The 72,089-nt window shown below is 38.8% G+C and overlaps 3 protein-coding genes across 4 annotated transcripts; 1 reads left to right on the forward strand and 2 right to left on the reverse strand.

The window, feature by feature from the left end:
• Positions 1–22,588: 22,588 nt before the first annotated feature.
• lonrf4 (LON peptidase N-terminal domain and ring finger 4) lies at positions 22,589–44,198 on the reverse strand. Its single transcript, XM_061927521.2, has 12 exons — positions 43,593–44,198; positions 41,064–41,182; positions 40,603–40,725; positions 36,697–36,879; positions 36,481–36,607; positions 35,161–35,236; positions 34,946–35,060; positions 29,430–29,551; positions 29,192–29,350; positions 25,854–26,016; positions 25,612–25,761; positions 22,589–22,992 (listed from the first exon to the last, which is right to left on the reverse strand). Exons 1-12 carry the CDS (start codon positions 43,888–43,890, stop codon positions 22,843–22,845), a joined length of 1,785 nt encoding a protein of 594 aa, XP_061783505.2. The 5' UTR covers positions 43,891–44,198; the 3' UTR covers positions 22,589–22,842.
• Positions 44,199–48,071: 3,873 nt separating this feature from the next.
• On the reverse strand, positions 48,072–52,821 carry med7 (mediator complex subunit 7). Its single transcript, XM_061927706.2, has 2 exons — positions 52,655–52,821; positions 48,072–49,119 (listed from the first exon to the last, which is right to left on the reverse strand). The coding sequence occupies exon 2, from the start codon at positions 49,108–49,110 to the stop codon at positions 48,349–48,351; it is 762 nt and encodes a 253-aa protein (XP_061783690.1). The 5' UTR covers positions 49,111–49,119; positions 52,655–52,821; the 3' UTR covers positions 48,072–48,348.
• A 5,090-nt stretch (positions 52,822–57,911) lies between these two features.
• itk (IL2 inducible T cell kinase) lies at positions 57,912–71,391 on the forward strand. Of its 2 annotated transcripts, XM_061927732.2 has the most exons (17): positions 57,912–58,057; positions 58,191–58,295; positions 58,395–58,476; positions 58,571–58,696; positions 59,511–59,548; positions 59,803–59,954; positions 60,035–60,100; positions 60,260–60,314; positions 63,080–63,159; positions 63,235–63,377; positions 65,449–65,523; positions 66,608–66,776; positions 66,854–67,070; positions 67,301–67,365; positions 67,452–67,570; positions 69,228–69,385; positions 69,476–71,391. In XM_061927732.2, the coding sequence occupies exons 1-17, from the start codon at positions 57,920–57,922 to the stop codon at positions 69,539–69,541; spliced, it is 1,854 nt and encodes a 617-aa protein (XP_061783716.2). In that variant the 5' UTR covers positions 57,912–57,919; the 3' UTR covers positions 69,542–71,391. The 2 variants fall into 2 exon arrangements, with proteins under 2 accessions (XP_061783716.2, XP_061783717.2); XM_061927733.2 differs by lacking the exon at positions 58,571–58,696.
• Positions 71,392–72,089: the final 698 nt, after the last annotated feature.

Consider the following 72,089-nt stretch of genomic DNA (forward strand, 5'->3'; position numbering starts at 1 on the left):
AAGGCAAATAAGTGAGGAGTGTCCTGACCAGATATTTAGATCCCTAGATTAATTGTTGTAATTGTTGTAGAATGTTCTTTATCGCATTGTCTACTGTCTAGGGATGATGTTTGATAAGAAATTATCGAGTTCCAGCCTATTATCGAATCCTCTTATCGAACCGATTCCTTATCGATTCTCTTATCGAGTCCAGATAGGTTGTTGTGTATGGAAAAAAACACACAATATTTGGTTTAACAAAAGCTCACTTTTATTATATAAGAAAAAAATCAAATATAATAAATAAATAAATATTGACTGTTATCCCCCCTAAAAAAATAAAATAAAATAAATAAATATTGACTGTTGTTACCCAAAGTATATTAAGTGGGATTTTTCAGAAAAACAAATATATACAGTAACACAAAAACAACCTGTCTCTGTGATCACTATAGGTGTATAAATAATAATATAGTGTTAAATAAAATCAGTCCCTTGGGCACCAAACTGAAAATAATACAGCTCTCCAAAAAGTACACTTCTGCTGCTATTTGACATAACTGTTTGTTATGATGCTTTGACATTTTTGCACTTTATTTCTTTATTGAAAGAACATTCTATGAAGAGAAAAGTTGTTTGCAAATGTGGTTACAATGCTAAAAAATGAAAGGTTAAAGCTAAAAAAAGAAATACACTTTTATTGACTTAACATTATTTCTTTATAGGGGGAAAGATGTGATGTTATGAGCTAAGAATATAACAACTACACTACCCAGCATGCAACGGGAGTGACGAGCATGCGCGGTAGCCCCAAAAAGTGTTGTTGCATGTCGTCACCCGGCAGCTAAGAATGAGGTTATGAGCACGCTGTGAAAGTAAACGTCAAGAACTCAGCCAACACGCCTCGTCTGCATTATTTATAATCAGACAGACAACACATATACAGTGTGATTTTGTTTTGTTTACAAGGAAATAAAAACAAAAGTAAAAAAAGGGAGATGTCATATATGTTGTATATATATATGTATGTGCTGCGGTTGCTTTAAGAATGTTGCGATAGCTGCCGTAAAGGAGGTGCGTTGCTAGCCTGGTTGCTATGTTTCCGGTTGGCCGTAAAAGTGTTCGTCATGTGTTTGTACCCTGCTCAAATCTGTCAGTAAAGTTATTCATTGGATTATACCTTTTTGTTTTGAACTTTATTACACCTTGGAGCGCTTTTCCCAGTCCATTGTTTTTTCTGCTTTTGCTATCTGCGCCTAATGACTGAGCTACGTGACGTCATTTCTTGTGATGTCACACGGGGCATTTCTGGTCGGGACGGGATTCGTTCTGAGGGATTCAAATAAAGAACCAACTCTTTTTCTTTACTATAGTGGTCTCGATAACGGGTACCGGTTCTCTAAAAGGGATTCGAGTCCGAGGACTCGGTTCTTTTCTTATCGAACAACTGGGATAATCGGTTTCGAGTATCATCCCTACTACTGTCTCATGTGGATTAAAGATTGGATTCATGTATGATGGCTCAGGTGTGATTCCCTACAATAGGGCCCCACGGCACACTGGATTGTAGTTAATTGAAATACCACAACACTGGATATTGTTCAAAGGAGATACAGTTTAATTTAAAAACGTGCACACAAAACACTGACTCTCGCCAGATCCTTGTAGTTCGCTGAGCTCCACACAAGGATCTGGGACTTCTCAATAGGAGATGTATTTCAGAAGGCGGGGCCTTGTGAAAAAAATCATTGTATGTGATTGGATAAACCACTTGTCCGTTATCTTGAATGACGTGCTACTTCAGCCACTCATATCAAAATCAACCCGTGACGCTGGGAAATCCAAACCCGGTCGGAAGGAAGAAGAGCCAAAACATCCTTGCCACCAATAAATGCCTTCAAAACCGTTCTCTGTTCATCTTTTCGATAGATTGGACAAAACAGTTGCAAAAGCAGAATCAATGTCAGCACACGACTCCTCGCTGCGTGCCGTCATTGTTGTTTGAATCAAACAGTCGCTTCGGCGCTACGTCACATCTATGAAATCTCGCCCGGCGATCCTGATTGGTTCATTATTTCTTTGCTATCTGGAAGGAATTTGCATTGCCTTCGAGCCCAGATCCTTGTGTGGAGCTCAGCGAACTACAAGGATCTGGCAAAAGTCAGGTTAACAAAACACAGCAAACGAATGTAAAATGCACAGCAAACTATTTACAATATAGCTCTTTTAAATAACAACTTCACAGTGAAGTAAAGTCATCTACTGGAGAGCTTGGAGCAGATGGACGCTCAGGTGGATTTTTTTTTTTGATTTTTTTTCGTGCATGCGTACTAGGTCGTGTTGCGCCGGCGAACAGAGGGGTGCGGGGGTCTTAAACAGTGGCATCGTTGTGTGTGGCCCCGGATAAGGTTAGGTGGGATTTACCATGGATAACCTTAGTGTAAACGGGGCCTAAGCCAAAATAAGTCTCTATGGCTCATTTGGAGCATGTTTTGAAAAAAACAAGATCGTTTTATAAATATCTCCATGGTTTCATGCCTATATTTTGGGACTTATTGGTATCCCAAATACACACAAACAGGTACCAACAGGTAAGAAAAGTTGTTTTTACCAAATAGAGCCCCTTTAAAGGGGTCATATCATGTTTTTTTTTCTATTTTTAAAACATTTCACTTTGGTCTCCGTAACATGAAAATGGTTCTTTGGTCAACATTTTGCATAGATTTTGCTGCATAGACCTTTCTTTAGGTCACTTTCTGTCAGCTTCTACAAACAGTTTGTTTTGAGAGGCGGTGTTGTTAGATGCAAATGAAACCCTACTTACCACACCCCCTCAAGATGACTACACTTCCGTCCCCGCCATGCAGCTCTGTTTGATAGTTGTTTTTGTTTTGCTCACCAGCCATCTAATTTTTACTTGACTTTCACCACAACACAACATCCCAGATGATATAGCGAGACTGGCAGCTCACCGTGGTTTGTTGTTGGCTCAAGGAGGAAGAAGACGACGCTACAGACAGAACGTAAGGAAGCCCGGTCGTACAAACCCCGTTTCCATATGAGTTGGGAAATTGTGTTAGATGTAATTATTAACGCAATACAATGATTTGCAAATCCTTTTCAACCCATATTCAATTGAATGCACTACAAAGACAAGATATTTGATGTTCAAACTCATAAACTTTATTTTTTTTTTGCAAATAATAATTACTTAGAATTTCATGGCTGCAACACGTGCCAGAGTAGTTGGGAAAGGGCATGTTCACCACTGTGTTACATGGCCTTTCCTTTTAACAACACTCAGTAAACATTTGGGAACTGAGGAGACACATTTTTTAAGCTTCTCAGGTGGAATTTTTTCCCATTCTTGCTTGATGTACAGCTTACGTTGTTCAACAGTCCGGGGGTCTCCATTGTGGTATTTTAGGCTTCATAATGCGCCACACATTTTCAATGGGAGACAGGTCTGGACTACAGGCAGGCCAGTCTAGTACCCGCACTCTTTTACTATGAAGCCACGTTGATGTAACACGTGGCTTGGCATTGTCTTGCTGAAATAAGCAGGGGCGTCCATGGTAACGTTGCTTGGATGGCAACATATGTTGCTCCAAAACCTGTATGTACCTTTCAGCATTAATGGCGCCTTCACGGGTTTGGGTTGGTGCACTAATTGTAAGTGTAGCGGGGGTGTATAATGTAGCCCGGAAGAGTTAGTGCTACATGGGATTCTGGGTATTTGTTCTGTTGTGTTTATGTTGTGTTACGGTGCGTATGTTCTGCAGAAATGTGTTTGTCATTCTTGTTTGGTGTGGGTTCACAGTGTGGCGCATATTAGTAAGAGTGTTAAAGTTGTTTTATACGGACACCCTCAGTTTGACCTGTATGGCTCTTGAGCAAGTATGCCTTGCAGTCACTTACGTGTGAAGGGCAGAGCCCGCATACAACATGTGACTGGGCCGGCACGCAGACAGTGTACAATCGGACGCTAAAGGCACGCCCTCAATATCGTTGCCCCGGGAGATTTTCGGGAGAGGCACTGAAATTCGGAAGTCTCCCGGGAAAATCGGGAGGGTCAGCAAGTATGCAGCTGAGCCACATCAGAGTGATCAAAGAGGAGCCGCGGGTTGCCAACCCCTGATCTAGTTGAACAGGATGAAGGATGGCGCACGTTGCGGATACAACACTTATTTTCCTATTAATTCCTCATTTATTTATTTGTTTTTCATCTTATTTTGTGTTAAAAAAATAATAAATATAAAGCCATTTGAGAATTTTATTTTATTTTTTTTTAAATGGTTTTTCTTGTGGAGTACCCCCAAGTGAGTTGAGTTTGAGACCTCTGGTCTGAAGTGTGGGGTCAGAGGATAGCAACAAGAAGCAGCTCCATTCAAAATGTCCATAAGGATTATTGTAGTCATGTATAGTGTGAGCACGGGCAAAAGAAGCCCCACAGCCAGGTGTTTGTCACCGCAGGCGCTTACTCTATGAAGCAGTGAGCCGTTTGCATGACATCATGTCTCCTGCGGCGCGCCACTGCTTCCCCTTTCCCCTTCACTCCATCTACCAGCAGGCAATACTGATCCGCTACATTTGTTTATCATATTCTTTTCCCCCCCTCTACCAGGGGGTGGGAAAAAAAAGACGCACTTGTTTATTTCCTAATCCCTTTAGCCCACTCTCCCTGTGCCAATGTTGCTGTATAGTGAATTATTTTGTACTGGGGGCAAAGAGATATGCAGCCATCTCACGTCGGCCTGTCAATCGTGGAACATTCTTTATGCTCCTCACAAATCATATTTGTGTGCCTTTGCGTGGGGGGGAAAAAAAGACTTTGAAGACAAAGGAAGGAAAAACTCCATCTAATCCTGCAGCACAATTTTCTCTCAGTTGTCTTTATGGCCGTGTATTGTGGAGTCTAAATGCCAATGATGTGCTATTTAGAATTCTTACAAATATGCGGTAAATAAAACAATATGTAAGTCTGTAGGGGGAAGCAATTGTGAGGTGTTTTTTTTTTTTTTATGATGCAAGTTAAGGCACCAAAAAAGGACTACTGGAAAGTGGTACACACATCTCTGTCCTGGCTGCTCAGTACAATATGTGCAACAATACACTTAAAGGCCTACTGAAATGCGATTTTCTTATTTAAACGGGGATAGCAGGTCCATTCTATGTGTCATACTTGATCATTTCGCGATATTGCCATATTTTTGCTGAAAGGATTTAGTAGAGAACATCAACGATAAAGTTCGCAACTTTTGGTCGCTGATAAAAAAGCCCTTGCCTGTACCGGAAGTAGCAGACGAGTAGCGTGACGTCACAGGTTGTGGAGCTCCTCACATCTGCACATTGTTTACAATCATGGCCACCATCAGCGAGAGCGATTCGGACCGAGAAAGCGACGATTTCCCCATTAATTTGAGCGAGGATGAAAGATTCATGGATGAGGAAAGTGAGAGTGAAGGACTAGAGGGCAGTGGGAGCGATTCAGATAGGGAAGATGCTGTGAGAGGCGAGTGGGACCTGATATTCAGCTGGGAATGACTAAAACAGTAAATAAACACAAGACATATATATACTCTATTAGCCACAACACAACCAGGCTTATATTTAATATGCCACAAATTAATCCCGCATAACAAACACCTCCCCCCTCCCGTCCATATAACCCGCCAATACAACTCAAACACCTGCACAACACACTCAATCCCACAGCCCAAAGTACCGTTCACCTCCCCAAAGTTCATACAGCACATATATTTCCCCAAAGTCCCCAAAGTTACGTACGTGACATGCACATAGCGGCACGCACGTACGGGCAAGCGATCAAATGTTTGGAAGCCGCAGCTGCATGCGTACTCACGGTACCGCGCCTGCGCATCCAACTCAAAGTCCTCCTGGTAAGAGTCTCTGTTGGTAAGAGTCTCTGTTGTCCCAGTTCTCCACAGGCCAATGGTAAAGCTTTCGGGAATGTAAACAATAAAACACCGGCTGTATTTGTGTTGCTTCAGCCGGCCGCAATACACCGCTTCCCACCTACAGCTTTCTTCTTTGCTGTCTCCAATGCTCATTGAACAAATTGCAAAAGATTCACAAACAGATGTCCAGAATACTGTGGAATTTTGCGATGAAAACAGACGACTTAATAGCTGGCCACCATGCTGTCCCAAAATGTCCTCTACAATCCGTGACGTCACGCGCAGGCGTCATCATACCGAGACGTTTTCAGCAGGATATTTCGCGCAAAATTTAAAATTGCACTTTAGTGAGCTAACCCGGCCGTATTGCCATGTGTTGCAATGTTAAGATTTCATCATTGATATATAAACTATCAGACTGCGTGGTCGGTAGTAGTGGGTTTCAGTAGGCCTTTAAGGCACCAAAAAAGGACTATTGGAAAGTGGTACACACATCTCTGTCCTGGCTGCTCAGTACAATATGTGCAACAATACACTTAATTGAATACAAATGACATACATACCAAGTGGATGCAAATGTAAACAATATGTACAGTACAGGCCAAAGGTTTGGACACACCTTCCCATTCAAAGTGTTTTCTTTATTTTCATGACTATTTACATTGTAGATTGTCACTGAAGGCATCAAAACTATGAACGAACACATGTGGAGTTATGTAAAAAAAAAAGGTGAAAAAACTGAAAACATGTTTCATATTCTAGTTCCTTCAAAATAGCCACCCTTTGCTCTGATTACTGCTTTGCACACTCTTGGCATTCTTTCGATGAGCTTCAAGCACACCTGTGAAGTGAAAACAATTTCAGGTGACTACCTCTTGAAGATCAAAAAAAAGGTGAAAAAAATTAAAACATGTTTTATATTCTAGTTTCTTCCAAATAGCTATCCTTTGCTCTGATTATTTTTTCGCACACTCTTGGCATTCTTTCGATGATCTTCAAGAGGGCTTATCTCAATTCGGGCGGAAGGCTGTGTACACCCTGGACAAGTCGCCACCTGGAAAGGTTTATGTTTGACCTTCTACAGGTATTCAGTTACAGGGTGGGATGACTTTTCCTTTCGATGTCTAATTGATTTTTCATAAATCAGACATTTTGGAGTTTTTCAAAATAAAAGGTTGCATGTAGGCTCTTAGTCTGATTGGACCAAACAATCTCACGTACACACCCTGGAAACAATGCAGACAAGAGGTTCAGTACAAAATAAAGTTAATACAACTGTTAGTGATAAAATAATACAAGTTTAACGCTATCAAAAAGTAGAAATGAAAGTTGTAAATGTACTGTAGGTCAGTGTTACTACACTATATTGCCAAAAGTATTTGGCCACCCATCCAAATGATCAGAATCAGGTGCCCCAATAAATAAATGTAAATAAATAATTGGCCCGGCCACAGGTGTATAAAATCAAGCACTTAGGCATGGAGACTGTTTCTACAAACTAGAGATGTCCAATAATGGCATTTTTGCCGATATCCGATATTCCGATATTGTCCAACTCTTAATTACCGATATCGATATCAACCGATACCGATATATACAGTCGTGGAATTAACACATTATTATGCCTGATTTTGTTGTGCTGCCCCGCTGGATGCATTAAACAATGTAACAAGGTTTTCCAAAATAAATCAACTCAAGTTATGGAAAAAAAATGCCAACATGGCACTGCCATATTTATTATTGAAGTCACAAAGTGCATTATTTTTTTTAACATGCCTCAAAACAGCAGCTTGGAATTTGGGACATGCTCTCCCTGAGAGAGCATGAGGAGGTTGAGGTGGGCGGGGTTGAGGTGAGGGGGCGGGGGATAGGAGGTAGGGGGTAGCGGGGAGTGTATACTGTAGCGTCCCGGAAGAGTTAGTGCTGCAAGGGGTTCTGGGTATTTGTCCTGTTGTGTTTATGTTGTGTTACGGTGCGGATGTTCTCCCGAAATGTGTTTGTCATTGTTGTTTGGTGTGGGTTCACAGTGTGGCGCATATTTGTAACAGTGTTAAAGTTGTTTATACGGCCACCCTCAGTGTGACCTGTATGGTTGTTGACCAAGTATGCATTGCATTCACTTGTAAGTGTGAAAAGCCGTAGATGTTATGTGACTGGGCCAGCACGCAAGGGCAGTGCCTTTAAGGTGTATTGGCGCTCTGTACTGCTCCCTACGTCCGTGTACACAGCGTCGTTTTAAAAGAGTCGTGAATTTTACTTTTTGAAACCGATACCGATAATTTCCGATATTACATTTTAAAACATTTATCGGCCGATAATATCGACAGTCTGTTATGGTGTGGGGTTGTTTTTCAGGAGTTGGGCTTGGCTCCTTAGTTCCAGTGAAAGGAGGAATGCTCCATTATACCAAAACATTTTGGACAATTCCATGCTCCCAACCTTGTGGGAACAGTTTGGGAGCGGGCCCCTTCCTCTTCCAACATGACTGCACCAGTGCACAAAGCAAGGTCTATAAAGACATGGATGACAGAGTCAGGTGTGGATTAACTTGACTGGCCTGCACAGAGTCCTGACCTGAACCCAATAGAACACCTGTGGGATGAATTAGAACGGAGACTGAGAGCCAGGCCTTCTCCACCAACATCAGTGTGTGAACTCACCAATGGACTTTTGGAAGAATGGTGGAAAATTCCTATAAACACACTCCGCAACCTTGTGGACAGCCTTCCCAGAAGAGTTGAAGCTGTAATAGCTGCAAAAGGTGGACCGACATCATATTGAACCCTATGGGTTAGGAATGGGATGGTACTTCAAGTTCATATGTGAGTCAAGGCAGGTGGCCAAATACTTTTGGCAACATAGTGTATTTAGACCAGCAGAGAAGGGCCACCGCCGTTATTCCGCAAGAGCCACAAAGTGTGTGCCTTGACTGACTCCTCACACTCATCCAAGTGTACTTTTCCCACTGAGGGAGTCGACAAAGTTTATCAGTGTCAGGCACTCATGCACCGCAGGGGGCTGAAAGTAAACAAATCTTCCTCTTCCTCCACCTCGTCGTCTATCTCCAATAATTAAACCTTTGAATGTCGTCTTTGTCGCACTCCAAAAAAAAATTCCTCACTTCAAAGTTTGAGAATTTTTGCTAAATCATAAAGCCGCACTTGACATTCAGCACTGGCGGGCCGGAATGTGTTCCTATGACAACAGTTGATTTTTTTCTCTCTCTCTCTCCTCTCCCCTTAGATGCTGTGTTGCTGCTCTCTTGCTGTTCGATATTACACAGCCAACAGGCTATTTCAAGAGACCCAACCCAGAGGGGTTTTCCATAATTATGAGGAATAATTATTCCATATTCACGTACATCGCTTTTCAGGACTGATGTCGGGGGGAGAGAAAAAAAACAGTCTCAATCTGGCGCTCACCATCCGCCGCCCACGTTCATCCTGCATGGAAACCTGGTCCTCATCCAGAATATAACCTCTGGGGATGATTTCTTCATGGCTTCTTTCTCTGTAATTGCAACACACACACACACACACACACACACACACACACACACACACACTCTTGTATTTGTTACCTTCTTGTGACCTCCGAAAAATGCCTACCTCTTTAGGACCACCCTTTCTAGATATATAAATATTTTGTATTTACAACATCCATAATATATACATACTTCCATCCATCCATCCATCTTCTTCCACTTATCCGAGGTCGGGTCGCAGGGGCAGCAGCCTAAGCAGGGAAGCCCAGACTTCCCTCTCCCCAGCCACTTCGTCCAGCTCTTCCTGTGGGACCCCGAGGCGTTCCCAGGCCAGCCGGGAGACATAGTCTTCCCAACGTGTCCTGGGTCTTCCCCGCGGCCTCCTACCGGTCGGACGTGCCTAAACACCTCCCTAGGGAGGCGTTCGGGTGGCATCCTGACCAGATGCCCGAACCACCTCATCTGGCTCCTCTCGATGTGGAGGAGCACCGGCTTTACTTTGAGCTCCCCCCGGATGGCAGAGCTTCTCACCCTATCTCTAAGGGAGAGCCCCGCCACCCGGCGGAGGAAACTCATTTCGGCTGCTTGTACCCGTGATCTTGTCCTTTCGGTCATAACCCAAAGCTCATGACCATAGGTGAGGATGGGAACGTAGATCGACCGGTAAATTGAGAGCTTTGCCTTCCGGCTCAGCTCCTTCTTCACCACAACGGATCGATACAGCGTCCGCATTACTGAAGACGCCGCACCGATCCGCCTGTCGATCTCACGATCCACTCTTCCCTCACTCGTGAACAAGACTCCGAGGTACTTGAACTCCTCCACTTGGGGCAAGATCTCCTCCCCAACCCGGAGATGGCACTCCACCCTTTTCCGGGTGAGAACCATGGACTCGGACTTGGAGGTGCTGATTCTCATCCCAGTTGCTTCACACTCGGCAACGAACCGATCCAGTGAGATATACATACACATATATACATACTATGCAAATATAAAAAAGGTTGTTGTTTTTTTTGTAACCTTCATTATTTACTAAAAGTTATTACAGTATGTCTCTATATACATATTTATTTGATTTGTTTTTATTAATTTTGGCCAAAGGGTGCCCATTTCAATTTCTTACACATAGGGATGATACTCGAAACCGATTTTCCCGGTTGTTCGATAAGAAAAGAACCGAGTCCTCGGACTCGAATCCCTTTTAGAGAACCGGTACCCGTTATCGAGACCACTATAGTAAAGAAAAAGAGTTGGTTCTTTATTCGAATCCCTGGGAACGAATCCCGTCCCGACCAGAAATGCCCCTTGGGACATCACAAGGAATGACGTCACGTAGCTCAGTCATTAGGCGCAGATAGGGAAAGCAGGAAAAACAATGGACCGGAAAAAGCGCTCCAAGGTGTAATAAAGTTCAAAACAAAAGGTATAATCCAATGAATAACTTTACTGAGAGATTTGAGCAGGGTACAAACACATGACGAACACTTTAGGACAAACCGGAAACATAGCAACCAGGCTAGCAACGCACCTTCTTTACGTTGACACACATATATATATATACAACATCTCCCTTTTTTAACTTTTGTTTTTCTTTCCTTGTAAACAAAACAAAATCACACTGTATATGTGCTGTCTGTCTAATTATAAATAATGCAGACGAGGCATGTTGGCTGAGTTCTTGACGTTTACTTTCACAGCGTGCTCATAACCTCATTCTTAGCTGCCGGGTGACGACACGCAACAACACTTTTCGGGGCTACTGCGCATGCTCGTCACTCCCGTTGCATGCTGGGTAGTGTCGCTGTTATATTCCCTAGCTCATAACATCACATCTTTCCCCCTATAAAGAAATGATGTTAACTCAATAAAAGTGTATTTCTTTTTTTAGCTTTAACTTTTCATTTTTTAGCATTGTAACCACATTTGCAAACAACTTTTCTCTTCATCGAATATTCTTTCAATAAAGAAATAAAGTGCAAAAATGTCAAAGCATCATAACAAACAGTTCAATCAATCAATCAATGTTTATTTATATAGCCCTAAATCACAAGTGTCTCAAAGGGCTGCACAAGCCACAACGACATCCTCGGTACAAAGCCCACATAAGGGCAAGGAAAAACTCACCCCAGTGGGACGTCGATGTGAATGACTATGAGAAACCTTGGAGAAGACCGCATATGTGGGTAACCCCCCCTCCCCCTCTAGGGGAGACCGAAAGCAATGGATGTCGAGTGGGTCTGACATAATATTGTGAGAGTCCAGTCCATAGTGGATGCAACATAATAGTAAGAGTCCAGTCCATTGTGGGGCCAGCAGGACACCATCCCGAGCGGAGACGGGTCAGCAGCGCAGAGATGTTCCCAGTCGATGCACAGGCGAGCGGTCCAACCCGGGTACCGACTCTGGACAGCCAGCACTTCATCCATGGCCACCGGACCTGTGCCCCCCCCTCCACAAGGAATAGGGGAGCAGAGGAGAAAAGAAAAGAAACGGCAGATCAACTGGTCTAACAGGGGGGCTATTTAAAGGCTAGAGTATACAAATGAGTTTTAAGATGGGACTTAAATGCTTCTACTGAGGTAGCATCTCTAATTGTTACCGGGAGGGCATTCCATAGTACTGGAGCAGTTATGTCAAATAGCAGCAGAAGTGCACTTTTTGGAGAGCTGTATTAATTTCAGTTTTGTGCCCAAGGAACGGAATTTATTTAACACTATATTATTATTTATACACTTATAGTGATCACAGAGACAGGTTGTTTTTGTGTTACTGTATATATTTGTTTTTCTGAAAAATATACTTTGGGAAACAACAATCAATATTTATTTTATTTTATTTCTTTAGTGGCGTAACAGTCAATATTTATTTATTTATTAGATTGAATTTTTTTCTTACATAATAAAAGTGAGCTTTTGTTAAACCAAATATTGTGTGTTTTTTTCCCATATACAACAACCTATCTGGACTCGATAAGAGAATCGATAAGGAATCGCTTCGATAAGAGGATTCGATAATAGGCTCGAACGCGATAATTTCTTATCAAACATCATCCCTACTTACACACACTCGTTATTGCATATGTTGGCCAGAGGGGGAGCACTTCAAATTTTTACACACACTTGTTATTTCATATGTTGGCCAGAGGGGGAGCACTTTAAATTTTTACACACACTTTTTATTACATATGTTGGCCAGAAGGGGGAGCACTTCAATGTTTTACACACACTCGTTATTGCATATGTTGGCCAGAGGGGGAGCACTTCAAATTTTTACACACACTTGTTATTTTATATGTTGGCCAGAGGGGGAGCACTTTAAATTTTTACGCACACTTTTTATTCCATATGTTAGCCTGAAGGGGGAGCACTTCAATGTTCTACACACACCTGTTATTTCATATGTTGACCAGAGGGGGAGCACTTTTAAAACTGACACAGTCAATTTGAAAAATCCCTCCTTTTTAGGAGCACCCTAATTTTGATAGATTTCACCACCAGGGGTGCAAATGAGACATTCTCTGTTAGATCCAATGGTTTTCCGTATTGGGACCATGATTTATGTCCTAACTTGTTCACCGGTCCTCAAATGGACGGTACTTTTCCCTGTTGATGTCTCAAGAAGGGTAGACATCCAAGAATAGAAACACACACACACACACACTTCCTCCTTTGTCATTACTCCCACAAAACACCTGTCATCCTTAGTCATACACATAATGAAGGAGACAGCAGCAGCTATGGATCAATTAAGTATGTTTTTTTTCAACTGTCATGTCTTTGATGTTGATGCTGCATAGAAGCCAGTGAGACCTTTTTTTTTTTTTTTTTTCATGCAAGCACTTGCTGCTTTTTTTCTTGTTCGCTGAAAATATAGATCATAGGCATGCGTTATAAAATGTATTTATTCCATATGTGGCTTTTTCAACCTGGATTAGCCACATTTTTAATGTTAGATTTTTTTTGTTTTTGTTTATATGATTTAGTTTGTGGTACTTTACTTTTGTGCCATAGCTGCAGAGTGCCCCCTGGTGGAAAATATGTATATGTTTGTATGTTGTTTGTTGTGATTATAACTCGAGCTGCCTGGAAGATTTGTGAATGCAGAACATCTCTGGTAGACATTAGAAATAATCTGTGCAAGAAGAGAATTTGGTAGAATGAATAGTTTAAGATTAAAAAATGATTTTTTTTTCCCCCCCTGCAAGAAGCAGGGTTTAATCAATCATTCCATACATGAGCCAATCAGTCTTTCTTCAGCAGCACCCGACGTAATCATGCAAATTTTTATTTCCCAGCCAAAATAAATGATATCACTCCGCTTCTTTTTTACTCTTCTGCAGCTGCAGCACTACACAGTTCCCTCAGTAATTATAACCGTTGCCATGGTGATTGTGTCTGTGAGGCTGCTTTCTCTGCAAGTCAGTCTCCATCTGAACCAACCGATGCCGTAATGTGCATTGCAAAGGATCCATTTGATTGTCCACTTTAACCATCGAAGGAAAAGACCATTTTTAATGTTGTTTATAGCCAAACAGGACATAAAAGTCCTTAGGTTTTGGGAACCACACATTATGTAACAGTGGTGCAATATGTACTACATGTCATCTCATTATGCGTCACTTTTTTCTAGATATTAAATACATTCAAGTTAAAGTATCAATGATTGTCACACATACAGTGGTGAAATTTGTCCTCTGCATTTGACCCATCCCCTTGTTCACCCCCTGGGAGGTGAGGGGAGCAGTGAGCAGCAACGTTGGCCACGCTCGGGAATAATTTTTGGTGCTTCAACACCCAATTCCAACCCTTGATGCTGAGTGCCAATGGGTCCCATTTTTATAGTCTTTGGTATGACTCGGCCGGGGTTTGAACTCCCGACCTACCGATCTCTAACCACAAGGCCACTGAGCAATCATGTTGTCTTTCAATTAAGATTAAATTTAATGTTAAAATGTATTTAAGAGTGTATCAATAAAAATTGCAGACAATATCAATAAAGATGAACTGTGTGGTTATTTATACTATTGACACATTTTCCTAAAATGTAGTTGATGTACTCACATATGCATAAATCAAGGGTCGGCAACCCAAAATGTTGAAAGGGCCATATTGGACCAAAAACACACAAAAAAAAAAATCTGTCTGGAGCCGCAAAAAATTAAAAGCCTTACATAAGTGTTATAATGAAGGCAACACATGGTGTAAGTGTCTATATTAGCCTACTATCAAAATGACTTTAAAAGTCTTATATAAGTGTTACAATGAAGGAAACACATGATATAAGTGTCTATATTAGCTATATTAGCCTACTATCAAAATGACTTTAAATGTCTTATATACGTGTTATAATGAAGGCAGCACATGATATAAGTGTCTATATTAGCTATATTAGCCTACTATCAAAATGACTTTAAAAGTCTTATATAAGTGTTATAATGAAGGCAATGCATGGTGTAAGTGTCTATATTAGCCTACTATCAAAATGACTTTAAAAGTCTTATATAAGTGTTATAATGAAGGCAACACATGGTATACGTGTCTATATTAGCTATATTAGCCTACTATCAAAATTACTTTAAATGTCTTATATACGTGCTATAATGAAGGCAACACATGATATAAGTGTCTATATTAGCTATATTAGCCTACTATCAAAATGACTTTAAAAGTCTTATATAAGTGTTATAATGAAGGCAATGCATGGTGTAAGTGTCTATATTAGCCTTCTATCAAAATGACTTTAAAAGTCTTATATAAGTGTTATAATGAAGGCAACACATGATATAAGTGTCTATATTAGCTATATTAGCCTACTATCAAAATGACTTTAAATGTCATATATACGTGTTATAATGAAGGCAACACATGATATAAGTGTCTATATTAGCTATATTAGCCTACTATCAAAATGACTTTAAAAGTCTTATATAAGTGTTATAATGAAGGCAATGCATGGTGTGTCTATATTAGCCTACTATCAAATGACTTTAAAAGTCTTATATAAGTGTTATAATGAAGGCAACACATGATATAAGTGTCTATATTAGCTATATTAGCCTACTATCAAAATGACTTTAAATGTCTTATATACGTGTTATAATGAAGGCAACACATGATATAAGTGTCTATATTAGCTATATTAGCCTACTATCAAAATGACTTTAAAAGTCTTATATAAGTGTTATAATAAAGGCAATGCATGGTGTAAGTGTCTATATTAGCCTACTATCAAAATGACTTTAAAAGTCTCATATAAGTGTTATAATGAAGGCAACACATGATATAAGTGTCTATATTAGCTATTATAGCCTACTATCAAAATGACTTTAAAAGTCTTATATAAGTGTTATAATGAAGGCAACACATGATGTAAGTGTCTATATTAGCCTACTATCAAAGGCTGACACAAATCTTCGGTGACACAAATGTTGTATTTTAATTTTTATTGTACACATTTTTGCAACATTGGAAATCACTAGTAAAAAGAAGGCTTCTCAGAGGGTGAGATAACTCCTGGAAATGACTGCCTTAGAATGGACAAAGGTATAGATGTGTGTGTCCAAGTTAAAGGAAACGGAAGGTTGTCTTGCGTAACGTTTTCTGTGGTCTGGAACAACACGGCACACAAACAACTATGTGAAATGCAGCCAATATTACATACAGATAATGTGCCGTGAGACATGCAAATATAAATTAAATACACAGAGGACATAATAGAAGGAAATTAAATGAGCTCAAATATACCTACAAACGAGACATAATGATGCAATATGTACATGCAGCTAGCCTAAATAGCATGTTAGCGTCGATTAGCTTGCAGTCATAGGTTGACCAAATATGCCTGATAAGCACTCCAGCAAATCAATAATATCGACAAAGCTCACTTTTGTGCATTCACGCACAGCATAAAATGTTTGGTGGACAAAATAAGACAAAGGAGTGGCATAAAACACGTCTTTCTGTGGCAGCATCGGAGAAAGTTGTACTTGTAAACAAACTGCGATGAGTTCAAGGATCACTGAAATTAGTAGGACAAAATTGTGTTTGCCAAATACTCTCATCAGTGAAGCATGTATAACTTAAACAGTGGGATTTCAAACAATTAATCCTACAGACAATATATTAAAACAAACTTTTTTTTTTTCCTTCATCTTTTTTTCCAGAGCCGCGGGTTGCTAACCCCTGGCATAAATAAGAGGCACTTTTTTACACATCAAATATTTAGAGATTTTTATCAATTTCTTTTTTAAAAACAACATGCAATGGGTCATTGATCGAATACATGATTTGTTCTCTTTCATATTTGTCTTATTGTTTTTATTCTTTAAGTATGATAACATAATATTTCATTGCACTGATCATTTTCACGTGATAACTCATTAGTGAACATACGCTTGCATTCACATTTTTCATTAAAATCAATCAAGTTAAATTCGATTTATGTTTGACTAATGAAACATCCTAAATACTTTGAAAATTAATTCTATTGAAGATAAAGTGTTTTTAATTGCTGAGTTAGTTATTTCCAATTAAGGTGTTAACTTCAATAGTTTATTACATAATGCATCAAATTGTTACATGTTATTAAAAAAAGTGCAGCGCTTTTGCAATACGTAACTTATTACTAAGTTATTACAAAATGTGTCATTATTAAATATTTAAGTAAAAATGGAAAAATATGTACTTATTACATAATGCGTTGTTACAAATGGTAAAAACATGTTTTTCGGGTTTGTTTTTTCTCCAATTCTTCAATAAATAAAAGTCCTAAACAAAAATTTTGTTTTTTTAATTTTGACCTTTTTGGAGGCCTTTTGATGAGATAATGTCACAAGTTTAAAGTAGCATACAAAAACTCATGTTGTATTAATTTTAAAATTCTGTGACATCGTTTGACTAAAAGGGTGATGTCCCTTTTAGTCAAACGATGTCACAGAATTTTAAAATTCTTCAATAAACATAAGTCCTAAACAAAAATTTTGTTTTTTTAATTTTGACCTTTTTGGAGGCCTTTTGATGAGATAATGTCACAAGTTTAAAGTGGCATGCAAAAACTCATGTTGTATTAATTTTAAAATTCTGTGACATCGTTTGACTAAAAGGGACATCACCCTTTTATTCTGTCAAATTAAAAAAACAAAATTTTTTGTTTAGGACTTATGTTTATTGAAGAATTGGAGAAAAAAACAAACCCAAAAAACATGTGTTTTAGTGCTGTCAAATTATACATTTTTAAAATCAGATTAATCACACTTTTGAATTTGGATTAATCTGGTTATTACTCGCTTGCATAATATAAATTAACTCAAAAAGGACCCAAATATTCTGTGACATCGTTTGACTAAAAGGGTGATGTCCCTTTTAGTCAAACGATGTCACAGAATTTTAAAATTAATACAACATGAGAGTTTGTATGCTACTTTAAACTTGTGACATTATCTCATCAAAAGGCCTCCAAAAAGGTCAAAATTAAAAAAACAAAATTTTTGTTTAGGACTTATGTTTATTGAAGAATTGGAGGAAAAAAACAACAACCAAAAAACATGTTTTTTAGTGCTGTCAAATTATACATTTTTAAAACCAGATTAATCACACTTTTGAATTTGGATTAATCTGGTTATAACTCGCTTGCATAATATAAATTAACCCCAATATTTGAACACAAATGCAATTTTATTGCCAGAATGTTTTACTTAAATGCACGTCATTTAGTTGCGCAAAACTTGCCAACAGTTTTATCTAAAGTCCCATCTGGGTGTATTTTGGAGTGAAATCTACCACTGACATATGGATGCATTGCTGACTGTATAACCATTTTCAGTTCAGATAAAGGAGCATGTACGGTCAAAATAAATTGCATGACAGCCTTAAAAACCTTACATGTTTGGTATTTTTGTTGATTGAAAATTTAAAAAATTTAATACTTTTATGTCTTGTTTGGCTTTGAGGTACTGTGGAATAACTGTCAGTGTATCGTCCACCTGTGAGAGCATTAGACATTCAAATTGTAACATTTCACCAATGAAAAATCATGCATAATGTTGTAATAACAAAAAAGTGTGGCCAAAATACAGCCAAAAAAATACTGGAAGGACAAAAAAGGGTCAGCCTTTTCACCCTGAGGGTTAATGACCACATAACAAAAAAGAAAGATTTGTTAAATAAGATGCCTTGAAAAGCTTTATTTATAACAACATTGAAAAAGTTACCCAAGGACAGACAGACAGACAATATTCAAAGCAACTCTTAGTAGGTTGGTCAAAAATAAATGCTTATAAAAGTGTAGGAGGGAGCACTTCAAATAACAACTCATGTCTCCTCTGGATTGGAATCACCCATAGTTCCTTGCAACAAATTCCGACATCTGTATTTGGAGACAATGTGAATTTAGGATGGGGTGGGATGATTTTGTTGGAAGACATTTTCTATTAGTCCAATTATAGAGAAGTTGCATCTGAGTAAAGATCTAGGAGTAAAACTAACTAAACAGGGTAACAGGTGGAAATTCCAACCTTCAGTGTAATGCAGCGCGCCACAAACCTACCAAGTGGTTATAAACTGATAAAAAGCTGAGTCGCACGTCTATCTTCAGCATTTTGTTTCCAAGACATGTAAACCACTCGACAATGTTCTGTGATCGCTGCTCGAGATCATTAAATATTCTGTACAGTGCAATGACACCAGGTGATAAATAGGGGTGTAAGGTAATGGCAAAACAAGTGTGTTGTCGCAGCCAAGGGATGATTGTCACACATTTCCAACTGACAATGGTGTGTAAACACATCTTAAAAATGTAATCCCTTTTTTTGGATGATCGCAAAGCTGTTGTCATGAAGTGATGTCGGAGCTCCTGGGTTTGTACCGATGAGGTTGCTTGGCCTGCATAAAACATGCTGAAAATGGCCCAAAGAGTCAGCTGCTCGTTAGTGCGCCATTGTTTCATCATTTGGTGAGACATGCTGGATTTGTGAGTATCATGCTTGCCACTTGTAAAGTTTCACATTGAGTCTGTTCCTGTGCCAAACAAGAGCTGTCCAACACATCAAAAGGCAGTAAACATAAACATTGACGCCGTGAAAATGTCTAGAAATTGCACAATCTATGGCACATTTCTTTCAGTAGAAAAAGAAATACTAATTTTAGTGTTACCCAGTTCTTACAAAGTATCAATATAACATGCAGCTTTGACATTCTATGGAATGTAGCACTCAATCGATATAAAAGTATGCAAGAGTCACACAGTATCTCCTCATTATTTCCATGTAGAAACTGTAAGACTTGTGACAGGCACTCAAAGCAATGTGACTCATGACAAAGTGTCCCCCTTACTGTAGCTATTTTATTTGACAGTTTCTCCTCCTTATCACCAGATGATGCCTTTAGATCAGGGATCTCAAACTCGATTTACCTGGGGGCAGAGTCTGGGTGAGACTTCAGAACCACGTTTTAAACAAGTGACTAAATTTGTTTACTACTTCTACCAGCAGCGAGAGTGACCCTGAGCTGTCTTTGTAAATGTAACATTTAATGTAAACATTTTGTATTTTTCGATACACTTCTCCTTGCTTAATATTAGTTGCTCTTTGTGTTGCCCAATATGTGTTTGCTTTGTTGTAATTGTTGTGTTGTCACCATTATTGTAATTAACGTCCAGTGGGATTCAAGATTGCTATATTGATTTACGGCCATATTTCTAAAAAACACTGTACTATTTAAGTTTATATTGTAGCCAAGCCTTTTCCTTAAAGATATAGTGTCTAAAGACATTTTTGCACGGTGGAACAGGGGCTAGTGCATGTGCCTCACAATACGAAGGTCCTGAGTTCAATCCCGGGCTCTGGATCTTTCTGTGTGGAGTTTGCATGTTCACCCCGTGACTGTGTGGGTTCCCTCCGGGTACTCCGGCTTCCTCCCACCTCCAAAGACATGCACCTGGGGATAGGTTGATTGGCAACACTAAATGGTCCCTAGTGTGTGAATGTGAGTGTGAATGTTGTCTGTCTATCTGTGTTGGCCCTGCGATGAGGTGGCGACTTGTCCAGGGTGTACCCCGCCTACCGCCCGAATGCAGCTGAGATAGGTTCCAGCACCCCCCCGCGACCCTGAAAGGGTCAAGCGGTAGAAAATGGATGGATGGATGGATATCTTTTTGCCCATTTATTGTGTTTCGTTTACTTTTTCAATTAATGTCGGAGCTGCATAGCAGTTTTGAACTGGCTTCACTGCAGTAGGAGATATTCAACACTTTAATTTCCCCTTAGCTCCATTTGTATATAAACTTTGGACACTACCTGGAATATAAACACATGACTATTGAACATATTAGATTGAACTGAATTGTAGTTGTCAATGTAGTCTTTTTGTTTATTGTTCTAATGTGATTAATACAAATCTTTACATAACTTGTAAAATAATAATAATACATTATTTCTCATTACCTGATTATAGATCAACTTGAACTGCATTTTGTTGGTTGTGTCTCTTATATGCACACTCAGGCTCCCATAGCCGAATCTACTGTACTTCTTTCTGGTCGCCAAGAGTAATACAGTAAATATTTTATCGCTGTTAATTGGATCCGAGTCATGTCATGGTAAATGAATTCCCGTGAAACTGGAATTATTAATTATAAATGGAATATTTTTCATAGCTCTAGCAGTGATTCTCAAACTTTGGTATGCGTACCACTAGTGGTAGGCCAGAGAATCCATTGATTAAATATTCAAACACAGTGTTACTGTTCAAACTGTGTGTAATGTTACATCAAATAAAAAACATCAAATATAATTGTTAAATAAAACCTCTGCCTTATTTTTAATGAATATCCAGGCCTACTATGCTACTGTATTTTAATGTTGGTCATTATGGTGGTACATGGAGACAAGTGTTTTCTGAGGTGGTACTTCCAGTTTGACTTTCTCAATACGGTTTTAACACCAAGAAAGTCCTCTAGACATGAAATTACACCCACATGATCCCCTTTACAAGCCACAAACTTCAAATGTGGCGAGGAACAACTGTATTACAATAATCACCAGGCTGCTCTCAGCCCTAGCCTCCAGCGTGTTACACAAGTAATATTAAAAGACCGAAATGGAGCGACATACAAAATCTTGTTTAGGGCCACAAAAAGCCTAAGGCACCGATTGCAGGGTGCACGGGTCGCAATTACATTAAACAATCAAGGAGAGGGCCACAAATTATGGGCGGCAAGTTTGAGACCCCTGCTCTAGATAGAGCTGGCATTGTCATCTTAAATGAGCCCATGCCATTAGAATACAACCCAAAATAATAGATCGAACAAAATAAGTTTTATCTACATAATCGCCTTGAACGATCCACTGGCATTGTCTGCACAAACACAAAACGGTTGTAAAACTCAGCCACTGAAGCAACGTTATTTTCCCCACCACGTAGTTGCAAAGAGTATCAGTTAAAGCAGACAAGTTGTGGCTTTCATTCAGAAGAAAAGGGTCTTCGGATAGTGACCTTTAAACATCACTCTAGAAATTAGTATTGCAATATTCAAAATAAGGAGTTTCTTATTTTTTAAGTATCAAATGACCCCCCAAAAAGGCTGTTAAAGCCATAAAGGAGCACGGGGCTATGATTCTGCAAAGCAAAACCAGTAACTTGCCACATATAGTCATTTAAAACCTTATGTGCATAATCCTAAAAAACTTTGAATTGCATTGTAGCATTGAGTTCCAACTGGCTGTCATTTGTGTAAAATGTAGAGAAAACAGTGACACCTAGTGCTCTTTTTAAAGAATGTACTGCGTTTTGTCTACGGATAATGCAGTTAAACCCAAATTATTCACCTAAAGTGTATTTTTATGTCATAAATGTCTTATAGTAGGAAACAACACAAGAAAGTGGCAAAGGCTATTGTGCTATTTACAATATGTTTTACTGTTTTAATCCTTGCATATCCAATGCGATATAAAGTTTAAATGTATAATCCAGTAGAATGTTCCAGGTAATGTTACTACATTAGTTACCAGAATCTTTAAAAATAGTGCAAGAGTGTTTTCTCAACATTTGTGTCATTTCAACAAATTTCAACTTACTTGCCACTTGCTTGTAACGTTTCCAACTAAGAGGTTTCCAGATTTCCAAAATAATTATTTATTTACTTATTTGCTAGGGAATAAATAATGTTGTGCTTAAGTATGTGATAGATGAATAATACAAGGTTTAGCATAATCTGCAGGCCTTGCAAGTGGCTGATGTTTATTGTTGTGTTTTGAATGATAAACGTTAGACTAATGGCTCTATATTTTGTAATACAAGAACTATTTTATGTATTTGAGCTGTGATATTAAAACAGTCCCTCACTCATTCATTGATACAAAATAAGTGAGTTCAGTGGCTCTTAGCTTCACTTAACCTACTGTATCTGTGTGTGTGCAATATGTGATCCTTTTATGTCAATAAATGCCACCACAATGCCATCGTATGTTTAGCTCTGAGAGAAGTACTCAAGGATGAGGCGTAGGTGTCCCAGACGATCTTTGAGTGAGGTGAGGGAGAGGACAGTGGTTTGATAGGCAGGGTCCAGCTGGAGGACAGACAACAGCCACCAGCACCATGCTGGACCGTTGGATGAGGCCTGGAAAAATAAATACTTTCACTTATAGGGAAAGCAACAAGTGTATATCCTGAAGCAAAAAGGGGCAAACAATTATTTCATTTAATATCAATAACCTTGGTGTTTTTGGTCCACTACAAAAGGTCCATCTATAAGATCTAAACAAGTACAATCATGGCCTACTTAATTTTCATTTTGGATAAGTGAGGAAGAGCCTATGCTTAACACTTTTGAGGAATTTGTTTTCAGCGTTGAATACAGACATTTATTGCATCATAATGTGAGGGGTTTCTAATATTTTGGTCATTTAATGTAGTAATATTAGGTGAGCAGATACCTCCAGGCATGATGCAGTGAAGTCCTACAGCACTGCAATTTACTGTATAACCACATTAAGAACCATAGGACTTCGCTGCAAATTACTGTATAACCACATTAAGAACCATACTGTTATTAGGGGTGTCCCGACCCGATATTGATATCGCTTGAATTTAAAATCTTCATTATACGCTCCATATACACCGTATACAATATACATCTAAATGTCCTCCAATAAGCAAGGTATTGTCTTCTATTTTAGTGAAGTAATTTACAAGAAGTAAACGTAGTACGTTATGGGCTACCAGGAGCGAGCTGCTACACAACAGCTTAGCAATAGCATACAAGCTAGACATATCTAATAATCATTGCATGATCCTTTCTCACATAAGTTATTGTATAACTGGCTGGTTTCTAAGAGGTGCAACAAATCTGAAATCAATGAAATCACTCTACAAAAAAGCTTTGAAAATTGTAGACAAGAAACCTGTTACTTACCATCATTGTAATATTCTTTCCAAATACAATCTACCAAGTTTTCATCATTTTTTATCATTAAAAAACGCCTGTCCGGTATATAAATGTCTACATGGAGTAGGTCTGCCCCCATTAAATGACTACATTTGATACAGAACAAGTGGAGCATCTACATCTCGTATCACGAGGGCCATAACCAGGGCAAACGAATAGAAAAACCTGTTTTGGTCAAAAGAAAAATTCTCACAAGAGATGCTTACTGTGGGACAGTTTACCCACCGCAGTAAGGGAATCCTCCAGCTTTGCTACATTCAAAAGTCAATTAAAGACCTGGTTCAAAAGTCAACAGATTTGTGGTCACACAAATAAACACAATAATAAAAGGTAATTTAACCAATGTCATAATATGAGCACTTAAGACATTATCTACACATCTATACTTTTACATCTGACTTTTTTTTAAATTAATTACAGTGACCATTAGGTGTCGCCAAAAAACAAATCACCTCTCCACTTCAAAAGCATAAACCTGTCAAATGGTTGATGTTTTTATACCTGCCATTATTATAGGAGTGTTTTCACATGATCAAGCCTTTTCTAACAGTCCACACTACAAAATAATTAAACTATGTACTGGGATTCGTGCCGATATCATATCGAATTAATATCGGTATCGGCAAATACTCAAGGCTCCAATAAAATGAAAAGGTTTCATCAGGACACCTCTAATTGTGACAGTATATGAATGTATGTTAATAGAGGTAGGAATTTTGGGCGCCTAACGAGTCGATTCAATTCGGATTCTTTGGGTGACCATCCAATTCAGAATCGATTCAACATGATTCTTGTAACATATTATTTAGTATACAAATTATAGTTAAACATTTTCAAAACATGTTACAGGTTACAAAAGCTCATCTTGGCTGTTAACGTACAGCACGACTTATATGCCCAGTGTTGGCCTAATAAAACGTATTTTACAAAATGTATTTAAAAATCTTATAAACAAAAATCACAGTTAATCTAATAATAAAAATTGAGCAACCCCAACTCCAACCCAATCACAGCTTTACAATACTTACATTGAAATTTACAAAGCAACTGAGAAATCATACAAATACTTATTATCATTATTATTACTGTATTATTTATTATTCATTAAAACAAAAAAAAGGAAAACCCCAAATGTATAAAAGCAGTTTCACAAAATAATATTAATAATAATAATAGTATCAATAATACCTGTTGAATGTTTATAATCCAAAAAGTAATTCTTAAAAAAGATAAATAAATAAAAGTTTCTTCATTCTATTCCCAAAAATGTGTACCGGTAATCTATTTGGAATCGGAATAAATAATTTGTATTTGGAATGAAAGTTAATCGATTTTTTTGAGTACCCCTATTTATATATATATATATATATATATATATATATATATATATATATATACACAGTATATATATATATATATATACACAGTATATATATATATATATATATATATATATATATATATATATATATATATATATATATATATATATATATATATATATATATATATATATATATATATATATATACACACACATTTACATATACATGCATATAGATGTATCCACATATATATGTAGATATGTGTATATATGTATATGTACACATGTATATGTATATGGATGGATAATTTTGGACAAGGAAATTTTTTGCGAAAATGTAAAAAAAATAAGAAATTGTAACTTTTATTTTTAACACAGTATCTCACAGTTTTATGCAACTGTCTGAGTATTGTATCTCCTGAGATAACCAGCGAATGTACATTTAAAGTTATGTTGCGGCCCCAAACCTGTATGTTCTCATCCATGTCGGGCATGGTGCCGTACTGTCTGTTGATTTGTTCTCTCATGCGGCTTCCAAGGCGTTGGTACCAGTCCTGGGCCTGCTGGTAGACACTATCATGGAGATGCTGCAAAAGCTCCAATTCAGTACCTTCAACCTGTAAAAAAATAAATAAAAAAGGGAAAAAACACATGTAATTAAATCAGTGCACTCATGACTAGCATCAACAGAAACTTGAACGAACCAGACCTTGATATCTTCCAGGTGCTCGATATCAGCAGTATGGTAGCCATCACGTAAGCCTCTCTTGAGGACTCTGAATCTGCTGCAACCCACACTGTCAACATAGGAGCGACCATCAGGCAGCACCTCCAGGCCGTGGATCTCCAACATGCAGCCGTAGTCTGCAAAACTTAAGAAAGCCAAATGAGAAACAAGAATGACATTAGTAATAGCAACATATAGTAATATACAAACACAAATAGGCAGCATTTTAGCAACAAAAACTCAAAACAATACTACTGCACAATAACATACAGTGGGTGTTGATATTTTGTGAAATACGGTAATAGCAATACCAAGTGTTTTTACTCTTTATTTTTCACATGTTCTATCAATACCTATAAAACGCCACTCCGTGACAGTATTGATTTGAAAACACTTTCCTGTTCCCTCTCTTATGTGCAGTAACTGTCAGCCTTATATATTCCTGTTATTTGCCGAACCTCTCTTTATACTTGTATGATGGATGAAAATGTTAAAATGGAACGTTTACCGTCATAAAGTCTTGAAACAAATAAAATACTTGAAACAAAGTAACTTAGATTTGCCATGAGAACATTGTTGGGTCTAATTTTAATCACAATCACAATTCTAGCTGCCATGAACGAACGAGTGTGATCATCAGTGTCATTAACATTTAAAAAGCAGACAGGCTGTGCAATATTTGTGTATTTTGTAATTTAATATACAAACCCCGTTTCCATATGAGTTGGGAAATTGTGTTAGATGTAAATATAAACAGAATACAATGATTTGCAAATCCTTTTCAACCCATATTCAGTTCAATATGCTACAAAGACAAGATATTTGATGTTCAAACTGATAAACTTTTTTTTTTTTTTGCAAATAATCATTAACTTTAGAATTTGATGCCAGCAACACGTGACAAAGAAGTTGGGAAAGGTGGCAATAAATACTGATAAAGTTGAGGAATGCTCATGAAACACTTATTTTGAACATCCCACAGGTGAACAGGCAAATTGGGAACAGGTGGGTGCCATGATTGGGTATAAAAGTAGATTCCATGAAATGCTCAGTCATTCACAAACAAGGATGGGGCGAGGGTCACCACTTTGTCAACAAATGCGTGAGCAAATTGTTGAATAGTTTAAGAAAAACCTTTCTCAACCAGCTATTGCAAAGAATTTAGGGATTTCACCAGCTACGCTCCGTTATATCATCAAAGGGTTCAGAGAATCTGGAGAAATCACTGCACGTAAGCAGCTAAGCCTGTGAACTTCGATCCCTAAGGCTGTACTGCATCAACAAGCGACATCAGTGTGTAAAGGATATCACCACATGGGCTCAGGAACACTTCAGAAACCCACTGTCAGTAACTACAGTTGGTCACTACATCTGTAAGTGCAAGTTAAAACTCTCCTATGCAAGGCAAAAACCGTTTATCAACAACACCCAGAAACGCCGTTGGCTTCGTTGGGCCTGAGCTCATCTAAGATGGACTGATACAAAGTGGAAAAGTGTTCTGTGGTCTGACGAGTCCACATTTCAAATTGTTTTTGGAAACTGTGGACGTCGTGTCCTCCGGACCAAAGAAGAAAAGAACCATCCGGATTGTTATAGGCGCAAAGTGTAAAAGCCAGCATGTGTGATGGTATGGGGGTGTATTAGTGCCCAAGACATGGGTAACTTACACATCTGTGAAGGCGCCATTAATGCTGAAAGGTACATACAGGTTTTGGAGCAACATATGTTGCCATCCAAGCAACGTTACCATGGACGCCCCCTGCTTATTTCAGCCAAGCCACGTGTTACATCAACGTGGCTTCATAGTAAAAGAGTGCGGGTACTAGACTGGCCTGCCTGTAGTCCAGATCTGTCTCCCATTGAAAATGTGTGGCGCATTATGAAGCCTAAAATACCACAACAGAGACCCCCGGACTGTTGAACAACTTAAGCTGTACATCAAGCAAGAATGGGAAAGAATTCCACCTGAGAAGCTTAAAAAATGTGTCTCCTTAGTTCCCAAACGTTTACTGAGTGTTGTTAAAAGGAAAGGCCATGTAACACAGTGGTGAACATGCCCTTTCCCAACTACTTTGGCACGTGTTGCAGCCATGAAATTCTAAGTTAATTATTTGCAAAAAAAAATAAAGTTTATGAGTTTGAACATCAAATATCTTGTCTTTGTAGTGCATTCAACTGAATATGGGTTGAAAAGGATTTGCAAATCATTGTATTCCGTTTATATTTACATCTAACACAATTTCCCAACTCATATGGAAACGGGGTTTGTACATGTTTCAAGTTAAAAACAATCAAATGTATGTTTAGGTCAAACGGAGATGTCCAATTGATGATGCGTCAGCCACTTGGAGAACATAGTTGTTTTTTTAATGAACCGGGGAAAAATATAAAAACATATAAAATTGTTAGAAAAAAAGGCAACATGTAATGAAACAAACCTGACATTTTAATATTAACAATTAACACAAAACAATAATTTTTGACAATTTCATTACAAATTACATGAAGATGTCATGTAATTTACCTCCTGGATCCCATTACTACAAATAGTTTGCCGACCCGTGGGAAACACTATGTTCTAACTATCATAATAAATAATCGTGATTTCAGTATTGATAAAAATTATTAAGATTAATATTTTGGCCAGATTTGTGCAGCCCTAACATTACCGTTGTGGAAGTCAACCAGCATAATAAAATGAATGTATGACTCTGAATGTTTGACTGTATGTCCTCCAGTGCGTTTTCTACTGCACATTTTCTGAAGGAATGCATGCCAATTGTTTAGATAAGGAAAACAAGACTCAACCAAACTGCAGTCAATAGAGTCACAACAGCTGCGGAATTAATACCAATGATTTTTTCGAATCATTTGTTAAACCTTTTTTTAACCAGGAAAGTCCCATTGAGATTAAGAATCTCTTTTTCAAGGGGGTCCTGCACATTCATACACCAGTGTAGTTACCACTTACTGTTTTTGTATTTCAAATTTAAATTATATTTTTGTGAGTGTGAACATTTGTGAGGGATGGTAAAACATGACAGATCTCTCAGCAGATTGGCTACCCCTGCTGCTATTTCCCTCCCCCTCATGGTCACATACGACTGGTTTAAACTTTGCCCAGTGCACTGTCTGCTTGTGCATCACTGCCAGACATCTTTTATGTATGCTCCATCTCCAACTGCTGTGTGCGTTACAGTGAGGGGGGGAAAAGTCCAAACTTGATTGAAAGCTTGTCATCTCAGATTTATCATTTGGATAGAAGAAAATGTCTGGGTTAAGATCGTGAAGCATGTGTTTCTGTGCTTAGCAATGCATACCCTTTGCCATGCTCATAGCTGCACATGCCAAACTTCTTCGTTCCTGTCTCCATACAGCGACGCATCATCAATCGATAGCGTGGCTCAAAAATGTGCAGCGGGCAGGGCACGCCAGGGTAGGCCACAGTGCAAACAAATATAGGGATGTCCTTTGTGAGGCTGCAGAGGAGAGCATAAACAATCGATGCAATGGCATGTTAATGAAACTTGAGAGTGTGTTTCCCTCTGTAGCACCTACTTTGACAATTCAGCCATCTCAGCCTCGTGGATCTGTTTCCTTTCATCTAACTGCGATGAGAAGAGGCGGTCCATGATGTGCTGAATCACCACTGTCAAGTTGTACTTTCTATTTTTTAAATACTGTAAAAAGAACAGAGTGAAGGGCCCAATGAGTACTATTAAACGACCTTAATATGCAAACAATGTGATGGTCACACATCAAATCAATTAAATTACTTAAGGAAAACATTTTTACAATGCAGTCAATATGCGGATACATATGTTAAACAATAAGAATACAATTATTTATAGCAACTATCATCACATGTTGAAAGAAAGTCTAAATACAGACACAGGAAAAAACCATCATCATTATTCTGAACCTGTTTTTTTTAATCAAGACATTTTGGCCTAAAGCAGGGGTCCCCAAACTACGGCCCACTAGCATCCACAATCTGGCCGGTGAGACATCCCACATACATTTTTTTTTAAATTAAAGTTGAAACATTGCAAATGTGCTGCCATCTATTGGAGAATGTCAGTAATGTTGGTCATCGACCATGAGCGTTGCGCCATTTATAGAGTGAATAGAATCAATATTAAGGTAGTAGGGTTCTCCCGATATCAATATTTTGGTACCGGTACCAAAATGTATTTCGATACTTTTCGGTACATTTGAAATGGGACCACAAAAAATTTCATTATTGGCTTTATTTAAACACAAAATGTTATGATACAATAAACATATGTTTCTTATTGCAGTCAAAGAAGAAATATGGCATTAAATAAGATAGTGAACATACTAGACTACTTCTCTTTTAAAAATAAAGGCTCCTAATTTGGCTGCTGACGTATGCAGTAACATATTGTGTCATCTCCCATTCTATTATTTTGTCAAAATTATGAGGGACAAGCGGTAGAAAATTGATTATTAATCTACTTGTTTATATACTGTTAATAGCTGGTTGGTTTCTGTTTTGACATGTTCTATCTACAATTTTGTTCAAATGTAATCAGCACTTATTCTTCTGTTGTTTGGATACTTTACATAAGTTTTGGGTGATACTACAAATTTTGGTATGAATCCAATACCAAGTATTGACACGGTCAAACATTGGTCATAATTAAAGGTCTCCTGTGTCCAGGGATGCATTTCCTGGGTTCATAAACAATAAAAAAAGACAAAAGATATTGTAATGATTAAAAAATATAGATGTAATCATTGTAGTATCGACTATATACGGCTCTTGTACTTGACCTCCTTACAGTCGATGTCTGATTAGACCCACCCATGGCATTTGTTTACATTCAAGAGCGCTTGCTTGCTGTTAGCGATTAGCTATTGTATCCTCCTACGGTGTGTAGTGAAACAATATTTAGCTATACTTCGTCCTGCGGGGATAATACCTGTAAGAAGCTTACATTATTTGTCGCCACAGCGGCTAGGATTATAAATTTTAACTAAAACACAACAGAGCTAGCTAGCGGATAGAATTTATCCGCTAGCTAGCTAACAGCTAACAGCTAACAGCTAACAAGAGCAAGCACTATATAAGCACATCTTGCAGCGCGGCGCGTCAGGTTTATAGCTTCAACCTTATCGTTAGGTTTTAAGCCCAAAATGCATCCATTCTCCCTTTTCTATCTCCACTCTGTTTCTGCTTGTAAGTACCGTACTCTGTGCGTGTGCGCTGCCTAACATGCGCCTCGTTTTACCAGCATTGTCACAGTCATGTCTGGAAAAAAATTCTCTCACCACACTTCAACATGTTTGCTGCATTTTAGCAGCTTGATATTTCTGATTGATTGAAAAACTGTAAAGGGGTCATCAGGGAAGTAAACAAGGTAGTAGTGGTTCACATTCTTAGGCCCAATCCCAATACACCCCTTCACTCACTATCACTAGCCCTCACTCACTACCACGAGCCCTCACCCACTACCACTACACCCTCAAAATGAAGCAAAAAGGGGTAGAGCTTCGTAATCTTCCTTAAGAATTGGGACACCACTTGCTACGTCACTCCATAGTCGGGCACGTAAGCGACTACATAGTTATGTTTGCACATACGTTGTACCGACACCAATATTTTGGACCCAAAATTTATATCGGTATGTATTTCAATACTTTTCAAAATAAAGGACAACAAACAAATGTCATTATTGACTTCATTTTAACAGGACATTTATGATAACAACTTATGATTAAACATGATTCTTATTGCACCCATAGAACAATATTAGAATTAAAATGTAAATGCGCCTTAAACACATGGACTTTTTTTATTAGACTCAAATAACAGTTTAATTTTTTTTTTTTTACATATTACATACAGCCTGCCATAATCTATAATTAGGTTACAATAGAATAGAAAGACGTATTGACATTGTATTAAATGATTCATGTTTTATGGTTGCCAATTTTGACCTGTGCTTTAAGACGAATAAGTAAACACTGAAAACAAGGCTAAAAATACACAGATAAGACGAGTAGCATGTAAAACACTCATTGTTAAAGATAAAACACAAATGAAAAAGTGGGAATTTGTAATGAAATTCAGTCAATTCACTTGCATTATTTTAAATTACATGGGCGGTTTGGACTGCTCTAATAATTTTCAACAAGCCAACCAGCTGTATGCGTGTCTTGTATCCAACGTTCCCTCTAAGGTGCGCACCTGCGCAATTGCGCACTGCTCACGCGTCCTCTGCGCACAGCAAATCTATGCCGCGCAAAAAATCAAATCCCACTCTAAACAAAATAAACCAATCGTTTGTTTTGTATGATTTTGCAATGCAACTGTGAGTAACAGGTCTATCTTGTAAAATACTTTTATTTAGCAAAACTGGTCATTGTCTACTGTACAAACCAAGCCAAAAGCAACTCTTTGTCATCTGTTATATCAACAGCAGCCGCTTGCTCTCCCTCTCACCTGCACCAACACATACACTATGGCAATTAGCCACTGGTGCGTTTATGGCCACACAAAAAGTTGGACAACTCCAACACTACACGTAAAGTGTAAATTTCAGGTCGTTTTACTATGACTCCTCAATCAGTGTGCTTATTCTACTGTCATTTGTTAAGAATGTTATTTTTTGGATATTAATCATGAAATGATGTTACAGGACTACATAATTGCTAATAAAAATATTTATTTTACGGACAGAAAGTTAATAAACACTTCATCTCATGCAACATGTGAATGTTTTAAGGGGAACTAAATGTGATCTCTGAAAGGGGTACACAATCTTTCCAAAGCAGGACCCCCACCCAGGCATAAAATACTATAGTGCATAGCTGATTTAAAAAAAAAAAACAATATCTCAATGGGCCAAATCACATATATTAGAAACTAATCTTTTGAAATTGACTACTGTCACTTGATTATAATAATAAGACATTTAAAGGGGAACATTTCCGAACTCTAAATGGGTGAATTTTGGCGAATTAAATATTCGCTCTCGGAGCGATGACGTCACAACGTGACGTCGCATCGGGAAGCAATCCGCCATTTTCTCAAACACCGGGTCAAAACAGCTCTGTAATTTTCCGTTTTTTCGACTGTTTTCCGTACCTTGGAGACATCATGCCTCGTCGGTGTGTTGTCGCAGGGTGTAACAACACGAACAGGGACGGATTCAAGTTGCACCAGTGGCCCAAAGATGCGAAAGTGGCAAGAAATTGGACGTTTGTTCCGCACACTTTACCGACGAAAGCTATGCTACGACAGAGATGGCAAGAATGTGTGGATATCCTGCGACACTCAAAGCAGATGCATTTCCAACGATAAAGTCAAAGAAATCTGCCGCCAGACCCCCATTGAATCTGCCGGAGTGTGTGAGCAATTCAGGGACAAAGGACCTCGGTAGCACGGCAAGCAATGGCGGCAGTTTGTTCCCGCAGACGAGCGAGCTAAGCCCCCTGGATGTCTTGGTTCACACCGTCCCAAGATGATCAAGAGAAGAATATCGACCCTAGCTTCCCTGGCCTGCTGACATGAGGGTATGTCTGCAGAATATATTAATTGATGAAAATTGGGCTGTCTGCACTTTGTTGCCAAATGTATTTCATATGCTGTAAACCTAGTTCATAGTTGTTAGTTTCCTTTAATGCCAAACAAACACATACCAATCGTTGGTTAGAAGGCGATCGCCGAATTCGTCCTCGCTTTCTCCCGTGTCGCTGGCTGTCGTGTCGTTTTCGTCGGTTTCGCTTGCATACGGTTCAAACCGATATGGCTCAATTTCGTTTTCGCTACCTGCCTCCACACTACAACCATCCGTTTCAATACATGCGTAATCTGTTGAATCGCTCCGAGTCTGAATCCGAGCTAATGTCGCTATAGCTTGCTGTTCTTTCCGCCATGTTTGTTTGTGTTGGCTTCACTATGTGACGTCACAGGAAAATGGACGGGTGGTTAAAATCAGGCACTTTGAAGCTTTTTTTAGGCATATTGCGTGATGGGTAAAATTTTGAAAAAAACTTCGAAAAATATAATAAGCCACTGGGAACTGATTTTTAATGGTTTTAACAATTCTGAAATTGTGATAATGCTCCCCTTTAAATTGTTATGTCAGGTTTGAGACAAATGTGCTGTTGGTATGGCCACAGTGTGCACGCCTGTATTCCACTGAATGCTCAGGGTGTTTGTGCATTTGCTCACACACATGAAAAATTAGAGGGAACATTGCTTCTATCTACTGTGTATGTGCACAGGGGAAGCTGTTAACTCTATTACCTGCCTCTCTTTAACCTCCTTCTGCAGAGCTTAATGTTTGTTTTTTAAATGTTTACCTAAATTTGAAGCAACAGTGGTAATGATGTTTTGACACATTTGGCGTGGCATGTTTTAAAGCAGCGCGGCACTTCCGTGTTTAAAGCGTCACCTTTACTGGCAGTTCTGAAGCCCAAATACTTTCAAATTGCCTTTTCACACACCCTTTTTATCAAACAGTAGTATTGCTGTTATTTTTGTCAGTATTCCTTTGGACAATTATTATGATTATTTTAACCCAATGTGGCCCCCAGGTCAAAAAGTTTGGGGACTTCTGACCTACAGTAACTTGACAAGCTACTATAAAATGGTCAACAATATATGCAAGGTCGTACATGATCACAATAGCACCAAAACATATAGTCAAAGTCAACTCATTACTGAAAAATGCACCGCAGCCACACTGCTTGCCACTTCTTCATGACTCAGCATGTTTACATGTGTCATTATTACATAACAGTCCAATACAAGAACATTCACGACCATCACTTCATACATTTTGAATTATTATGAGTTGTTGTGGTTATTTACACTGTCCAGGATGGCCAGTGCAGTGATATAGTGGTTAGTATGCATGCCTCACAACCAGGAAAACTGGGTTTGAATCTCAATTGGAGCAAAATCGACTGAATTTCTGATGCCTTTCTTAATGAGCATTATTGTCTTTGTAAAGGTAGAATTTTCCATACAATTCATGTATCGAATATCATTACATTTTGCAGGTGGACCTAATGTTGTGTGTAAGATTAGCCATTGTTACCTCTTGTAGTGGCTGTTTGCAGAGTGGACAGCGCAGGTTGTGGTCCAGACTTCTCTCTATGCAGTTTTTACAGAATGTGTGACCGCAGGGAGTGGTGACTGGTTCATAAAACAACCTTTGAAGCATAAACATGCAAAATAAATAAAAACATGCTGTCTGTGGAGAATTTCAGATAATACTTATACCACAGAATGGTTCCACTGCAGGATACTCACCTGATACAGAGCGGGCACTCAAAGTCGGACACAGTGAGTACACTGAGAGTTTTATCTCTGCAGTGGAAACCTGCATCTGAGATAAAAAAACAAGTTTAAGTATTGAGGTACTTAGATGTGTTCATGTTAGGAGTTGTATGCAATTGTGTTGCGTTTAATATGACGATGGTCATACTGTAAATCACGGACTTTAAGCCGCTACTTTGGTTCCTACACTTTCAACCCTGCGGCTTACAGGACGGTGCGGCTAATTTATGGATTTTTCTTTGCTGACGGCAATAATAAAACGTTTTCCCAAAAAAACAAGCAAAAAGAATGAAAAGGTGTTTTATTGTTTGCGTTATGGCACCATCTTTTGGACGAGTTCGCTCAATGCAGGTGCTGCAGTGTCCTTACATTTATCGGTGGTGGCTTTTTAAAAAAAATATTTCACAGTATAACTAAAACTGTTTACACTTACTAAACCGTCCCGTGTGTGATGTCTGAAGGAGTGTTTTCATGCATTTTTTTTACTTGCTTTCGTAATGTAATGACACTAGCGTCATTAGCAATAAAAATGCTAACACGTTTGCGAGCGTCTGTGTGAGTATTATTAACTTACAACGTCATTCTTTTTGTATTGTTTCAGTTTAAGAAATCCCTCAGTAAATTCACCAAGACGTCACCGTGGAGTTATTGAGTCTGTTTAGCTGATTGTAACAACTACCTTCCCCAGCTAGTGGGTTCATGACGAAGACTTCTCTTTAGTTTGATCAGTCATCTTACTGCCGTGTTACAGCCACTGATAGGAAACAATTAAGCTACTTAAATAAACATTTAAAGAATTTATTTTATTTTATTTTATTTTTTCAGTGTACATGAATGAAGGTGTGTGTTGCTGAACCCGACTTGGACATTATCTGGACTGGACCTGGTTTTAAAAAAAACCTTTAAACGAAGCTAATTTCATTTACAACCAGGTCTGGTGAAGATAAGGTCCTTTTTTTTTCTTTTTTCTTTTAGATAAGATAAATAAATATTTTCTTGGATTAAAAGGAAAGTAAAACAATATAAGGAAAATTACATTAAAAAAAAAAAAAAAGTAATTAAATGAAAATGTTAGTGGACCAGCAGCACAAACAATCAAGTGTGCTTCAGGGACTATGTCCCTTGCAGAAGTGTTGTCCATGTTGTGGGAACAACATTTAAAGAATTTTTATGTGTAAATAACTCATTTTGCAACGTACATATCTGCAGTTTATAGTCTGGTGCGGCTAATACATGGAAAATATTTTTCCCCCAAAATGTTGTGTATGCTCCATCGTCCGGAAAATATGGTACCTCTTCCATTGACATCTTCCTTCCTCGTCATCATCTCCTCGTCTTCTTCAGTGGCAGGAAGGAAGGAAACAGCCTGGCAGAGGCTCAGGCAACACTCAGTGCCTCCATCGTGCTTCGCTTTGGAGCCCTATAAAGAAAGCAACACTTTTACAACTTACAAGCAAACACCTCCCACCATGCAAGCATTATTTTCATTGTCCCATCTGCAGCGCGCACCTGGTGTGTTTCTCTTCTCTCGTTGCCCTCAGCATCGCCATGTGGATGTTTGCCCTCAGGGTATGTCGGCCCCTGGGTGCTGCTAAGGCTTGTGATGGGGGAGGGTGCTTTTAGGTAATCAGCCAACACCTGCAGGATGCAGAAAGCATCGTCTGGCACTGTCATGCCCTCTGCTTCCAGGACCTACAGTTTTACAAAGAAAAAAATAAGTTTTTAATCTTAATAGTATATTTCCATCCATTTTCTACCGCTTGTCCCTTACAGGGTCGCGGGGTGTGCTGGAGCCTATCTCAGCTCCGGTTAAATAAAGGTTTAATAAAACAAAACAAGAGTTGTGTATTAACTGACCAAAATAAAGTCATGGTAACGACCTGCTTGTGTTGTCATGTTGATGCTCAGAATTACGCTGTTTGTGAATGCACCTCAAGTTGACAAAGTGTTGTGTCGCTGGTGTGAACTTGGCGGAGAAACATGTGTGCGAGTTTGGAATGGAGCTCTGCTGTTAAGGTCGGCAATAAAGCTTAAAAAGAGCGTCTGACTCTGTGTGCCTCTGTAATGAGACGTTACTTGCACAACATAACCTTCAAGCAAGCTATAGTTGCAGGTCGCTTAGTCTGCTTTAATTTAGCACCAAAATAAGGCCCCGCTGGGTAGTCATCTTTTGGTGTGGTTACTACTGTTATGTCAACACTTGTGTCCTTAGGGTACCAAGTTTGGGTACACAGCCCTAATAGTAACTGTATTTACTAAAACATACAGTATATACACAAAATAATAATAATAATAAATAGCAAAAGAAAGGGCCCCTCAATGCTGACAACATTGGCACTTATTTCATAGTCCTGTACATAAAAATTATGTCTAATAGTGTTAATATTCACAGCAGTTTTACTTCAGTTTTAGTCATAGTCTTTTGACAAAAAATTATTTTAGTTTTAGTCCACTTTGGTCATTTAAATTGACTTAGTTTTAGTCATCCGAATTACACAACATTTTAGTCCGCTAAAATTATTGTAAATTTAGTGGACTAAATTATAAAGTAAGTAAAAAAGATAAGGTCTCTTTAAAGTTTGCATTGGCTGTGAGAGATCCAACTTCTTGTCTCACAAGGAAAAGCATCGGATTGGCTCTCCTATGTTACTAATTCAATCTTTAATCTGTACGCTGTTAAAGAGCAATGATTGGCTATATTTCGATCTTGTCCCACCCATCTACAAAATGAAGTCAAATATGATTGGATTTTGTTTCTGTCAACATTTTCGTCTCGTTTTATTTGTTGACTAAAATATCAGATAATTTTGTCATAGTTTTAGTCAACGAGCATTTGTTTTCATTAGTTATCCTCTTATTTTGTCAGGGAAAAATAGGTTGTTGATGATAACTCAGGCGAAAATTATAAGTCAAAGATTTTACCACTGATGTCTACAGGTAAAATGCCTCCTAAAATAGAGTAGTGATTTTAGGCTTATTTCCTAACAAGTTTCAGCAGATTTTGAAACGCCGACTTTTAGTTCCAAAATGTGCCTGCATCAGCCTGCTGACGTCACCGACAGAAAACTGGAGGCAATTTTATATTGCGTAGTATGGGCCTGATTGAACTTGATAGCACACGCAAAGCTGATCTTTTAAACGTATGCACAGATGATTGCAACTCTTAAGTGAGCAGGATAAGGAGCGCAATTTATTTAGCGTGTCTGTCTTAATGAATTTTCAGAATATATGCTGATCATCAGAACGCCTACTAAACTGGGAGGAGAAGATGCAAATATAATTATTCAGCACACGCAGTCTCATTTATCAAGAACAAAACTCCCCTGTGAACGCTATTTTGCGTCTTTATTTAGCGCATCTGAAACGTATGTGCAAACTGACACAGCTATACACACGGTTGTGTGAAAAGAGGCAATTGCACATCAGCTCTGTCCTATGTATGCCTATCAACATATGTAGACTGTCAAAAATAAAAAAATAAATCAGATATATTGTCTATTCAGCAATACCATTTTATAATTTTACTTGTGCTAGTCGACTTTTTTGATGATAGTGTTAATTATATTGTTAGTTTTTTTTGTATAGACAATATATTATTAACTTCTTGCAATATGCATTTTCTTGCATAAACTTCATCTTTGCAGTCAGTGCCTCAGCCTCTCCCATGTGCGCAAAAAAAAGTGGTAATATAGATGCGCCACAGCACTGCTTTTACAATGCCCATAAAAAGTGGTACTTGTCTGCTGCATTCTGAAAACAGCAAAATGCGAGAGGTTGGAGGAGCATGATGAGATGGATGAGCAGTAAATGATCAAGTGTCCCTGTGGAAGAACCTCATTTAAATAAGGCGGTCTGCACCATTTGTTAATTGTACACACTGTTAGTAGATTACACAAAACACCTACTAATAGTACACGCAATGTCATGAGCTATGAGCTTTGGGTTATGACCAAATGGACCGATGTTTTCATTACGAATACAAGCGGCCGAGATGAGTTTCCTCCGTCGGGTGGTGGGGCTCTACCTTAGTGATAGGGTGAAAAATGCTGTCATTTGGGAGGAGCTCAGAGTAAAACCGCTGCTCCTCCACATCGAGAGGAGCCAGATGAGGTGGTTCAGGCATCTGGTCAGAATGGCCAGGAGGTGTCCGACCGGTAGGAGACAACGGGGAAGACCCAGGACACAGTGGAGAGACAATGTCTCCCAGCTGGCCTGATAACGCCTCTGGATCTCCCAGGAAGAGCTGGACGAGGTAGTTGGGGAAAGGAAAGTCTGGGCTTCTCTGCTTAAGGCTGCTGCCCCCGCGACCCTACTTCGGATAAGCGGTAGAAGATGGATAGATGGAAGGGCTGCCAGATGCATTGTCGCAGGTTGTAGCAATACAACTAAAGAAAGGGTCAGCCTGCATACATTTCCAAATGATGGGAATATGAGGAAAGCATGGACCTCTCCAGTCAAATTGACTCGCGCAAGATGAAACAGACCAAGTGAAAGGACTGTGATTGGCAGCAATCATTTAATGATACTGACATTAAAAAGAAGAAGGGTTTTGGTCAGAGTTTGAATGTAAAAAAGTTTAAAAGACTCGAGCCAAATGCAATCCTGAAAATCAGGAGTGACTTAACGGGGGGCAGACTCAGTCAAAACCTGTTTAAAAACGAAGAAAGAAGAGTCGACCCGGCATTCAAAAACGAAAAAAAAAGAGGTAAGCTGCTATTATTGTATTATGCGTCCTCTTCTACTGATTTTTTCCTCAAGATGCTTGAACAATGCTGAAAGAGCATGAGGAAACACAAAATAGTGAATCTTTTAAATAAATTTTTGCTCAAAATGTTAACCATATCAGTTTTTAAGTAATCATCTACAAAAACATGCAATTAAGTGATTAAAATAATATTTATAATATTCCTTTATCCACACTGTCTTTGTGGGTAAATGGGCTTCAGTTTTGTAGATGACGTCACACCAGCCCTTCTCAAATAGAATCTTTCTTTTTTTGTTTTCTTTAATGTAAAAAGGGATACAGTACAATGTTATGAAGAGGTGTACCCGTACTTATAACAATTTAATTTACACATTATACTATTTATAGTCGCGGTGGACAGTAAGGCGAGAGCGTGAAATGTTTTCTTCTTTCTCGGATGGGTGTAACAGAAATTAATTGAGAAGCACTGCATCACACCAAGAGGGGTCAGCATATCGAGTCTGACCATGGAAAGGGGACATTCCAAGTTAGTTATGTATTGATTACTCAAAAACTAATTGATATTATGGGAAATAATTGCCAGATTCCTTTTCCGGAGCAAAACATAAATTAAGAAAATGTGTTAATGAAATTTCGGTCATCTGGACACTATGGGTCCTTCAAGATTGGTTGTCGAAGGAAACCTGCTTTCAATGGTGGTATGAACAAACCTTCTTGATCTGATTCTTAGCAGGAACAAAGTCAGCTTGAAGTTTGAGGCAACGGTAAAACTGGATGAGGGCGTCTGTCTGCTGAGCCATCTCCAACAGTATGTTCCCTTTGCGAAAGAAGCCCTAGACAAACAGAAGTGTGTGATCAGCACATACTGCCTGCATGAGTGGATTATTTTATTGCACAGTCACTGCAGAGCTTTCCGATATGTCTGTAGCACTACAGTGTCAGGACAATGCCTTTGTTTAACTACATGAGAGGGGTACACATCGAGATGGTGCTGTGCTGAGATGTCCACACCACATTCATCAATAATGCACATTTGAAAAAATGACTATTATATTTCTAAAGGCATTATTTCTAGCACAGCTTTCCCATTGGTTCTTATGAGATTGTGTAAGGGTTGGAGATATCCACTCATGTTACATAATTGTGCAGGCAACACAATTCTGCATCTCACCTCAGTCCAGTTGGGCCGAAGACAGCAGAGGTAGTCAAGGTCGGTCAGAGCATCAGAAAAACTTAACAGTCCACAGTTTGCTTCAGCTCTGTACAGCTTCAGACTCAAGTTGTTTGGGACTAAAGATGACAAGCAAGGAAAAATATTATTGAGCATACTACTACTGTACTTTTTAGAGGATTTTGGTTTTTTCACATAATATTGAAGTGCAAAGAGATCATTACAACATGTTGAGTTATATGGTGCTAATTCAATCTCACACAAATGAAGTTTAGAAATACACTGAATTCAAACACAGTGATGGTATTTTAAGTATAAACTTCAGGCTGCAGCAACGATTATTTTAGTAATCAAGTAATCTATTGAGTTGCTTGTATGATTAATCGGATAAAACATAGGTTTTTCAAAAGGGGCTCATGGCCACCAGGGCGTCCACAGTATAGGATATCAATATACATCGCGATAGACGTCGTCGTTACCAGTTTTTCCCCTACACATGATTGATTTAGGGCTGCAACTAACGATTAATTTGATAATCGATTAATCTGTCAATAATTACTTTGATTAATCGATTAATAATCGGATAAAAGAGACAAACTACATTTCTATCCTTTCCAGTATTTTATTGGGATTTTTCAAATTGACTGTGTGTCGGTTTTAAAAGTGCTCCCCCTCTGGTCAACATATGAAATAACAAGTGTGTGTAAACATTTGAAGTGCTCCCCCTCTGGCCAACATATGTACTAACAAGTGTGTGTAAGAAATTGAAATGTGCCCACTTTGGCCAAAAATATATATTTTTAAATGTATGTACATATGTATCTACATACTGTAATAACTTGAAGTAAATAATGAAGATTAAGCACCAATTGCAAACAAAAAATGTAAAAAGGTCCCATCTTAAAACTCATTTGTATACTCTAGCCTTTAAATAGACCCCCTGTTTAGACTAGTTCAGGGGTCGGCAACCCGCGGCTCTAGAGCCGCATGCGGCTCTTTAGCGCCGCCCTAGTGGCTCCCTGGAGCTTTTTCAAAGATGTATGAAAAATGGAAAAAGATGAGGGGAAAAAAATATATATTTTGTTTTAATATTGTTTCTGTAGGAGGACAAACATGACACAAACCTCCCTAATTGTTATAAATCCCACTGTTTATATTAAACATGCTTCACTGATTCGAGTATTTGGCGAGCGCTGTTTTGTCCTACTAATTTTGGCGGTCCTTGAACTCACCCTAGTTTGTTTACATGTATGACTTTCTCCGACTTTCTAGGACGTGTTTTATGCCACTTTTTTTTCTGTCTCATTTTGTCCACCAAACTTTTAACGTTGTGCATGAATGCACAAAGGTGAGTTTTGTTGATGTTATTGACTTGTGTGGAGTGCTAATCAGACATATTTGGTCACTGCAGACAGATTTCCATCCATCCATTTTCTACCGCTTATTCCCTTTGGGGTCGCGGGGGGCGCTGGAGCCTATCTCAGCTACAATCGGGCGGAAGGTAGATTTGTTTTTGTATTTTTGGTCCAATATGGCTCTCTCAACATTTTGGGTTGCCGACCCCTGGACTAGTTGATCTGCCGTTTCTTTTCTTTCTCCTCTGCCCCCCTCTCCTTTGTGGAGGGGGAGAGACACACAGGTCCGGTGGCCATGGATGAAGTTCTGGCTGTCCAGAGTCGGGACCCGGGGTGGACCTCTCGCCTGTGCATCGGTTGGGGACATCTCTGCGCTACTGACCCGTCTCCGCTCGGGATGGCTTCCTGCTGGCCCCACTATGGACTGGACTCTCACTATTATGTTAGATCCACTATGGACTGGACTTTCACAATATTATGTCAGACCCACTCGACATCCATTGCTTTCGGTCTCCCCTAGAAGGGGGGGGGGGGGGGGGTTTACCCACATATGCGGTCCTCTCCAAGGTTTCTCATAGTCATTCACATTGACGTCCCACTGGGGTGAGTTTTTCCTTGCCCTTATGTGGGCTCTGTACCGAGGATGCCATTGTGGCTTGTGCAGCCTTTTGAGACACTTGTGATTTAGGGCTATACAAATAAACATTGATTGATTGATTGATTGAAAAAAAAAAAGTTTACTAAAGGCTTACCTTTTTTATACCTGCATAGTTTGTATTTTATTATTAATGTTGTAAATAGAAAATCTTTATATATCTAGAAAGGGTAGTCCTAAATAGGTAGGCATTTTTCGGAGGTCTCAGGTGACAAATACAAGAAATGTGTGCGTGTGTGTGCGTGTGTGTGTGTGTGTGTGTGTGTGTGTGTGTGTGTGTTAGTGTTTAGCATGCCTTAACCCCAGACTCCACCCACAGTGAAATTATGCAAATAAAATGTGCTTATACGTAACAACACAAATGCCTTACACAAGCTTGCATGAGGAAGAATATGCAGTATATTGTATTTTATTGTATTTTGTTTTATAAATACTTGGAACACCAAGCCCTGGAGAGACAATGTTATGCTATGTTACTAATATACATGTTATTTTAGGGATGTTGCATATTTATCTCACCTTGCTGAATCCCGTCGTTGGCAGCAATTAAAGCCTCCTGGTATTGTTTGGCACGGAGCTTCTCCTGAAGATGGCACGTCAACCTGGCGTTCTCGGGGCAGCACTTTTCGATGACCCCGATGAGCAGAACGTTGTTCTTCATGCTCCTCATTTCTCTCGGTTTTAGCCTCTCTTTGCACGCGGGGCATTTAGACGGCAGGTAGGCGGCCGCACACCTCCGACAGAAAGTGTGACCGCAGGACATGCTCACCGGCTCCCACATCAGGAAGCGGCAGAGCGGGCACTCCAGCAGCTCCATGGCGGGGAGGGTTAGTATCTCGCCGCGGAAAAATACTATTCTCCTTTAAAAAAAAATTTAAAAAAAAGACTTTACCCCTCGGTTGTGTGTCATTTACTACACGGACGCGTAACTTATCTCGGCTGGACGCGTTGTCTTTTCCTGCCGATTACATGCATGCTGAGTCCACTCCGTCCCAAATAATACAACATTACTCGCTAACGACTCCCTCCAATCTTCTATATATTCGTGAAACGCGTTCTTTGTCCGCGGGTAACCCCCCGAATAGCTTGAAGGGAGCGCACACAAGCACAATGCCGCCAGGTTACTGTGTTACACCATTGCATAACATAAATAAAGACCACGTGACGCAACGGCGAACGCTGATTGGCTGAGAAGCGTGTTGTGAAACGCAAAGATTTCGAGTTTCATAACATAATTCTGGACGTAGTTTTGGACTGAATATTTAAAACATACCCACTGAGATGGTACACAGTGGCGTGTATTTTTGTCATTTGTGGCAAATGGGGATTTTGTTCACCGAAAATCGACGTCGTGGAGGGACTCCCAGGTCAGGATATTGGCGAAGGGGGCGGGGTTAACATAAAAACCTTATTTCATATTTGTTATGCCTGCAGCTCAGCACGTACTGTTAGTTAAATAACATATATGTAATAACGGGGTAAAGGTTAAGGGGGCGGAGGGCTCAATGATCTGCTGTCTGTTTTAATCGTAAGCATGAAAGAACAAAAAAAGGGACAGTGAAAGCAACAACTTGTGCAAATCATTTGCTGTATTCTAATGCTGGGGTGTCCAAACTTTTTCCACTGAGGGCAGCTCACTGAAAAATGAAAGCATGTCCGGGCCATTTTGAAATGTTTCATTTTCAAAAACATCAAGGCTCCCCTCTGTTGTATTTAATGTAAAAGTCCCTGGGTTTTGATTGATTGATTGAAACTTGTATTAGTAGATTGCACAGTGCAGTACATCCATCCATCTTCTTCCGCTTATCCGAGGTCGGGTCGCGGGGGCAGCAGCCTAAGCAGGGAAGCCCAGACTTCCCTCTCCCCAGGCCACTTCGTCCAGCTCTTCTTGTGGGACCCCGAGGCGTTCCCAGGCCAGCCGGGAGACATAGTCTTCCCAACGTGTCCTGGGTCTTCCCCGCGGCCTCCTACCGGTCGGACGTGCCCTAAACACCTCCCTAGGGAGGCGTTCGGGTGACATCCTGACCAGATGCCCGAACCACCTCATCTGGCTCCTCTCGATGTGGAGGAGCAGCGGCTTTACTTTGAGCTCCCCCCGGATGGCAGAGCTTCTCACCCTATCTCTAAGGGAGAGCCCCGCCACCCGGCGGAGGAAACTCATTTCGGCCGCTTGTACCCGTGATCTTGTCCTTTCGGTCATAACCCAAAGCTCATGACCATAGGTGAGGATGGGAACGTAGATCGACCGGTAAATTGAGAGCTTTGCCTTCCGGCTCAGCTCCTTCTTCACCACAACGGATCGATACAGCGTCCGCATTACTGAAGACGCCGCACCGATCCGCCTGTCGATCTCACGATCCACTCTTCCCTGTGCAGTACATATTCCGTACAATTGACCACTAAATGGTAACACCCCAATAAGTTTTTCAACTTGTTTAAGTCGGGATCCACTTAAATTGATTCATGATACAGATATATACTATCATCATAATACAGTCATCACACAAGATAATCATCAGGGTATGTACATTGAATTATTTACATTATTTACAATCCGGGGTGTGGGATGTGGGGGAGGGGGTTAGGTTTGGTTGATATCAACACTTCAGTCAGTGTATCATCAGAGAAATGGACATTGGAACAGTGTAGGACTGACTTGGTGGGATATGTACAGCAAGTAGTGGACAGAGAAAGAGATCAGAAAGCATAAGAATAAGTATCTACATTTGATTATTTACAATCCGGGGAGGTAGGATGTGGAAGGGAGGGTGTTAGTTTAGGGTTGAAGTTGCCTGGAGGTGTACTTTTAGTGTGGTTTTGAAGGAGGATAGAGATGCCCTTTCTTTTACACCTGTTGGGAGTGCATTCCATATTGATGTGGCATAGAAAGAGAAAGAGTTAAGACCTTTGTTAGATCGGAATATGGGTTTAACGTGGTTAGTGGAGCTCCCCCTGGTGTTGTGGTTATGGCGGTCAAGTAGTTTGACATGTACTTCGGTATCAGGTGTAGCGGATTTTATTGACTAGGCTCAGTGCAAGTTGTTTTACTCTGTCCTCCACCCTGAGCCAGCCCACTTTGGAGAAGTGGGTAGGAGTGAGGTGTGATCTGGGGTGGAGGTCTAGAAGTAATCTGACTAGCTTGTTCTGGGATGTTTGGAGTCTAGATTTGAGACCCAAAAAGGTAATTAAAGTGATTTTAAAAAGTCATATATTAATATGCATTTGTTATTTTCACTACCTAAATATTTATAGATCAACTTCAGATATATCCATTACCATGAATTGATTTACGTGGAAAGTTGAAAAACTTATTCGGGTGTTACCATATAGTGGTCAATTGTACGGAATATGTACTGTACTGTGCAATCTACTAATAAAAGTTTCAATCAATCAATCAAAAGACATGTTGTTTTTTTAATGTTTTATGGCCCCTTTTTTCAATGAAAACACAGTGTTCCAAAGCGTTTTTCAAAATAGAATATTTGATGTGAAGTAATTGGAACCTTAAATAAGTACATAACATACCAAAGACTATAAAAAATGGGACCCATTACCTCCCCCTTGGCACTCAGCATCAAGGGTTGGAATTGGGGGTTAAATCACCAAAATTATTACTGAGCACGGCCACCACTGATGCTCACTGCTCCCCCTCACCTCCCAGGGGGTGAACAAGGGGATGGTTTGTAAACAATAACAAAAATGACAAAATATTTTTTAAGGGGGGGGGGGGGGACTAATGGTTTGAATCAGAGCAAATAGTAGGAAATTATTTAAATATTTAAGTGATATTTTACACAGCCATCCTGTGGTTTGGTCTGATTATAACTCTGACCAAAAATGTAATGATTCAATGATCTTGAACATTTTTAAATATCAGCATTGATATGACCAATACTGCCCTTGTAACTACTTGGTATCAGATCAATACCAAAATGTGTAGTATCACTCAAAACTAATATAATGTATCCAAAACAACAGTAGAATAAATGTTTAGTACATTCTAACAGATGTGTAAAACTATGTTACAACATAAAGTAACCAGTTATTGACAGTAAATTAGCAAGGAGATTAGTACGTTTTGAGAAAATAATACAACCAGAACTGATGTAAAATGTTACCAAAATGGGCAGCAGCTAAATTAGATTTTGTAACCTGCTTTGAAATGGTTCAATTATCATTTATAGACCAAATAATACATTATCACAGGAGGCTGCTATTCACACACACATTTTTGTTCAAATAAATCTACCTAAAATTTTGCCTGTCATTTTGACTAATTTTTAGGTAATTTATCCATCAATTTGTTAAAAATACAATAATTGAATAAATAGGGACTTGTGTAATAACTTCATGAGGTGACTATACATTCATATTCACTGTTACAAGCGGCCCTAAGTGGCCCTAAATGAAAATTTGTTTAACACAAAACAAACTGTACATGTTCGGTGACCAAGAAAATTAGTGTGATATCTAATCATAAATCGTATCAATAATAAATATATTTCTATTTTAGAATATGCCGATAGCAATATAAGATGAGCTGTGGACTGACACAGCCCCCGTACTGCGCTGATCACTGACAGCCTTGATCTAATATGTGATGTATTAAAAATATGCATCACAGACAATGCTTGGTTTTACAGGTAATTCAGTGACTGAACGGAATTTACTATTGCACTAGTTGTTGCATCATTCAGCAAAGTTTTTAAAAGTGCTCCAATCAGGCTTCTAAATAAGTAAAACATCTGTGACGCCTTTTAGGACAATGGAGTATATACGGCAATACCAAAAACACAATAAAAACAGCCATATCAATTTGATAGCATTAAGAAAGGGCATCATTTTGTACGGTACAATAACCTTTGATATAGCTGTTTGATCTCATTTTGACTTTTCTATTGCTGTAAGTTGAGATGGAAAGAAATGTGGCAGAATCAAATGAATGCCGTATTTCTGCATAATACAAATTATGACATTGATATTTTAGAAACAAAACACTTTTTGACATTGCAACTGGACACATCTTTATTGGATTTATTACAAACAAAGGGAAGTTGGCCACCCTATTCCTGTGTAATTATTTGTTTCCTCCACAGGACAATAATTACAGAAAATGTATGTATGGATGGATAAATGTCTTTCCTGAGGCCATGAAACAATACTCTTAAATAAAATAAATTCTAAAGTAAAGTGGTATTCAAGTCCAATGACAACATAGCATATTTAAAAACATTTACAGTTCAGGTTTACAAAAAAAGTCCACACTAAAGAAAACCTATGCAATTTTATCAATAATACTGCACATGGCAGCGTCTTTGTCCCATGTTTTGTCCTGCTTTACTATAGTTGCACTCTTGTTCTGATGAGCAGCTGCCATACAGCTTGCTCCTGCTTCCTCGACTTCCATGGGTTCTGTTTTCAGCCTGGGTCCCTGCCCAGAGGGGCCAACACTGCTCCCTGCAGCCACAGTCCTGGTCCCATTCCCAGCACTGTCAGATTCCTCCATCTGTGGTAAGTCATCGGGCAGGGAGGCAAGGCAGCCTTGGATCATCTCAACCACCCGCTCCAAGTGTTTTTGGAACCGCTCTGCTGTCTCAAGTCTCTGTCGTTTTTGCACCTCCATCATCACCCTCAACGTCTCCCGGGCTTGATGTGGCCTATACTCATTTATCAGGTGATGCATGTGAACAAACAGAAGTTTCAAGTCCTCCAGCTTCTCTTCTCGCTTTATACTGCCAGGACTCTTAATGAGGATGTCCAGAAGGTCAAGGAAGTTCACCAGGATAGACATGTTCAGCTTCTTGAGCTCACGTTTATGGTCAAACTGCACAGGATGAAGCCTCTCGATGCCTTGGCTCTCCAGAGGCCGAATGATCAGGTCGTCACACTGGAACTGGTTGCCAAACATCATGTAGCTGTCTCTGATAGGTGGAGGTGGTTTAGGTGCCAGACCCTTGCAGACATTTTCATCCGTGTACTCCTTGATGTACTGCATAGGCGGAGGAGGCAGGGCGCTAACCTGCTGTGGTTCTCCCATGATGCTTGTCTGAAAAAGTAAGCAACATGTAATCTGGCCATATTCATAAGCATTCCACCACCTCTAAATTGTCTAGCACATATTGCTGTAAGGTAGGGATGTCCCGATCCGATATTTGGATCGGATCGGCAGCCGATATTTGCCAAAAATTGCGTATCGGCAAGGCATGGGAAAATGCCGATCCAGATCCAGTTTAAAAAAAAACTCCGGTCCGTGTTTTCCAACGCACCGATTTAAATAATACATTCCACTTTTCTGCTGCTCCGTAATTTCCGTTCCGCGTTTTCCAGCACACCTTCAACACATCCACAGGTCTATGAATTCTCACACAGTTGCTTTTAGCTGCTGGCATTACACGACAGGCTCTTCTCACTCTTTCCTGTGTCTCCCTCTCACAGACAGCAAGTGCACCTTCTTACACACGAGCAGAGAGGTAGCAGCATGGCTAACGTTAGCTGTGATGCTAGCGCAGCCGTGCGAGCAACACTCCCTCTAAGGTGCTCGCCTGTGCAATTGCGCACTGTTTAAGCGTCCTCTGCGCATAGCAAATCTATGCCACGCACAAAATCAAATAAAAAAATAAGCGCATAACAATTTTCGACACACGGACACGACAGAGAAAACAGTTTTCGTCATCATTGTTCAAATTTTGTGACGTCTGTCGAGACGCTTATCTCCATTCGGGGCCACACGTCCACACCATCAAAATGCAGAGGCAAAAATGTCCACATCAACACCGTATGAAAAAATTAGTGATTTTTTTTAGTTGTGATTTCCTTCTCTGCATGAAAGTTTAAAAGTAGCATATATTAATGCAGTATGAAGAAGAATGTTTTAATGTAGACATGCAAGCCTTGAAAGAAAATTTGGAAAATCAAGACTACATTTCCTGCAAATGGGTGCATTTCTACCCTATATTTTAACTTTAGATTTATTCTCATATCAAACTCTTTTGGCTGTCTTTTTGACACTTACATCCGGCGCCCCCCTCCACACCCTGGATTATAAATAATGTAAATAATTCAATGTGATTATCTTGTGTGATGACTGTATTATGATGATAGTATATATCTGATAGTATATATCTGTATCATGAATCAATTTAAGTGGACCCCGACTTAAACAAGTTGAAAAACTTATTCGGGTGTTACCATTTAGTGGTCAATTGTACGGAATATGTACTTCACTGTGCAACCTACTAATAAAAGTCTCAATCAATCAATCAATCAAAACACATAGAATCATCATACTGCTGTGATTATATGCATCAAGTGTTCATTCAAAGCTAAGGCAAAATATTGAGATATATATCGTGTATCGCAATATGGCCTTAAAATATCGCAATATTAAAAAAAGGCCATATCGCCCAGCCCTAGTTCAATGATGCCATTTCTGTTTGTCATGTATAATTTTGTCTATTTTGTGTGTATCCTTGAATAAACAGGTCAGTTTCTTGTTACCAACCATTGTGTATTATTCAAACTCCCCTAATTCAGCTGGCTAGTTGTTATCAAGAGTACTAAAACCCTTTTCAACATGATTCTGACAACCAAGTAGGCTAAATAACTTTAAACTTTAATACATGCTCGGATAGGCCAGTATCGGTCAGTATCGGTATCGGATCGGAAATGCAAAAACAATATCGGTATCGGATCGGAAGTGCAAAAACCTGGATCGGGACATCCCTACTGTAAGGTGACACTATTGTTATCGCTTGGATTTTATTGAGGTCACGTCCGGCTTATGTCCCGCCAATTAAATATGCATGAGGGTCAAGCTAGCTCCGTTTTTAATGGGTACGAGGTGCCATTTAGCATTTTTACGAGGAAAAAATGTCCTATGCCTGTGTTGTTTTCAGCTGTAGGAATTACCGGTATTCAAATCGCGAAAATTATTTTTCAGAGTTCCTCGACATTATAATTTACAAAATGACGACGACAAAAGCATGCTGCTTCCACGCCAGTCCAAGGTAGAGTTGAACAATGCATGAGTTTGCAGTGATCAATTCGTTAAAGGTTTGTTTGATATACTTTTAATCTTATTTATTTCACATTTAAATATTATCGTGATATTATTTGTATTTCTTAAATGTTTGCTTCAAGTGTTTTGAAAAGCACCAACTCGGCGAATCTAAATAAAAGAAAGCAAAAAGAAGCTTTCAGGACAGAAACAACTTTGACATCTATTGTTATGTTTTGATAAAGATGGGAAAAAACACACTACTCGTAAACCGCGCATGTAACAGCAACAAACATGGCAGTAGATGCAAAATTGAATCATGATATTTAACTTTACCAGAGCAAAAATGACACATTTATCCGGGAGAGTCTTGATACCAATTTACTTGAACCGGCCACATACAAAGAAGTTGTAGACCTCCATGCTTTCCCAAGTTTTCATCTGTTTTGTCATGTAGACTGGTGTCAGGAGCACCATAGTTCGATATGTCTGGGAACGCCACTGACGTTTAATCCTTGATATCACTCGAAAAAACAATTTTGATGAAACAGAGATCTATTCCATTGCAGAGTTTGATTTGTTGCTCGTATATGCTTTTCGCAGGAAGTTTTAAGACTCTTTTGTACTCAGATAATTCACGTGCTACTTGGCTTGGTTGACCACCACTGGTTTTCACTTGCGGGAAGAAGTCACGTAACGGAATTCAAGCAATTGTAAATGTATTTAGTAAGGTAGTGTTCAGCTGATTACTCCCATTTCCAAAGACATGCACCTATTGGTAGGCTGATTGGCAACACTTGAATTGGCCCTGGTATGTAGGGCTGGGCGATATTGCCTTTTTTTAATATCGCGATATTTTAAGGCCATATCGCGATACACGATATATATCTCGATATTTTGCCTTAGCCTTGAATGAACACTTGATGCATATAATCACAGCAGTGTGATGATTCTATATGTCTACATTAAAACATTATTCTTCATACTGCATTAATATATTCTACTTTTAAACTTTCATGCAGAGAAGGAAATCACAATTAAAAAAAATCACTTTTTTTCATACGCTGTCTATCGGTGTTGGCCCTGCGATGAGGTGGCGACGTGTAGCTGGGATAGGCTCCAGCACACCTGCAATCTCTACTGAGGGACATGAGCTACAAGATGGATAATGTACATTGAGGACGTTAAGCTCAAGTGTGTTTGAATTAAAAGTCACTCATGATGGTTTTGATGTAAATTAGTGTTGCATTCAATGCAGTTCTGTAAATTACGATACCACTATGTGTTTCACCGCATTTAGGTAAAACCGACGGGCGTTTTGTTCGCCACTTCCAAAAGTAGTTTAAGGTAATTTACAACGTCATATAGGATGATTATCAATATACCCCCTGAGCCCTGAAAATACTTTAAGGCCATTTCTTCTTCCCAAGCGCCAAACATTATTAGAACGCACCAGGCTCAGTAAACGCAGCTAGCGTTAGCAGCAAGCTACATGTAGTCGCTACATGCTACATAGTGACGCCTGCTCTTCAAACTTAAGAATACACCACAAGACAGACAATGAGATAGAGATAGCACTACATACCTCCGAAATGGCTCTTTATGTCAGGCAACTGTAAGACTTTGTTGGAATTGTGTAAACGCTGTGTGACAGGACAGAGCGCATCTAACTGCTTACCCTAAAGCGGACATGGAGAATGACTACGATGATTCTATTGGTTGAGATATTCTCGTGACCCCATTTCGTCGTTTGGATTGGTCAGTATGTCGGAAAGATCTAAAGCACTGATTGGTCGTTATACGTGACACGTCACTGCACCATATTTAAACGTCACTTCCTGTATATGTTTGCAACTAGTGAATTTACTGGTTATGGTTATGGTAAGAGTTTATTTCGAACATGCATACATTTACAACATGACTGTAACTGTTGGTATATTATAAATTATTTATTGAATGTTCTTGACATTCAGTGACTCTCTTATTTTTAATTAAAAGTGCTTGACTATGACCAAGTTTTTCCACAGTACTACAACTGCAAACCAAATAACCTACCGTGTTTAGTGTAAGAAAGTGCGTGTTTTCAATACAGTATATCAACTTATATATTTAGAATACTCCATAATGTCGGTTATAGAGAACATACTTGCCAACCCTCCCGATTTTTCCAGGAGACTCCCGAATTTCAGTGCCCCTCCCGAAAATCTCCCGGGGCAACCATTCTCCCGATTTTCACCCAGATAACAATGTTAAGGGCGTGCCGTGATGGCGCTGCCTTTAGCGTACTCTAAAACCTGTCGACGCGTCCGCTTTTTCACCATACAAACAGCGTGCCGTCCAAGTAAAATTTTGGTATGCGGCTTCTGCATACACACAAAAGTGACTGCAAGACATACTTGATCAACAGCCATACAGGTCACACTGAGGACAGCCATATAAACAACTTTAACACTGTTACAAATATGCGCCACACTGTGAACCCACACCAAACAAAAATGACAAACACATTTCGGGAGAACATCCGCACCGTAACACAACATAAACACAACAGAACAAATACCCAGAATCCCTTGCACCCCTAACTCCTCCGGGCTACAATATACACCCCCGCTATCAACTCCCCCCCCCCCCCCCCCCCCCCCCCCCCCCCACACACACACAATCTCCCGAATTCGAAGGTCTCAAGGTTGGCAAGTATGATATCCTCTATTCATTATTTCACAATTTTTTAAATTTACTGATCTGGTGTATTTTTAAACAGCTAAGACAGGGCTGCCAATTTTCAGAAAATGAAAAGCGTGCGATTTTAGTGGCATTATGCGTTTGAAAAAAAGTTGGTCTTTTTTTAACACTGATTTAGCCTGTTGTAATGTCGGTTTATACTTAAGACTGATGTCCTTCCCTCCCTCAGCTCTTCGTGCACTGTGGCCTCCTAACGCCAGTCTTGATTAACCAGAAATTAGAAACTGAAATCATCTCCATGCACCTGGGGATAGGTTGATTGGCAACTCTAAATTGTCCCTAGTTTGTGAATGGTGTCTGTCTATCTGTGTTGGCCCTGCGATGAGGTGGCGACTAGTCCAGGGTGTACCCCGCCTTCTGCCGAGAATGAATCTGGGAAAGACTCCAACTCCAACCCTGAGAGGGACAAGCGGTAGGAAATGGATGAATCTTATCTCTGCTGGCTCTTCTGTCTCACCCTCTGCATCTGTGTTTTCAGTTTGTATCTCTTCTCCATCTGTTCTACGTCCTCACTGTCCTCAATCTCTTCTGATCTCTTTTGATCTTCCAGTGTTGCCAACTCCTCTGTAAAGAAAGTAACTATTGATTGTCATAAAAGTTGCTAGAAGTTTCTCGATGCCATCTTTGACTCATTTGCATAATTGATTACAATGGGCGATGTAGGAGAGAGGAATAACGTAGTGGGAGACACAAAAAGTGAGTTAAAAATGCAAATTATGATTAGAACTGTAAAAAAAAATGTTTCTGTCGATTCTTAGTCTGGTTGTATTTTTCTTTGTTCTTCATCGAAAGCAACTGCCACGTGTTCCTCGTTTACAAATAAGTAGTGATGTTTCTTTCATTGTATCTTCTGACCAACAAGCATGTAGACAATTAGAGCATGAGGAAGTTCATATTGTATAAGGGACAGTAAGCATGAAAACAGATACAGCGTGATGAACTTCACATTGATGCAAACAATTTTTCAGTAAAAAAAAACAAAAGTTGCGTTAGCACCACCGAACTACGACGAGTCGTGCCCGTAAAACAAAATTTGACGGCAAACATGACACGGTAGCATAATTCAATAGACCCCACTATCGAGTTACGCTATTGGTAGCTTTTTTTTAAGAAAGCAGACAAATATGACAGAACACCGGAGGATTATGCTGGGAGCACTGGAGGCAGGACAGGTGTGCTTTGGAGTTCGGGGGTTGGGTTCGTCTGCAGAGGTCATGGTGCATTTTGGCTTCATTCTGGGGTTCTTATGTCTTGAGCCTTTTTCTTAGAGCACTGCATTTAGAGCACAGATGGCAAAAGGGACAAGCGGTTGAAAATGGATGGATGGATGGATGGGAACAAACCAACTCGTATTTTCTGGGATGTGATATGAGGAAGGAGTATGATTAAATAAGCTTTGCTTCCTATACTTCCTTTCGAACATATTGAACTGTGAATTGTAAATAATTTTGATTTTGATGTAACTTTGTCTGCATGTTCGAAATAAACTTCCACTATTGCATCTCATGCAATGACCCAATTGTGATCCTTCCCGGTTAATATCGTTCATGACAACCCTGGGGGACAAATCAATTCTCACAACCCCTTTGAACGGAATTATTAATAACTTGATAATAGTACAACGCACTGAGAGTTATATATTTTTTGTATATGTTACTGACGACAACTTTTTTTTTTATTGTCATTCCTGTCACAAACTTCTCCATCTTGGAGCGGTATAGCTCGGCTTGTAGAGCGGCCGTGCCAGCAACTTGAGGGTTGCAGGTTCGATACCCGCTTCCGCCATCCTAGTCACTGCCGTTGTGTCCTTGGGCAAGACACTTTACCCACCTGCTCCCAGTGCCACCCACTCTGGTTTAAATGTAACTTAGATATTGGGTTTCACTATGTAAAGCGCTTTGAGTCACTAGAGAAAAAGCGCTATATAAATATAATTCACTTCACTTCACTTCACATCTCTTCGCCCCCGTTAGCTCTGTAAACATGTGTTTCTGTGTACTACTACTTCCCAGCAGGCACAAGACATTAAAATAACATTGAGAACTTGTTGAATTAGGTCAAGCAACTCCAACCTAAGATTGGAACAACATGCTTTTTGACAATGTTTATTCAATGTTGGGTTCTGACGTTGATTTGACCATTGAATTTTGGTAATTTTCCAACCAATACTTTACATCACGAATAAAACGTTGAAACATCGTGCTTTTTGACAACGTTTATTCAATGTCAGGTTGTGACGTTGATTTGACCGTTGACATTTGGTAATTTCCCAACCAACAACATGGATCCAACATTAGCCATCAACGCTGTCTCGATTTACAAATACAACTATTTTGCAAGGTTGTTTCAAAGTCAGTTTTAAAGGGGAACATTATCACAATTTCAGAAGGGTTAAAACCATTAAAAATCAGTTCCCAGTGGCTTATTATATTTTTCGAAGTTTTTTTCAAAATTTTACCCATCACGCAATATCCCTAAAAAAAGCTTCAAAGTGCCTGATTTTAACCATCGTTATAAACACCCGTCCATTTTCCTGTGACGTCACATAGTGAAGCCAACACAAACAAACATGGCGGAAAGAACAGCAAGCTATAGCGACATTAGCTCGGATTCAGACTCAGATTTCAGCGGCTTAAGCGATTCAACAGATTACGAATGTATTGAAACGGATGGTTGTAGTGTGGAGGCAGGTAGCGAAAACGAAATTGAAGAAGAAACTGAAGCTATTGACCCATATTGGTTTGAACCGTATGCAAGCGAAAACGACACGACAGCCAGCGACACGGGAGAAAGCGAGGACGAATTTGGCGATCGCCTTCTAACCAACGATTGGTATGTGTCTGTTTGGCATTAAAGGAAACTAACAACTATGAACTAGGTTTACAGCATATGAAATACATTTGGCAACAACATGCACTTTGAGAGTGCAGACAGCCCAATTGTCATCAATTAATATATTCTGTAGACATACCCTCATCCGCGCTCTTTTCCTGAAAGCTGATCTGTCCAGTTTTGGAGTTGATGTCAGCAGGCCAGGGAAGCTAGGGTCGATAGGGGGTTTAGCTCGCTCGTCTGCGGGAACAAACTGCCGCCATTGCTTGCCGTGCTACCGAGGTCCTTTGTCCCTGAATTGCTCACACACTCTGGCAGATTCAATGGTGGTCTGGCGGCAGATTTCTTTGACTTTATCGTTGGAAATGCATCTGCTTTGAGTGTCGCAGGATATCCACACATTCTTGCCATCTGTGTCGTAGCATAGCTTTCGTCGGTAAAGTGTGCGGAACAAACGTCCAATTTCTTGCCACTTTCGCATCTTTGGGCCACTGGTGCAACTTGAATCCGTCCCTGTTCGTGTTGTTACACCCTCCGACAACACACCAACGAGGCATGATGTCTCCAAGGTACGGAAAACAGTCGAAAAAACGGAAAATAACAGAGCTGATTTGACTCGGTGTTTGAGAAAATGGCGGATTGCTTCCCGATGTGACGCCACGTTGTGACGTCATCGCTCCGAGAGCGAATATTAGAAAGGCGTTTAATTCGCCAAAATTCACCCATTTAGAGTTCGGAAATCGGTTAAAAAAATATATGGTCTTTTTTCTGCAACATCAAGGTATATATTGACGCTTACATAGGTCTGGTGATAATGTTCCCCTTTAAAGGACATGTATGTATAACCAACATTGTATCAATGTCTTGTGCCTGTCTTACTACTTCTACTGGGTAGAATAAGGAGCCTGTTGATTAGAGTTTAGACATGTTGCTACCTCCCTGTGCGATTGTGTGTCATTCTAACATGAATACTAGTGTGTAAACACAAATAATGAAACATTTTCCTGCTATTTGAGAAACACTGACCTATTATGACTGCAAAGGTATGAGATTAGTATTTGTTCAGTCTATGAAAATGACTGTGTTTATGAGTATGTCATACCCAAATGCAGACTGCAAACACATACTATACCCATGTGCGTGCAGAATGCATTAACCCATCTCTTGGAAGCAGGATGTGGTTTACTGCAACAGCAACCGGAAACGTCACGGTGTCGACAATTGGTCGCGTTGCCGCAGTCTCACTCATTGTTCTCATATTGTTGTCAATGTTATCATGTTCCCTCGGGTGATTCTGAATGGGACAATGATCAAAAAATCTCAGCAAAAGAAAATAATATCTCCATGCAACTACAAAGAAAGATTTTTTGTGCTGGACACACAGGAATTGAAGTATTCTGAGTGTCGCCCAGGAGTAAGTATTATACAGATTTTTTTTTTTTAAATAATACTGCTGGTCATTTGAATCATTCCATTATTTGGATACTATCTTTTTTCTCAGTGGGCATAGAAAGACAAGTTGATGTTCTGGTTGTTGTTTTTTTCAGAAAAAACCTGTCATTAAAGGTTGCATCAGGTTATGCAGCATTAAGTGCGTCGAAATAGTGTTTACCGATCTCCCTATACCATGCTCCTTCAAGTACCCCTTTCAGGTAAGGTCCATACTTTGTTAGATGAACAATCAACATCAATATATTTACAATAAAACCAACGTGTGATAACGTAATATTCTCAAATACTAACATCAACAGGTTTTTCATGACAACCATTTCCTCTACATTTTTGCCCCAGACAATGATTGTCGTCTGAGGTGGGTTCAAGCTCTTAAAGAAGGTGAGCAGGTTTCCAACAATATGTTTAGGTCATCAAAGACAGTTTTTAGCAGATCCTGTGCTTAATGAATAATTTTTCTTGTTGCTGATATTAGAGACAAAGAATAACACGTTGGTTGAAAAATACCACCCACAATTTTGGATGGGTGGAAAATGGAGATGTTGCCACCTGTCAAATAAACTGGCAAAGGGTTGTCATGCATACGATCCACTGGGTTATGGTTTGTATTATTATTTATACTATAGTCTTATTGTAGCCATGCTTAGGAAATACTATTAACTATCGTTGTTGTTATTGTGATACAGTTGAATTCTCCATATAGCCCAATTAACATCGATTAGAATTTGTTATCTGATATTTGATCAATAAAAGGCTTGGGAAAAATTCCAGATTGGATTGAAAACGTCTCCAAAATTCCAATCAAATTTCAAGAATTTGAATTCAGGTTACAAGCAGAAAGTAGAATTACAACTACAACTCCAATTGAAGAAAGTAGAATTTAAATTCCATGAAATTCCACTTCGGAATTTTTGAGAATTTACATACTCATGCTTCAAAGTATATTCATTCCATAGATGACGAGGTTACAGATTTCATAAAAATATTATTATTACAGATCTCATGTACACATCATATTTAAATTAGCCCTTGATCAAATGTTAAACTAAGAATAAAAGCATCTCCTATAAAACAGATCATTTAATTTGATGCATCATAACTTTGGAAAATACTTGATTCCTCAGAATGATTTTCTTCATTCAAGTAGTCAAAATTGAGAGCATAATGTAGTTTTTAGTATTTAGGCTAAAACACTTGTTAAATAAAACAAATCATTCCTGTTACTTGGCTAAAAGGAATTTGTCTGAATTGCAATAAAACTTAATTCCATTTCAAGTCAATTCAATTGAAATTCCAGTCATTCAAATGAATTGATTTGAAATTCCAAATTTGGAAATGTTCACAAGCCTCGTAAGCATCCAACAACTTACTGTAGCATGCAGATTTTAATTATCATGTTTTGGAATTCTCCCCAGCCTCCAAAAAGCCACTTCCTGGAATCCCAGATGCAGAGGTACCCTTTCTTTACAACAAAATTAATATACAGATGCTGTTGAAGTACTGAATTATTGATAGGTTGAGCAATGTGTATTCTACATGTTTTTTTTGTATGCGTTAAAATGGCTGCTTGCAACTCGCTCAACGTTCCATTTTAAGATATACAAAATCAAATAATAGAAAAAAATTATAACTATAAAATACAATTGATAGATTTAATTATACATCATAGAGCTCAACACAATATATTTTCGCAATGTTTTCTACTAGGCAGAATTGCATGGTGCATTGCAAAAGACGGTCATTGCATTGCAGAACTACACACCACTTACAAACAAAGAGTTGGCACTTCAGAAAGACAAGGTGTACACGCTGGTTGACACCTTCCAAGCTGACTGGTGGAAAGTGCAAGATGAAATGGGGTAACACACAACTATTCAGACATTGTGTTGTTTATCATTTTATCTGTGAGACTAATTCAATCTTCCCTCCATGTCACTAGGAACACAGGTTTAGTTCCCAGCACACACGTAATCGAAAATTCAGGAAACAACTTTGAGAGATTTGAGTAAGTCTCATTTGATGTCTGTGTTTTCCACTTCTTCTGATTCTCATTTGAGTTGTTTCTACATGAGCCGTGTTCTTCCTGTGCGTAACAAGGGCTGGGAAAATCTGTGTGAAATTACTTTGAAGGTGATTTTTTTTTTTCCAATGTGTCTTTTCAAAGATGGTACAGCAAGAACATGACCAGAGAAGAAGCCGAAGACATATTAATCAAAGAGGTAAAAACAATTACAATCATTTTTACATGCCGTCTCCACAGATTAATAATTAGGGTAACGACTGCGAAAGTGCTGGTGTCATGATCCGTTGCCCGGATCATGTTTTATTTTAGTTTGACTCCCTTAGTCCTGTTCCAGCACCCCTGGGTTTGTGTGTTCTTGGTTGGCATGGGTGCTGATTATTTTCACCTGCCTGTGATTAGTGTTCGGGATGCTCACCTGCTCCCGGGCACTAATCAGAGAGCTACTTACTCCTGCTTTTCTCCACACTCAGTCTGGCTGTCTTGTTTGTGCTATGCAATATGTTATGTGTGTTTTCCGTTTGATTCCTGAGCTAAGCTTTGCCATTGGTTTGCTTGTTTTCCATGCTAAGCTTTTCCTGTTAGCTATTTCCTTAGCATCCGGTGCAATCGGCACACTCTTCTGTTTTTCTGTATTTTTTCCTGATTCATGAAGAATAAATCATTCTCCTACCTGCACAGTGCCTCCGGAGTTCCATCTGCATCCTGGGAAAACGATCCGCGCATTAACATCGAATGCCGCAGTTCCCCTAGTGTCCAAAAAACTCTAAATTAAGTCTTTGTTACTTAGAATATGTTCCCCATACTAAAGTGTTACTGAAAACATATAACTTTGTCTTGAATTTGAAATTTTTTTATTTTATTTTTTTCACTAAAGAAGGGTTCGGTGAATGCGCATATGAAACCGATGGGGGTCGGTACCTCCAACAAGGTTAAGAACCACTGGGCTACATACAGTATTTACCACAGGTAAATACTGTATGTAGAATTTAACTTAAATGTGCAAGTAAAACAAAGAGCACATGTAATACGTTGTTATAAAACAAATATGAAAAACAACAACACGCCTCATCTAATCTTAATTAAAGTTTAAATTGGCATGTCTGTTCACTGTAAGTCTCACCAGAAAGCCTAACCTTTTTGTTAGCAAATTTGCTGATGAGATTTTTGAAGTCCAGTTGTCAACTTAGCTGACTTTCACTTGTAAGTCAAGCAAAGCTATTTAGCCTCTCTTGGCTTGTTGTAGATCTGAGCTAGTTCTTAACTAGTTTCAGTTTGCTAAACTCCCCTTCTCTAACTGCAACCGTCACAGTTCATGTTATGATATGAAAGTCAGTGTAAAGCTGTCCCAAATTCAAAATAGTCTTTTTTATTTTGTTGTTGTCAGGTATTATGGTGTCTTTTATTATATATTTCCATGAAAACAAACAACAACACATCTTTAAACATTTAACTTTTTGTGCTTAGGCTATATTCAAATGTGCATGCACTGATAACGCATTTTACAAGATCACATTGAACACATCGTGATAATGTAAATTACCTTTGTCCGGAGTATAAGTCGCACCGGCCGAAAATGCATAATAAAGAAGGAAAAAAAAACATATATAAGTCGCACTGGAGTATAATTCGCATTTTTTGGGGAAATGTATTTGATAAAACCCAACACCAAGAATAGACATTTTAAAGGCAATTTAAAATAAATAAAGAATAGTGAACAACAGGCTGAACAAGTGTACGTTATATGACGCATAAATAACCAACTGAGAACGTGCCTGGTATGTTAACGTAACATATTATGGTAAGAGTCATTCAAATAACTATAACATATAGAACATGCTATACGTTTACCAAACAATCTGCCACTCCTAAATCCGATGAAATCTTATACGTCTAGTCTCTTACGTGAATGAGCTAAATAATATTATTTGATATTTTACGGTAATGTGTTAATAATTTCACACATAAGTCGCTCCTGAGTATAAGTCGCACCCCCGGGCAAACTATGAAAAAAACTGCGACTTATAGTCCGTAAAATACGGTACTGTATTTCACTTATGTGATCATTTCTTTGTGATTAATCACGTGTTAACACGTTAACTTTGACAGTCCTAGGAATAATGTAAATCAAATGAATCTGTTCCAGACACCCAAAATTCCATCCATCCATCCATTTTCTACCGCTTGTCCCTTTCGGGGTCGCGGGGGGCGCTGGAGCCTATCTCAGCTGTATTCGGGCGGAATGCACGAATACACCCAAAATTATTAACTCAAAATGTTATACATAACAATTATAGTTTTACATGCAACAAATAATGCAACATACATGACTAATCAAATGCATGTTTACCTTTATTGAAAATACTGTTCAATATTGTTTCTCACTTTTTTATCAACGTGTTGGAACTTGCAACATTTTTTGACCTCGTGGTCGCTTCATGATAAATGGGTTATACTTGTATAGCGCTTTTCTACCTTCAAGGTACTAAAAGCGCTTTGACAGTATTTCCACATTCACCCATTCACACACACATTCACACACTGATGGCGGGAGCTGCCATGCAAGGCGCTAACCAGTACCCATCAGGAGCAAGGGTGAAGTGTCTTGCCCAAGGACACAACGGACGTGACTAGGATGGTAGAAGGTGGGGATTGAACCCCAGTAACCAGCAACCCACCGATTGCTGGCACGGCCACTCTACCAACTTCACCACGCCGTCCTGTGCAAAAAAAAAAGTAAAGACTGAGTCAGTGGGACTCCTTGTGTGGGCACTTGTTTCCGCGGAATTAATCAAATATGCAAGCAAACAGATTGGTTTAGTACCACTTATACATTTGCTCAATGACTGTTCAAGTTGACTGTGACAAATGTTGTTGTGTGATGATGAACAATATCGACTTTTAATACCTGTAAATAATTGATGTAATTTTTCATTTGCATTTTTGTGTGTTTTACATTTCTAGGCAAAGGAGGGTGCATTCATGGTTCGGAACTCAAGACAGACTGGTGTCTACACGGTGTCAGTCTTCACCAAAGCATCTAGGTAAATTTGACCTTTAACATCCCTAAATTTGTAATAACTCAAAATGAAATGCATCTCTTAAACATACCGTTTTAGCTCTAACGGGGAGAAACATCCAGGTGTGAAACATTACCAAATTCGACAGCCGAAGACAGGAGAGCCTACTTTTTACTTAGCAGAGAAGTACCTGTTCCACTCTATTCCTGAGCTGATCCACTATCACCAACACAACGCTGCGGGTAATTGCTATGATTTTCTTTTTTACTTGCAATATTCAAAGAGCTATGTTGGGTTACTAATGCCTCTCATATCTAAGACTCAGTGTTGGGTTAGTTACTGAAAAACAGTAACTAGTTATAGTTACTAGTTACTTCATTTCAAAAGTAACTCAGTTACTAACTCAGTTACTTACACCAAAAAGTAATGCGTTACTGTGAAAAGTAACTATTTAGTTACTTCTTTTTTTCTTCTTTTTTTTTTAAAGCTCCAATTAATGCCCTTTTAGCCTTCATTTCAGTACTGTTATTGCACTGGAGAATAATACAATCTGTTGATCAACTTGACATACATTTGTATCACTGAACTCTGCTAAGCAATGTGGTCTACATACAACACACAAAGACAAAGATATGTTACAAAGGCCAATTTGTTTCTCGCCAGAACAAATTGACAAAACTATTTTAAATAGCTGCAACATAACATACATAAGTAACAAACAGCATAATAACAGCATAGCTGTAAAGCAAGAAAGGCACACACTACATACACAAAGCCTAACTAGGCATTTTTTCCTCAAGAAATTCTGACACAAAATCATGTCTGAAGCCCAGAACACTCTACACATTTCCCCAGTTTTAGTTTAGAGATAAGGAACGATTGGCCTGGCCCACTAGGATCCCTCTTTATGTTTGTGAACTTTATAGTCTATACATTTAGAGTGATGCGTTTACAGCCACACAAAAAGTCGGACAATTCCAACACCACACATAAAGTGTAATTCCAGGTCGTTACTCTATGATTTACCAATCAAATGTGTGCCTATTCTAGTGTCATTTATTAGGAATCTTAATTTTATAAATATTAATCATTAAATGCTGTTAATATATTAAATACATACTAATAAAAATATATTTTTTACAAACAGGAAGTTGCAGGAATGTACACATGATCCCCTGCTTACATCTCATTGTGCAACATGTGAATGTTTTAATGGGAACTAAATGCAATGTCTGAAAGGGGTACAAACTATTTCCAAAGCAGGACCTCCACCCAGACAAACAATACAAGTACACAGTTCATGAAAAACAATATTTGTTGTTATTGTCATTGTAAGTGGGCCTAAACACTTATGTTAAAAATGGAAATGACTGCTGTCATTTGATTATAATAATAAGAGAATGTTGTCTGTCTATCTGTGTTGGCCCTGCGATGGGTGGGGACTTTTCCAGGGTGTACCCAGCCTTCCGCCAGAATGCAGCTGAGATAGGCTCCAGCGACCCCGAAAGGGACAAGCGGTAGAAAATGGATGGATGGATGGAGATGGAACTTGTTATTTAGTCAGGTTTGGGACAGGTGTGCTGCTGGTGTAGCCACAGTTCTGATGTTGCTCACATGTGCTCCACTGAATGCTCAGGGAGTTTTTGCGTTTGCTCACACACATGAACAATTAGAGGGAACATTGATTGACAGAGTGTGTGTACCTTCAGTGCTGAAGTGGCATCAGAGTCTCTATCTCTCTTTACTAGCTTCGTCGAAGCATGTTGCTTATGTAGCTTGTTTCAGCAGATTTGAATTGCTGTTTTGGGCAGTAGATGGGATCTTTGATCCAAAGCACAATTTACATTTAACTAAAATGTTATTTTCTTTGTGCTCGACAAAAGAAAAGTCGTGAAAATATCTCCATGTTAGCAAACTCGACTTCTGGCTCCGCCATGATCAGACACGCCCCCCTCTCCTCCCTCTCCTCCCTCACACTCACTCACACACAGCGCGCATGTCTTCTCCGGCTTGTGACGCAAGAAGAATCAGAACGATGACACAGCAGCGCTCCGATAAAACACACTTTATACTACATAAAAAGTAACGTAAAATAACGCAGTAACGCATCATGTAGTAACGGTAACTGAGTTACTGAATATAAAAAATAACGCGTTAGATTACTAGTTACCGCCGAAACTAACGGCGTTACAGTAACGTGTTACTTTGTAAAGCGTTAGTCCCAACACTGCTAAGACTTTTGGGGGGGAAAATAATCATGATTTGATATTATAAGTGTCTTATCGTACAGTGTGTGTGTTTGTTATTCGACAGGTCTGATAACACGTCTGAGACATCCTGTCACTCAAGCAGGTGGCTGCTCCCAGGCAATTGCTGGTCTGTCTCAAGGTAATATAAAAAAAAATGTAGAACAAAAAAAAGTTCCTACTACTGTACTACACTTAGGTTTTGGTAAGGTTGCTTTTCCTGCCCTCTAGTGGTTTTAAACTTTCAGTTGGTCCTGGTGTCTTACTTTTGCAGAAATTATATGGGAACAGTATTGTTTTCATTTACAAGTCAATAAGTGACCAATGCATATATATATATATATATATATATATATATATATATATATATATATATATATATATATATATATATATATATATATATATATATATATATATATATTGACTTGTAAATAAAAAAAAACCCTTCTTCTCTGTTATATCCTGCCAGGAAATGCATATATATATATATATATATATATATATATATATATATATATATATATATATATATATATGCATTGGTCACTTATTGACTTGTAAATAAAAAATACTGTTCCCATATAATTTCTGCAAAAGTAAGACACCAGGACCAACTATATATATATACTGTATATACTGTATATATACATATATATATATATATATATATATATCATTCTCATTTTGTTGTCATAACCAAGTGTGAGATTAAAGTCTTTTTGATCACTACCTTCGCTGTGGGTTTTCTGAAATGCCCCGAGAAGAGAAAGTAACAGATTCGATCCGATTCTGATGCATGAGATAACGATTTGATTCAGGATTGATTCTCGATTCAACACAATTCTCCATTTAAACCGATTCTCGCAACATTTCATTTGGTTTCACAATATCATAAAACCTTTTTTAAAACAGGGCACGTTACCAAAAGCTCCACTTGGCTTGACTCTTAATTCTTAAAAAAATAATAAAAAAAAAATAAAATAAACTCGGCAAATATCTAATTTAAAGAAATAAAATGTCAGTCTAAATGCTTCTGGACCTTACTGTAGAATTACTTTTACATATTGATTGTTTTTTTCAATTGATTCCTTAACTATGAATAGATTTAGAATCGAAATTAATAAGAATTGCAACTCGGAGCACCCCTCATTTGTATGGTCACTACATGCACTAAACATCTGTTGCGATTAGCTTTTGAAAACACATGTTCAAATATTCAACAGATGAGTGGGAGGTGGACCCTGAAGAACTGGACTTTGGTCTAGAAGTTGGCAGAGGACAGTTCGGATTGGTGCTGCAAGGGAGATGGAGGGAGAAGAAGGTGGCGCTGAAAATCATAAAACAAGAGTGCATGTCAAATGAAGAATTTAAAGAAGAGGCGAGGATCATGATGTAAGTGAGATTATCGATGCACTTATTCATAAGTAATAATCATCTGATGTCATGTGTAATTGTGCATGTCCAATCAGGAGACTGTGCCACTCAAAGCTAGTCCAGCTCTATGGTGTATGCACCCAACGTTCTCCTATGTGTTTGGTGTTGGAGTTCATGGACAATGGCTGTCTGTCAGACTACCTGCGAAACAAAAAGGGGGCTTTATCCCAGAATGCAATGTTGGAGATGTGTTTGGATGTCAGTGAAGGGATGGCCTATCTGGAGATGTCTAACTTTATCCACCGGGATCTGGTAAAATAATGCTGTCCATCTATCAACTTTCTACACTGCTTGTCTTCAGTAAGGTCATTAGTGATCTGGAGCTTATCCCAGCTGCCTTTGAGTTCACATTAACACACCAAGGGACAGTTAACTGTATGAATCCAATTATCCCAACATGCATGTTTTGAGTGTTAAAATAATATTTTTTTGGATGTTTATGTTTGCAGAATGTCCCTAATCTCCCTTCTTCTCTGTTATAGGCTGCCAGGAATTGCTTAGTTTCAAATGAATATGTGGTGAAATTGTCAGATTTTGGCATGACAAGGTGGAGTACTCACCAAAATTAATTTTGTTACGATAAAACACAACTTGTCTTACCTGTTTGATTCATACTTATCCCGTGTATTGTAGATACGTGCTTGATGATCAGTACACAAGTTCCTTGTGTTCCAAGTTTCCCGTCAAGTGGTCAGCACCAGAGGTTATCCGATATTGCAAGTTCAGCAGCAAGTCGGATATTTGGTCCTTTGGTAAGGATTGTCTGACCTCATATTGTTATGGCAGACATACAGTATGTATTAGTCGTAATTAAAAATAAAGGAGGTAATTTACAAGATTTTAAACAATTTTCAGAAATTTACAGTAGAGCCTTGTTATTCACGGAGGTTACGTTCAAATAGAATGATTGAGACACCGATAAAAATGTCTATTTTTGACTCTTTAATAAAGCTTGGATTACTGTAAACTGCTGCATCGAGGCACAGCAGTTGGGTATGGGTACCTAATTTGGTACTTTTATAGGTACGGACAAAATTCCGTTGGTACTACCAGGTATCGATTCATGTAAAATCAAATAGTGCCATACTTTGATACCTTTTGTTGCCCATGACGTCACGTCCAGTTACAGGGTCAAACACTCAACACGCAAACAAGCCATTAAGCAGCACTGAGAGCGGACTTAGCCAAACTTCTTTAATTTTCAATGCCGACAAAGTAGGCATGCCTGTTAGAAAACGCTCAAACGTAAAGTAAGGCTCCACTTTTTAAAAAAGTGCTAGCTTGATCCTAATTTATGGCTTTGCCATAAACATGCTACTCATTAGCATTAGCAATTTTACAAGGCAATTTCAACACCTACAAATTTGGTAATGAAAACTACAACTAAGATGCACTTTAAGATCAATCATTGAAGATGAACAGATAGAATCAAATGTAGGGGCTGGCCTTTAGCCTGGTCATAATGCTGGAGCTTCCATTTCCATCTAAATAGGCTAGCAGACGCTGGGTCATCGGAGGAGGCGTTTCTCCAAGATGTGTCTACAAATTCCACATTTCTTGCCTGTTATAATTCCAGTTACAACTGTAAGTGTTGAGGTCAGATTGTAAATCAACTGACTGTAGAAACTTCCATGACCACAGGGGCCCTGCATCTTGTACGTCACGTTATGTATGCTGCCTTATTATGCTGTATATTTTAATCTTGACTACCACATATTTAGAATGAATGAGATGTTCTATGTGTAAAAAGACCTGCCTATTTTCAGAGAAAAAAACATTTAAAAAAAAAAAATATATATATATATCTGATCATTTGTAAGTATGCAAATGCTGAATTGCAAATATGCTGGGATAGTTCAGAGATGTCAAACTTGTTTTCATTGCGGGCCGCATTGCAGTTATGGCTACCTTTTAGAGGGCCAATTGTGACAGTGAATACTGTACATATGAATATAAATGTATAATAACTGAATGATATAATTACACAAATGTATATGCTTTTGATTATTTTAACAGAATGATTGATAACTTGCTTTGTAATCAAAAATCAAGGTGACAGGCAGATTTTTCTGTATTTATTTTTGATAACGAAAAATGTTTGGAATAACTTGGATTAATGATCCGATAATTAAGTTTACAAGACATGCAACTGCATGCAGTTCATATTTCCCTGTCTGAATTGAAAGATCAAAAACATTTAATAATCAAATTTAGGTGCTTCATTGATGCACTTTATTTCCAAGCTTTTGCAAGTTTTATGTGGCGGGCCAGAAATGGCCCTCGACTTTGGAGTTTCACATCTGTGCACCATACTTTATTGTAGGTAATAGCTTTAGAACACACTGACGTAACTTTTCCGAGATGACCATCTATTAAAATCACATTGAAATCAGTTTGTTTATACTTCAGGTGTTCTCATGTGGGAAGTGTACACAGAGGGTCGCATTCCTTATGAGAACCGCACCAACGCTGAGGTGGTGGAGTCCCTAAATGCTGGCATGAGGCTGCTAAAGCCCAAGTTGGCACCAGAGTCTGTTTATATGCTCATGGAATGGTGTTGGAAAGAGGTGGGAGCATGAATCCAATATGCGCTACAAAACACATGAAAATAATAACATGCATGCACTGATTCTTTTCCCCATCTTTTTCAATCCTAGAAACCAGTGGATCGTCCGTCCTTCGCTCTGTTGCTGCACGAGCTATCCTCACTCTCATACTTATAAGACCGGGATATTCAACTAAATTGTTTTAGGGGCCAAAGTTCCAGAAAGCTAACGACCGGGGGGGCCGGGAATATTTTTCTTATTTTGTCTTTCTTGAAAACCAGTGTCCTCTCCAATGGACTTTTGTTTGCTTGTGTCAGAGTTACAAGAGTGCTCTGCATCTTAGACAAACTGGTAAAAAGCTAGTCTAAGATCATCTATATGTACAGTATGTATGACAAGGCTCTACACTGTAAAAAAAAAGTCAGTAGATATGGTGAAATACTAAAATTTTTCGATTTTACTGTTAAAATATAAGTGCTACCGTTTTTCCATTTACAGTAATGCACTGTAAGAACAATCATAGATAACATAGTAAAAGAAAACAAAAAAACTGTCAGCTCAGTTGCCAGAATTTTACCATAATAATAACAGTGGTACAATTATTCTGTGTAAAAAAAAAAAAACACTGTCAATTTTGTTGTAAAATTATGGCTTGAGAGCTCCCAGTTTTTTTTTTTTTACTGAATTGTTTTTATTCCGACATGTAACTTATTCCCGGAAGTGAAAGGCGGTGGTGGCCAACCCAGCCGAGATGGCTGTGGTACAGCAATCAGCGCGCGAACTGAGCACAAAAGAGGCTTAAATCTACGAGCAAAAATGCAAAATATGCAATTGAATCTGTCAAGTGATATCAAGGATTATACGTTGGTCGCCTTCCCAGACATATTAAACTATTGAGCTTCAGACCCCATTTTACGCGACAAAACAGATGGAAACTTGGAAAAGCATGGAGGTCTACAACTTCTTTGTGTGTGGCTGGGTCAAGGAAATTGGTATCAAGACTCTCCCGGATAAATATGAATTGTTTTTGCTCGGGTAGGCTGCATTTCAGGATTTAACTTTGCGTCTACTGGTATGTTTGTTGCTGTTGCACGCGCCGTTTACGAGTAGCGTATTTTTCCCTGTCTTCATCAAAATATAACAAGATATCAACGTGGTGTATGTGCTGGAAGATTCATTTATGATTGCTGTTTTTGGTAAAAACTTTCAGGTTTTGCTCACACTTGCTTTCTTTTAGACTCGCCGAGTTGGTGCTTTTCGAAACACTCATAGCAAAACCTGTGGTTAAAACAAATAATATCAAAATGTTACTTAAATTCGAAATAATAAACGTTAAAAATATATTAAACAAACTTTTAACAAAGTGATCATTGCAAACTCATGCATTCTTCGACTCTGCTACCTTGGACTGGAGTGTGAGCTGCAGGCTTTTCTCGTCGTCGTTTCGTAAAATCATGCACTCTTCCGCCCGAGGAAGAAATGTTTATCTTTCTCGCAATTTGAAGGATTCGTACAGCCGAAAACAACGCAAGCATAGGGCATTTTATTGTTCGAGAACGGCAACATGGCGCCTAGTACCCGTTGAGAACAGAGCTAGTTTGACCACCACACATATTTAATTGGGCGGGACAAGAGCTTGACGTGACCTCAGTAAAATCCAAGTAATAATCTACCAAAACAGTTTCTCCATAGTATCTTTAGGCATATGCTGCAAAAAAATGGCACTGGGTCAACTCGCGGGTCGGTTTGGTATAATTTATGGCACGGATTTGGCCCTGTTTTAAGACAATAATACTGAATAACAAATCTATATTTATTTTATTTATTGCATCCCTGTTGTATATACTGTATATTAATGTTTCATGTAAACACATCGACCTATACCACCTCTGGATGTTGCACTTTATCTGTTCCACTGACCTGTATACAGTCACATACTTTAATAACTGTACATATAAACACTGCTGTGTGGTTACATGAAGGTTTATGTACAGGTTATCAATAAAAAATTCAAATTGTTTAACAAACATTAGATGATGTTTAAATTGTGTGAGACATCCTGGGTGTTGAGATTTTGTTATGGTTTCAGTATTGCTTCAGACTGTTTATTGGCTGTATGCCTGCTCAATCCAAGGCACTTTAGTTGAAAGCACTGCAAAACAATGTTTTACAACTATAATAATGCTCAGTTTTCACAGCCATTTAGCAATACAGTATTGCAGTGGTTCATAATCTCATTACATTCTGAGAGGAATTTCTACCATTTTACCACTTACCGTACAACTAAAAAGTTTGTTTATTGTGTCAACTTTCTAATTATATAGATGACTAATCATATTTGGTTGAAGAACTATATTATACATGATGGCAATACGGGGAGAAGTACAAATTGACACTGATGAAAGGAATACATATTTTATATCTACTATATGCATCTTTCATATACAGTATTACGCTACAAACTTTAATTTTCTGGGAAAACAAAATGTAATTGCATGCTTTAAAACTAGATATGATTTGTTAAACCAGGGGTTCTAAAACTTTTAGACCTCGGGGCCCAACTTTTTCACTACAGAGGGGCCCAAAGCCCACTCAAATATTTCACTGAATTACTAATCTTACTCTTGATTTTAATCTTATTCAATAATTATATCTAACCTACTTACAGTTTAACACGCTAAACCTTGTCAAATGATATAAAAGCATATGTTAATCACAAAGATTA

The sequence above is a fragment of the Nerophis lumbriciformis genome, linkage group LG35, assembly GCF_033978685.3.
Source record: "Nerophis lumbriciformis linkage group LG35, RoL_Nlum_v2.1, whole genome shotgun sequence".
NCBI lineage: Eukaryota > Metazoa > Chordata > Actinopteri > Syngnathiformes > Syngnathidae > Nerophis > Nerophis lumbriciformis.

Bases quoted from the DNA above. Each gene is read 5' to 3' on its own strand.
- lonrf4 (XM_061927521.2), bottom strand. From the start codon at position 43,890: ATGGAGCTGCTGGAGTGCCCGCTCTGCCGCTTCCTGATGTGGGAGCCG. The intron at 41,183-43,592 runs GTGAGATAAATA...TGTCATCTTTAG, and splicing joins CAACGACGGGATTCAGCAAG to TCCCAAACAACTTGAGTCTG. The intron at 25,762-25,853 runs GTCTGGTTCGTT...ATTTTTTTACAG, and splicing joins AGCACCTGGAAGATATCAAG to GTTGAAGGTACTGAATTGGA.
- itk (XM_061927732.2), top strand. From the start codon at position 57,920: ATGTTCCCTCGGGTGATTCTGAATGGGACAATGATCAAAAAATCTCAG. The intron at 60,101-60,259 runs GTAAGTCTCATT...GTCTTTTCAAAG, and splicing joins AACAACTTTGAGAGATTTGA to ATGGTACAGCAAGAACATGA. The intron at 67,071-67,300 runs GTAAAATAATGC...TCTCTGTTATAG, and splicing joins ACTTTATCCACCGGGATCTG to GCTGCCAGGAATTGCTTAGT.
- med7 (XM_061927706.2), bottom strand. From the start codon at position 49,110: ATGGGAGAACCACAGCAGGTTAGCGCCCTGCCTCCTCCGCCTATGCAG.